Source organism: Achroia grisella, unplaced genomic scaffold, assembly GCF_030625045.1.
Source record: "Achroia grisella isolate CSIRO2021 unplaced genomic scaffold, CSIRO_AGI_Agris_v1 utg402, whole genome shotgun sequence".
Taxonomy (NCBI): domain Eukaryota; kingdom Metazoa; phylum Arthropoda; class Insecta; order Lepidoptera; family Pyralidae; genus Achroia; species Achroia grisella.
In genome coordinates, this window is record NW_026712841.1 from 6,329,891 (window position 1) to 6,401,979 (window position 72,089).

General features: G+C 31.7%; 3 protein-coding genes across 3 annotated transcripts; 2 read left to right on the forward strand and 1 right to left on the reverse strand.

Moving 5' to 3' along the window:
• Nucleotides 1-14,982: 14,982 nt before the first annotated feature.
• Nucleotides 14,983-22,857, reverse strand: LOC131844554 (gustatory receptor 5a for trehalose-like). The gene is made up of 8 exons (XM_059193468.1): nucleotides 22,724-22,857; nucleotides 19,338-19,362; nucleotides 18,238-18,360; nucleotides 17,279-17,439; nucleotides 16,871-16,924; nucleotides 15,868-16,024; nucleotides 15,471-15,560; nucleotides 14,983-15,030 (listed from the first exon to the last, which is right to left on the reverse strand). Exons 1-8 carry the CDS (start codon nucleotides 22,855-22,857, stop codon nucleotides 14,983-14,985), a joined length of 792 nt encoding a protein of 263 aa, XP_059049451.1.
• Nucleotides 22,858-25,407: 2,550 nt separating this feature from the next.
• LOC131844555 (gustatory receptor for sugar taste 64e-like) lies at nucleotides 25,408-33,804 on the forward strand. Its single transcript, XM_059193469.1, has 10 exons — nucleotides 25,408-25,519; nucleotides 27,867-28,013; nucleotides 28,932-29,092; nucleotides 29,967-30,089; nucleotides 31,159-31,301; nucleotides 31,435-31,482; nucleotides 32,010-32,172; nucleotides 32,880-32,966; nucleotides 33,386-33,426; nucleotides 33,747-33,804. Exons 1-10 carry the CDS (start codon nucleotides 25,408-25,410, stop codon nucleotides 33,802-33,804), a joined length of 1,083 nt encoding a protein of 360 aa, XP_059049452.1.
• Nucleotides 33,805-39,300: 5,496 nt separating this feature from the next.
• On the forward strand, nucleotides 39,301-55,898 carry LOC131844556 (gustatory receptor for sugar taste 64b-like). Its single transcript, XM_059193470.1, has 13 exons — nucleotides 39,301-39,343; nucleotides 39,915-39,999; nucleotides 40,225-40,277; nucleotides 41,981-42,122; nucleotides 43,323-43,441; nucleotides 43,877-44,053; nucleotides 44,455-44,609; nucleotides 45,147-45,269; nucleotides 47,399-47,553; nucleotides 48,934-48,987; nucleotides 49,852-50,014; nucleotides 50,360-50,449; nucleotides 55,824-55,898. The coding sequence occupies exons 1-13, from the start codon at nucleotides 39,301-39,303 to the stop codon at nucleotides 55,896-55,898; spliced, it is 1,434 nt and encodes a 477-aa protein (XP_059049453.1).
• Nucleotides 55,899-72,089: the final 16,191 nt, after the last annotated feature.

Here is a 72,089-nt window from a genome sequence, read left to right on the forward strand (position 1 = left end):
TAACAGACGACTCAGCGATGGTAGATGGGGCTGAAAAGTTATGGAGTGGAGGCCGGGTACGGATCGACGTAGTGTTGGGCACCCTCCAGTGGACCGATGGACCGACGACATCATGAAGGTGGCCGGGAGTGAATGGAATCGGAAGACGAAAGATCACGCATGTTGAAAGCGTTGGGAAAGGTCTATATCCAACAGTAGATTGATGAATAATGATGATGGATTCAAGTACCTAGAAACCCAGGGAAAGTAGCCAAAGTCAAGTGCTGCATTCACCACGATTTCGAGATTTAAACAATATATGAGATGTCACTTTTCTCTCTGATAGATTATTCTAAGTTTTTTTATAGATATTAATGCGATAGTACACCAGTGTCTATGCTTGCGGTTAAGCTGGCAGGTAACCAGTAGAGGCTTATAGGATGCTACGCGGTTTGGGCAATTGGCCTATTGTGACAAATTTAGCAAGAATTTATCATGATGGTGTCAAGCTGACATGTCATATTGCTAGAAATGGGGGCAACAGTCCACATTACTAACAATCCGCCCGATTTAGTAATGTCTGTCGAAGTATTATTTACCATATACATACATGTCTTTTTATAATCTTTTTATAACATTTCTTTTATATAATATAAATCTAACTAATACATTGATGTGTATAGTTTGTCTTTAGGTTTCGTTAAATATTTAAAAAAAGTTGTTTCACATTCAGTGATTTTGATACACTACTTAACATTATTTAAACATTGCAACGTGGACATAGGAAGATTGTTAGTACTTGTCGAAAGCGCGGTCGCCTCTGTTGCGACTAACCGCAGTGTTTGGATAATCAACGAGTTCAGGTTATTTGCTTTGTAGATTTGTTTGCTTCTAGATTCAACCCTCCTTTCTTTATCGTACCTACTATACATTATTTCGTGACAACTAATTCAAAAGGGAGCAGGAGACCAAATGTCATTTGTGTGGGTATATATTCTACCAGTTTCTAGAGCCAAACAATTTATTTTATAAGTTGTGTTTCGGTTTGATCAAGAGAGAGCAAGATAAGAGATTACAGGATAAGAGGTATGACATCTTAGTCCTCTAGAAAGGTAACGCATGAGTGGTATCACGGGTGTCCCATGATAACGTGATGTCCGTACTCCTTTTCATATATAGGTACATATTAGTACATATTAGGCCCATCTAAGTCATATGGCTTAAAATATGTAGCCTTAAAATTACACGATAAAGAGGCAAATTACACAATGATACCTTACTTATGAGTGGTGATATGTGCGTCACATGGCGACGCTGTAACCGTTGGTAACCGCTAACCATCAGGTTTTCGACAATTTATTTCTCATTCTAGAATAGTTACGTCTAGTCTATGCGAATTCACAAGAACAGCATTGTATTATATATGCTATGTTACCGAACTTGTATTGTAATATTACATACAGTATTCTATTGACCTATGCCTGTAACGATAGTTGTGCAAATAAATAAATAAAAAAAGGTAAATAGGCACTCGGTATTTTCTCATATGCAAACCACGATTCAACTTTATTTTGAGTTTAAAAGAAACTTTTACAATTTAATATCGAATAAGTAATTAGCCATTACATATTTATTTGTTTAATATAGAAATAGAAATAATCTATATTAAATTTAAATTATTATTATAGTTAATAATACATTTTAATAATTTTTCCTCATTATCTTGTTTTATTTCCAATTTCTCACGCAGTTCTCACTGTTTTTCGATGAGATAAATGAACCGTAACAATTAAACAAAATACTATTTGCTACCATGGGCTGTCAACCTGATTTATTTATTTATTATATTTAGGAACAATAAAGGTGTAATTTTACATGTTACTTGTCATAACACTGAGAAACTCACACATAAAATATGAACTTGACTACTATGTAGAATCGATTCCGAGTCAAAATTATCAGATAATTCATAGAATTCATAATAATGGTAACATATTGCTGCTATAATTATTATCCAGGAAACCGTTCTATTCGTTTGGATGGCATATTTCCGTTTAAAATATTAAATAACCAGTTATAAGCCGAGGCTTTATCCATGCGAATATATAACTATACCTATATATATTCTATGTTGAAAAATTATAACTTAGAAGAGATACGAAATTGAGATAGTGATGACCTATTTTTTTATTATAGTGTGGAAAAACCTTCAAAAAACGCTTCATTTTCAGAAGGATGTATGTTTGGAATTCGTATCCACTAACAAATCACACGGTATACCTACGAAAGCCATTGTCAGAATGGAGGTGATCTTGTTAGAATTGTACTGTGACTCCGGCGGTGTTCGTCCGCCCCATCTCGTTGTTAGGGCGACCTATATCCCCCTAATCAATTGTGCAAGCGTGTTTTATGTGCATAATATGTAGTGAAACAATTTATAATGGCATATATATTTTAATGGTAGTTGTAGAGTCAGTGAAGAGAAGGCCGGCTGATTACGTCGGAAACTTGGCGCTGTAACTTCATTTCATTCAACTTTCCATCCCCGGTCGGAGAGGCAGGGAAGATGTAGTTGCCAGGGATACGATAGAGTGCGAAGTTTCTGAGGACGATATTTGGGATAGGATAAAGCTGTCCCCACCACCATGTGGATATATTGATAAGAAGAGAGAGAGAGTTGTAGAGACAGTGAGGTGACAAATGTAGAATTTGATTTTATAGTTTTTAATTAGAGAATATAAAAAATAAACTTTAAGTATATTAATATCAAAAGAGTTTCTCAACACGGGCCATTTAGTTGGGGCGTTGCTTCAAAGATGCTGGTAGTCCAAGCTGGTAATTGTAGTACAGGGCTCACATAATACTGTACTGTTACGTGTGTGGGCAACAGTTACTACTTACCATCAGGTGGGCTGTCTCAACTGAGTTGCTATTTATTTTAAAAAACACTGCAACGAGCATAACCTTTAGCGTTTAAATAGTAGGAGTAAAAACATATAACAGTAAATTTAAATACGTAAATAAATACGTTACAAAATATCAATTACTGTTTTGTGATAATATATATTATTTTAAGATATTTTATTTTATAGTATATATTGTACGCACAAACTGTCCTGAAACAACAAGGGTTGTTGTAATTTATTCATTTATTCATCATTAGCTAATTATTCTTGTGATATTACTTTATGTTGTTGGTTACATTTAAATAAACGTTAATGTACTTACGTAGGGAATAAAAATGTTCATTTAATTTATTAAGCTCGGTTTCAAAATAATTGCAAAATCTTGACAATTTGATATTTTTGTGTATATTACGCGATATTTTAGCAAAATCTATTAAGAAATTTGATTATTCTATTTATTATTTATTGAATATTGATTTTACCTGGGTTGCTTCTCAATTTATCAGAAAGTCTTATTTAAATATGCCATATCCATTATTTTTTCATTGGATGATAATTTCTTACAATTACTACTAGTTTATGCTTTCAGTCATATGTACTACCAATTAGTATTAACTACTTATAAGTATAGTTATAGACTGTTATTTTTTAATATATGATATCCGATTAGATTTTCTTAAATGGTTTTGTAATATTGTATGCATAAGTAGTATTAAGTATAGTAAAAAAAAATGACAAATGGATAATCTCCTGGAGTGTCCATTTGTCGAAGAAGGCGTTGCATGTGCTGCACGAACGAGGTTGCGGGCACAGCTAGTTACAGATAATAGTGAACTGACAAAATGTACATAAAAATATTGATCATATATGCTATTATAATTAACTAGTAAAATGTAAGGTGGGTTGACAGAGTCTAAACACGGTAGTGATTAGTAGACAATATTTAATTTGTCCTGAGAATGTGACAATTATAATGAAAATTACACTCCACGGGTAATATTACGCAATTACGACGACCGATTTCGTATTTGTCAATCTAAAGAGTCTGTTATCGTCTTTCGAGTTAATTGAGTTTGATATTTGCTATATCACTGAAGGGTTGTGAAATGAAAATTCATGTTATCGTTCAGAAATGACTGTACTAAGTCTTGGTGTGTAAGTCTTGGTATTTTTTTAGTGTTGGGTAAAATAATGAATAAGTTTAGGATTTTTTTAGTGTGTTGTAGTGTTATGTTCTACCCACGTACACTAACGGTGTGCGCTGGCAAGGAACCAGTTGACGATTATAAAAAGAGTTTCGAGACGTGCTTGTATTTAATTTATTTTTTTCTAGAACAGACCGCGTGGAGGTAGACTTCACATAGTTTATTTATTATATTAAGCTACGGAAAATTTAAACTCGTCACCTAGTTTAGCTGAAACATTATTAAAAAATACCATAAATCCTTGCGTTCATGACTTTACTTTTCATCATATCAGTTGCTCCTGTGTGATAAAGACGTTCAACGCTCTCAATCTAAAAGGAACTGAGGATATCTGGGGTATGTCAGTTAGAGTCATGAAAACTGTAATAAGTGAAGTTGCTTCACATTTAACTGAAATATTTAATATGAGCATTGATCAAGGTATTTTTCCAGATCTAATGAAAGTGAGTAAAATAATACCGCTATATAAATCTGGTGACAAAGACAATATATCAAATTTTAGACCTATCTCAATTTTACCAGTATTTAGTAAGATTTTTGAAAAGATACTACTTACACAAATGTTAGCTCATTTTAATACACATGATTTATTTCATAAACAGCAATTTGGATTTATGAGTGGACGGTCTACTACTGATGCAGGCATTAACTTAATACAAAGTATTTTCGGTGCCTGGGAAGATTCACAGGATGCCATTGGTGTCTTCTGTGATCTCTCTAAAGCGTTTGATTGCGTTGACCATAGGATATTATTACGCAAACTAGAGCATTATGGAATTAGAGAAAAATCCTCAGAACTCATTGGATCATATTTGCGCGATAGAATTCAAGTGGTAGACATTAAAGGAAGCAAGTCCAAGGGGTCATTTATAAAAATGGGTGTACCCCAGGGTTCTATACTTGGCCCATTTCTTTTTCTTGTTTATATAAATGACTTACCATACCAGTTTCAAAACATACTTGACATAGTATTGTTTGCTGATGACACATCACTTATTTTCAAAGTGAAAAGAAATACAAAGGATTTTAATAATATAAATATTGCTCTTGAGGATGTTCTAAACTGGTTTACATCAAATAATCTAGCGCTTAATTCAATGAAAACAAAATGTGTTAAATTCTCTTTACCAAATGTAAAACAAGTAACGACAACTGTTAGTATGAATCATCATGTTTTGGACTTTGTTGATGAGACTTCGTTTCTTGGTATTGTTATAGATAATAAATTGCAGTGGGGTCCACATATATTCACACTAGCCAAAAGACTAAGCTCGGCTGCTTTTGCTATCAGAAAAATTAGACAGTTGACTGATACTGCAACAGCGAAACTAGTGTATTTTAGTTACTTCCATAGTATAATGTCGTATGGTATTATATTGTGGGGAAGAGCGGCTGATGTAGAATCAATTTTTATATTACAAAAAAGAGCAATTCGTTCAATATATAATTTACCGTGTCGCGAATCTCTTAGAGAACGCTTTAAAGAAACAGGTATTCTTACTGTTCCCTCTCAATATATATATGAAAATATTATGTATGTACGCAAAAACTTAAATTTATTTCCAAAAAATAGTCACTTACACGCTTTTAATACAAGGAATAAAAATAAATTAAATATGCCTAGTTATCGTCTCAAAAAAGTAAGTACATCTTTCATGGGACATTGTATACGTTTTTATAATAAATTGCCAGATAGTGTTTTAAATTTAAGTGAAGCCAAATTTAAGATACATGTAAAAAAAACACTTTGCTCTAAAGCTTATTATAAAATAAACGACTACTTAAATGACTACAATGTGTGGACTTAATTACAATTTTAACTTTTGTTATGAGGCATATAATTTTTCCCATTGACATGGATAATGTAATAACAATAAAGAAACTTATAAATTTTGTAATGACATATTGTAAATTAAATAATGTAAATTTAATATTGTAATGGGTGAAAACTGTGATCGGTACAGCCTATGCTGTAAATAATATAATTGACGTAGTGGAGTAACCTGAAACAGTCATGCTCGCTATAAAGTTCAAACTTGTGGCGGCGTGTTGGGCCGGGTCGATGTGCTCCCTCAAATATGGTTGAGTACAATGATGGCTGGCTCATACGTCATACTCGTGAACGGGTGCTGCTTGTGGGGACTGGTCTGTTCAGGTTGTGAACACTGATTAAATTTTTTGTTCTTTGCGATAGCATATGCTGGTGGTCACTCTATTCTCCCAAATTTGAATTTTAATAACTGTATTTATCATAAACATGTTCCACTATTATTTGAAAAAAATTACGAGCTGAGTTTCTTGTCAGTTCTTCTCATCTCGATATCATTCCGAACTGACGGTAGATTTGACATATCATAAGAGTCTGTAATAGACCTACATGAATAAAGATATTTTGAATTTGAATTTGAATTTATTAATAGCACTGGGCTAATCCCTTCTATTTTAAGGAATCTTATACATGTTCAGCAGCATTGGCTACAAGAGTTATACTAGCTATACAAGATTCCTACATGACTCGTTAAAAGATTCTCTCGGCCCGTCTGTTCAAAACTGCAATAACTAATAGAATAGATCAGTGAACTTTTGACATGTTAAGTTTAATTTTTTTATATATTATAATAGCTTTACATGAACATCATTTAATAAACTCGCAAAATGGTCCGCCGCTGAAAAAAGTCACTGCCACCTCTAGTTCGTATTACAAAAATTCGGCCAGCCTGATGGTAAGCTATTATTGTAACTTGTAAACTTAAGTAATACCTAAGGTTAACAAGCGCACTCTGCTGACCTTAAAGAATCCTTTTCACATAGTTTTTGATAAAGCCCATATTATAGTTTAAAGGAAAACTTTGGTAGAAAGCTCATTCCGCAACTTGAATGTTCGTGGGAGGGATTCAGAGACCGCACTTTATGTGAGTATTTAGATTCTAGATGAACCCGTGACTTTATCCATGTGCTAGTTTAATTTATATCATCTATATATATACACATATTTATACCAAATAGTGGTCGAAAATTCGACCCTAATAAAAAGATCTTTGCATTAGCAATAACAATTAAACAAAACCGTATATATGGGTGTGTGTGTGTGTGTTAAATATCTGGTAGTGTGTATAATGTTTTTTTTATTGATTTAATGGTGTTTTATATTTTTAAACAAATATTAGCATTCTGCACCCCTTCTCTGTATAAACTATAAGTATGCGAAATTTCATACTGCCCCGTCATCACAATTTTCGTAATATGGGGTGCAAAGTTTTTGTAATGTATTTTTATACATTACTAGCTTTTACCCGCGGCTTCGCTCATGTTAATTTATCCCCTTAGGAGTGGAATTTATTAAAATCCTTTCTTAGAGGCTGCCTACGTCATAGTAGCTTTATGCATGCAAAGTCTCAACCCGATCGGTTTAAAATTGACAAAGTTTCATACAAATTTTCATCCCCTATTTTATCCCCTTGAAGTAGTAGTAGTGGGAAGAATTAAACAAAATCCTTCCTTAGCGAATGCCTACGGCGTAACATCTATCTGCATGCCAAATTTCAGCCCGATCCGTTCAGTGGTTTGGGCTGTGCGTTGGTAGATCACTACGTCAGTCATCTATGAGTTATATATATTTAGATTTAAACAAATATTAGCATTTTGCACTCCTACTCTGTATAAACTATAATAGGTTTTCGAAATTTTATACTTCTTCATCAACGCAATTTTCCTAAAACTGAGTACAAAGTTATTGTTTCTGTTATTACAAGATGATATTATAAAGAGGTAAAATTTGTGAGACTTTTTGGGATAGTACAATTATTTTCTTCTATTACTCATTCGGAACGCAGACTCATCATAATGAATTAGTAAGAAACTTGCGTGTTATTAATTACATTACAATATGTAAGTAATTACATTACAATAAACCTATTTTGTTTAAAATTTTTTTAGTGTTACATAGCCCCTTTATTGAGGAATGTTATATACTATAATATAGCTTCACGCTACAACTTATAGGAGCCGGCGCGGCGTGTCGTTTACCCGTATAAAGTCCATCGCCGCGCCTGACTGTATGATCGTGGTAAACTCAAAAACTACGTCGGTTTAATGTTGATTTATCCTTTCATCGCTTCAAAATATAGCAATGAGGATGGACATTACCATATACATTGGTATATATCAAATATATTGATATAGATAAATATAGGTATGTACTTCAAATTTTTTTCCAATCAAATATTATTTCAAACTTATAAGCCACATATAACTTTGCGCACGTTTGAATTACTGCAGCAAATCTAATTAAAAAAGAATATAGGGTATATTACTAGCTGAAATTGTAGTATTTATAAGTGAAAAAATTTTTAATTATCACATATTACAGCAATATATTAAATCATTCCTCTTAATAACAAGTAAGAGTTTCCGAATATGACGCTAAGTACTATAGAACATTTTATAGCACCAAATTGAACAGTCTACGGTAAACTTGTAAGCTTTGGAAATCCGGTAATATGCCAAGAAAGTTGTAACAGGCAAATTTATTATAGAAAACATTACAAATATGTGTCCATAACTTCACAAAATGCGAGTTTGTTTTTGAATGTCTTTCCATAAAAGTTGACACCAATAAGCAATGGCAATAGAAAGTTTATTTTTAAAATAAATAACTCTCGATAATTCGCATTGCGTCAACTGGATCCAAACTGGGTGGACGGGGACTTTTAGTAACGAGGACATATGTCTCCATAGCTAGCAATGTACCATGTCAGTTTGACCTCCACGCAGTTCCCCCTGGAAACCATGTGATAAATTATTATTCTTGGTAAATTTGTTACAACGAACTAATTGACTTGACCTCATGTTCGTCCTATCATCCTCCACTGGTACCCTGCCGGCGTAAACCGTTAGCGCGGGCGGGTGCACGATTCGATTATCATCCTTAAAAAACTAGATCCCAACTAAGTAGACCCTTTACCTCGTTATGTAGACTGTGTGCATCTGTCTAGTAAATACTGTTATAGCTACTTCTGCCTCCTACCAGCTTACTTTGTAATCTGTCTCAGTTTGAGATTGCAGAATAGGCATTAAAGTTACACGATCAGAGGCATGAAATCTTAGTTCACCGGAATGGCAACACAACATATTGCAGATGTCATATGCTAATGTAATATCTGTGCTGTTCAAGTATATATGCGACGGTTATCGCTTAGGACTAGCATAGCATAGCATTGTATGGCAGTCCTATTACATAAAAAAAATAACATTTATTACATTTTATGTTTTTTTTAAAGCCAATATTTATATATATATATATATATATGTCAATATTTTATTACGCGATAGAGAGAAATAAGCGAAGACACAAACATTGAAAACAGTTAAGAAGAGAGAGAAATGATGCTAATATCTGTTTGATTAGGTACTTGAACTTGATTGAAGAAACTCAATTGAATTTCTTATTACTTTTTTGTTTTTTTTTAAAGCCAATTTTATATATATATTTCAATATTTCATTACGCGATAGAGAGAATTAAGCGAAGACACAAACACGCGAAAACAGTTATTTTAAGAGAAATGATGCTAATAGCTGTTTGATTAGGTATTTGAACTCGATTGAAGAAACTCAATTGAATTTCTTATTACTTTTTTTGTTTTTTTTTTTAAAGCCAATGTTATATATATATTTCAATACGTGGTAGAGAGAAGTAAGCGAAGAAAAAAACACGCGAACACAGTTGCTTTAAGAGAAATGATGCTAATAGCTGTTTGATTAGGTACTTGAACTCGATTACAGAAACTCAATTGAATTTCTTATTACTTTATTGTTTTTTTAAAGCCAACTTTATATACATATTTCGATATTTCAATACGTGATAGAAAGAAGTATGTGAAGAAACAAACACGGGAAAACATTTGATTTAAAAGAAATAATGCTAATAGCTGTTTTATTAGGTAATTGAACTCAATTGAATTTCTTATTACTTTTTTTGTTTTTTTTTTAAAGCCAATGTTATATATATATGTATATTTCAATATTTCAATACGTGATAGAAATAAGTATGTAAAGAAATAAACACGCGAAAACAGTTGCTTTAAGAGAAATGATGCTAATAGCTGTTTGATTAGATACTTGAACTCGATTGCAGAAACTCAATTGAATTTCTTATTACTTTATGTTTTTTTAAAGCCAATTTTATATATATATTTCAATATTTCAATACGTGATAGAAAGAAGTATGTGAAGAAACAAACACACGAAAACAGTTACTTTAAGAGAAATAATGCTAATAGCTGTTTTATTAGGTACTTGTCACAGAAACAAAACAAAAATGTCGACATTTACGCAAACCCTTAACCTGTCACCGTTCACCGTTTACCGTAATAAAAAACATGTCACTTTTTCCACAGAATATAAATGACACGTGGATTTGTGACGTAAAAATATCAGGGGGTAAATTCTGAAGGAGACCAGTCAATTAATCTTTGTGCTTATAAAACCATAAGTGGGTCTCGAAACTTCGTCCTTACGAGCCACACTAGCCGTTCCTGTGGGAATTAATGGCGTAAAATACAACGTTATTTGTTATTTTGTCATGTATTCGTCGACGTCGTGTATATGTATGTATTCGACACGTTTCTTTTGTATGTAGGTATTCTTCTATCGTTTACACTAATATTAGAAAGAGGAAATGTTATTATATGTTTATATGTTTTGAATATTAAAAAAAAACATATATCACTTATGGGTCGGATATGGAATTCAATACCAAAAGTATAAATAAAGAGGTTACATAAAAAATCGTGCTAGATTTCCGCAAAATTATTAAGGGTATATTTAAGAAAGTTTTTGAAAAATAAGATATACGCAAAAAGTCATCAAAGTGATTTCAAACAATACTTGTAAAAAAATATTTTGTGGTACTAGCAATACGTCAGCTACTTTAAACATTTGGCTCATTGTTTTAGCGAGTAATATAATTTATATAAATTGCACCGCGGAATATAGTTAGTAATATTTTATGCAAGAACTTTACAGGAAATACCATTTCAGGAAAGTAATTTTAATAATATTATCTGCTCCTACTAATGTTGCGTTCAAAATTTACATGTTTGTCTATGCTAAAACTTTGTTACGTTGCTGGTTTAGATCATGTTCACTTATCATAAACTGTTGCTTCAGAAGTTTAGTGCTATAGTAAAGTAAATATATACCTAAATGCGGTAATTATAGGTTTTTATTATGTAACTAGCTGTGCTCTCGGTTTTACCTGCGTTAAAGTTCAATAAAAAATATAGCCTATATGTTATTCTGATGCATAAACTATATTACAGTAAAGTTTAATTAAAATCATTTCAATAGTTTTTGCGTGAATGAATAACAAATATCTAATATAATTTTTCGGAACAGCTATTCCCTTCCTTTCTTTCAAAATAAAGTATTGTGTTTACACCTATTAGTGAATACATAAATTTAATTTATATTACAACGTTATGATAACTTTACGACGTTTAATAGCTTGCTAATAACATGTAAGTAAAATAAGATATAAAATAAAATAAAAGAGAAATAAAAAATAAAGTAATAATTATAAATCGGTAATTAAATTGAATTGTAGTATTTAATAACAAATAAATACAAAATAAAAGCAATAAATAATAGTTTATTTTGAGATTCTCTTAAATTCAAGTACAAATTTTTCAAAACTTACTTTAAATAAACGAACATACCGTAATTTCTATAGAAATATGCAATTTAATTTTCTGAATTTTGTTAATATAATTTATAAATCTATATTCTCCACATTGTCGTGTCCAGACACGTAACTTGATAAATATAAATTGTATAAGTTCTAAATAACCGGAGGATTTCCCAGAAAGGCCCGCGTACTAGAATCGAATTAGACGGGTACCCGCCGGTCAAATTGTCCATTACGAATACAAATGGGCGTGCAAACGACTGGAAAATATTGTGATTGACATTTATGAATACATTAAGGAATACAAGAAAATATGTTTCTGAAAAGGTGTTAACAATATTTCTATTTATAGCATACGGGACAGGACATCCAGCTCAACTCACTGACGTGATTACTTCCGCCCATGAATCGGGACTAATCATGACCCGAGAAACTGCAAGTATGCTGTCGGTCTTTAAGGAAGGTATATGATCTTTTGTCGAAGGTTTCGATGTTGTTTCGGTTCTAAAATATCTTTGCTGGGGGGTAATGGACATTTCTTTATGACACGATAGATTCAAACCAGCTAACGGCGTAAGACGGTTGCCTATGAATGCCTGAAACATACTGGGCTGTAACATGCGCGATGCTGAACCTAAGAAACCTTAAACTTTGTTAAGAAACCACATGCTGTAGTCTCCAGTAAATAACTTCGACAGGTAGTTCATTCCACACAATCATGAGAAAGACAGCACTCTCCGAGAGCACTTAGGTTTCAGGATATAAAGATGAATTCGCTGTTGATGGTAGAACGATAAAAAGTAGCTGTATGTATCGTAGATAAATAAAGCTATGAACAAACCTCACGTCATGCATCTAAATGCACTACGATGCAACTTTAACGCAATTTATTAGTAATTTAATATTGAATTATATACAATATTGCCTAATTTTTGTATTCAGCCTCTGCTGTTATAACATTGGCGAAATATGAAAATCTATTTTAGAATACGATAAACTTAGCAACTAATTCCACTAAAACTTATTAACCTGATAATTTATAGGCATTCCCACCGAGAATATAATCTTAATACGATCATATTACTAATAGTTCCAACATGTCCATTCTGAAACTAGATAAGACGTAATTACAAAGTAACGTAGATAAAGGATGGGAATTAACAATAGGTTACAGATTATGTGGTCAACCTGACGTCAAAGTGACCACGAACAGTACAGCCGGTATCTTTTTTATATCAGATTTAATTCGAAATTGCATCGAAAATATGACGCTCATTTTTTATTTTTATTTATTGTTAGCTGTCCGACCTCGTTTCGCTCGGGTTCATTAATGCTGAAAATGAAACCTCTGTCAATTTTGACAGTGTTTTTCAATAGTATTTTTTTATGGAGATTTATTAGAAATATTATATTTCTTTTTCATTTATCCGTACGATTTTTTTAAAAAGTTGTTTTTTATAAACCTAGTTTTGTATTTTGAATTAGATTATCTATAGTGTACTTATTTTTCGTTTTAGACTTCCTTTTTATATGCACCCAATTTTGAAAAAAAGGTGTCTTCGAGGTTACTTTAGTCTCATCTACTTTATCCGCTAAGCAGCGTGATTTTTAAGCTGTTGGTAGTAAAGTGTGATTGGGCAGGGAAATTACAAAATAAGTGGTATGATATACTAGCCCTCTGGGATAGAAACGCATAAGTGATATCACGGGTGTCACATAATAAGGTGATATCTATAATGCTATTACTGTATCATAAACATAAAATCTATAAAAATTGTTTAATTTACTGTTTTCGCCTTCGTATGGAAGTTTTCTTTAGGATAAGAAGTCGCCGAGGTGTTTCAGTCTCAATATGATTATAATATTGGCTATTATAAATATATGACAATAAGTATAGTTTAGTACAGGTATGTATTAAGTCAGTTGTTTTTTAAAAAGGAATACGCAATGAAAATAATAATGTCCTGAACAATTCACGCAGCGCCATCTAGTCCAAAGATAAGCTGAGCTTCTGTTATGGGTAATAAACTACTGTTAGATATATTTAAATTGATTCTAAACATACAAAACATTCGGACCGATAAAAATTATCATAGTCATAATATATATCAGAGTACGACGAATCGAACTTACGACCATAGTAAGTAAGGCGGTGTCTAAAACTGCTCGACCACTGAGGCTGTTAATAAATAAAATAAGGCCACTTCATAGAAGCATATTTTAAAGTGACTCTTTAGTATGCAGTTATTCCAGCGATGTCAATAATGTAGAGTTTATATTATATTTACATTCCGTTCTTTTTATCCTAACTTTCATAGTCTATATAATGTTATAAAAGTATGTGCATTTTATAAAACTGTAAATATTAGACAAAGACTGAGAATACTTGAAAGAAACACCTTTTTTTTTACATTTTGTTCTTGGGAATAAATACATAGTTTCAAATTCAGCTAAATTTTGAGCATATAAATTTAGATTAATATTAAAGTTTAGATGACATTTATAAATTTAACAATTATTTGATCATAATTAATTTAAATTGAACGTTGGAAGTATTATTAACATTCTGTTAAAGACTATTCTTATATATGGTTGTCAAATATTTTATTTTTTAATATTATCATTCTGCACTCCAGCTATAGGAGGTCTATAGGAGGTATGAAAGCTCTATGTGAAATGTGTGTAATTACCACAGATAATATAATGTAATTACACACACTTTACATAGATCTGCACAATTTTCGTAAGACCCCTTCTTACTTATAAAGTTTTAGCTTCACAGATTAATATAATGATTCAAATTCTCTAAAATAAAATGTCAGTTATCGATAATTGTAGTTGATATATTTTTAATTAAATTATTTCAAACAACTTCATTGTACGTAATTCATGCAATGAAATTGATTGAAATATTTTTTTTATATTAAATTACATAAAATTTCTAAAATGAAAGTAAACTTAGGAAATTTATTCTATATAACTGTTTTAGGGATATGAAAGGACAAACAGCATTCTAACGTTTTAAAATTAATTTCATTATGTAAATACTGTACATACTTCATTAAAATAAACTGTACTAAAATAAAACATATATTAAAATTACAATCAGACATATAAAAAACAAAAAAATATATCTTAAACGGAAATATCATGTTGCTGTTATTAAATGGGTCATATAATAGTAAAATAAACCCCACGCTGACTTGTTTAAAGTTGCATTAAAACTAACTCGTAGGTAACTATTAGACGAACCACCTGTAAAAAAAAACGATAAATACAAATTTGACATATATTCAACACTCAATCAATATACAGACACTTTCTAATTTATAGTATCAGTATGAAGTATATGGCGAAATGGTTTCAGATTTTACTTTTTTCTAAAAAAAAAACTGTTCTCTTTCTTCACAACATTACTACAAGAATATGTATATTATTATAGACTAATGCCTAAATTGTAACATAATATAGTACTACCACAAATAAGATTAAATGATAATATATTAAATAGTACTTTTATATGAACTAGTGCATCCGCAAACGTTAGCCAACTTAACAAATATAGCCAGTTATCCGGATGAATTATATTTTAAAACTATTCAGGAACTCATTGAAATAACTTCATAAATTTTCATCTACTTTGGTTATGTGACAACCACTTTTACAGAAGAATTATATATATTAAAAATACTTACATGAAGTATAGTACTTTGCGTTATATAAAAGAAGTCGAAACCACTGAGAGCAACATGAGAGTTATATACTTGGGCCATAAAACGGTGCGCCTGAAAATATAAAAGACTTTATATCTATTGCCAACAACGTCGTATAAAAGCAACAAAATAGATATTTTTAAATAACCCTTGACATATGCCACATCGGCATCTAGTCCCAAATCAATCGTAGTCATCAGAATTACTTCTTAAAGTGGACTAACTAACCTGATCTTAAGTTCATACTAATCTACGTCTAGTGCTACGACAAGTTTACACCATTATTAGTCAAGCCGGTTCACCATTCCATACATAATTTTTTACACACACAATTGATATTCCGCGTACAAAGCCAGGGTATGTAGTTAGTCATACATACATGAGAATTGTACATTGAGGATGGTATAGTATGCAGTGACTTCAATGGTTCACGGCTGGCGACGTAGAGGAGAACAGCAGGACCACAAGTTATAGTCGTCTTCAGCATGACGAATAGGAAGGAATATGAGTAAAACAGCTTCGCTGGCCATGTTCCTCTGAAATTATAGTTGTGAGTTTACTGGTAATTTAGAAAGGAATATGAGTAAAACAGTTTAGCTGGCCATTTCCTCTGAAATTATACTTGTGAGTTTACTGGCAATTTAGAAAGGAATATGAGTAAAACAGTTTCGCTGGCCATGTTCCTCTGAAATTATACTTGTGAGTTAACTGGCAATTTAATGAGGCATATGAGTAAAACAGTTTCGCTGGCCATGTTCCTCTGAAATTATAGTTGTGAGTTTACTGGCAATTTAGGAAGGAATATGAGTAAAACAGTTTCGCTAGCCATGTTCCTCTGAAATTATAGTTGTGAGTTTACTGGCAATTTAGGAAGGAATATGAGTAAAACAGTTTCACTAGCCATGTTCCTCTGAAATTATACTTGTGAGTTTACTGGCAATTTAGAAAGGAATATGTGCAAAACAGTTTCGCTGGCCATATTTCTCTGAAATTGTACTTGTGGCAATTATCTGCGAATTCGTCTACTTTTTCAGATAAAATTTAATATATCCACCATCTTGATATAGTCTATCTTGTTATTGAATTTCATTATATTATATTATGATCCATTCTACAATTATATTTAGTCATGAAAATGAATAATATTTTCACGATAGACAGACACGTGTACACTTTCGCATTTATTATTATTATATTGTATGGCAATAGGAATAAGAATCAATATAAAAAATATATATTTTTAAATTATTACTGTAAATAATAATATTCTTATATTAATATGGTTGGTTATCGATGTTTTTTGTTACCGGAGAGTTAGTCAAAATTTTAAATAATATATTTTCAAAATTATATAAAATATATTAATATAATAATATAATTACGTATAGTTGATAATGCACGGTGGCAAATGTACAAATTCAGTGGCACTATTTCTTCTGAAACATAAAACAATTAGCACATTAATATTAATGGGAATAGTTAATTAAATTATGTATTATTTTGCAAAAGTTCATTTAATTGGTTAAAGGATCTTCCAGTATAAGGCCGCTTGTATACAGTTGATCAGATGCTTGTTTTCCCAATTGTGACTTCGACTGGCGCGATGTCGCACATCCAAAAACGGCTGAGTGTAAAAACAAATTAGTAGTTTACGCTTCCGTACCTTGTAATTTCTCTACCATACAAACCTTTAAGTAAAACACATCTTACAAAGCAATCTGCGGCCGCTGAAATATTCGAAATGGATAGCTATATACTTAAAATATTTTTATTGACAATAAAAATCTTACTCGATAACAGAAAAGAACTGTAGACAGATGAAGAATAGGTTGCCACCGTAAGTTACAAAGATTATAGGATTTATGTGCTTGTCGACGATTTTGACTAATTGCGTAAGGAGAGTGTAATGTACGCGTAGCTCACTCCAGTCGAATTTCTCAGTTTGTGAATGCTGAAATTTGAAACTATAATTAATGAATAGTCAATTACTGAGGACATTAATTATAGTTAATCAATTATATAATTAAATAATAATTTTTTAAATGTATGTATATGATTTCAAAATATTGTTATTTATTTGTATGTATATTGTTGTAATTAACGGATTATTGTGAAATGATTAATTTCCGGATGTATTAAAAATGGCCTATTTTAAGTTGGATGTGTGGTATGATAAGAACGCGTGACATAAAGAATGAATATATTAGAGGAAGTATGAAAGTGGCCTCGATGTTGGGGAGGTTGTAGAGAATTTGCCGTATTGGGCTACCTGAGCTGACTTCGTACTCACACACAATGACATGACATGGTATGATCATCCCTCCACTGGCCCTGCCAGCGTATACCGTTAGTTCAGGCGGTTCCGCAATTCCATTATCATCCATTTAATAAAAAAAGTATCGACATCATGGTGAACGCTAACTTGACATTTTGACATGTCCACATTATGCTGGATATATTTTTCACAAATAAAAAAAAAACAGAAAGACGGGAAGATTTGAACAGTGAAAATTTTGTATAATTACTCTTCGTTTTAAGTCAAAAGTTTTGCATAATTTTTATATTTAAGAAAGCCATGCAAAATCGGAATAGACAGATGAATAAATTAATTACTTTTGTTTTAAAACTTGTTAAATATAATTATACAATAAAATGTCAACGTTACAATTGTTATTTTTTATCCAAAAGATACTGCCAGTATTCACGCTCTGATTTGCCATATCGAATTCTAAATTTAAAATGTACTTACTTTTTTCTGTTCCTCTACCAATATTCGATTTAAATTCGAAAATCGATTCTCCAAATACAAGCTGCTTATCGACACGATTAGGTTGTTAAAGTCCCAAACGAATAATGTTTGAACTTTAGGTATCTACAAAATTTTTAATATGGAATTATATTCGAAACATAGGTGGCCAGTTATCTAAGCCTATTCGTAATTTGAATAAGTAATATATAATACTAAAATATTACAATTGTATTTCATTAGTACATAGAAATAAGTACATTTACTAGAATGTCATATTTAAAATTATTACATCTTATACAACTATAAGTTTAATTCTTAAAATAATAGAATAAAATTATAAATTAAATAAATAATAAAATTATTTTTGTATTCATTCAAAAACAAATTAATTAAATTAAGTGACTATAGAGATAATATATAGAGAAAATAATTTATAATATATAAACTTTACGAATATTAATGGAATTTAACATGAATATGTTATAGATATCACGAACGATATGTACTACATTATCTTGTAAAAAAGAACACCAACAATGGGTAACAGTTTCCTATATAAATAAAATTTTATTGCTAAAAGTATATAAATTCATCACTTCAGATATCCTTTGTTCGAAAAAATCGTATAGGAGTTTCTTTCATTAGTACTTATGTAGTAACCTAAATACACACATGCGATCCCGGGACAGGCACGTCGCCCGTAATAGTATGAAATAAATAGTATATATTTAAAAATAATGTTGCGACAAAACTGAATTAATAACAAAAACACCATTCTTCATTTATTAGAAACACCTTTCTTTCTTAATTATATCTATTATAGATACTTTGTCTTGTTGTACAGATTTTGAGTGGGTGCCCTAGTCTCATTTCAGCCAACTCAAAGCCGTTTCATTGTAAGCCGTGTTTCCGTTGCAGGTTGAGAAATGTCAGTAAAATTTAGTCATCGGGATGACGATCTACCTAAACCTAACCTAGAACCTAAAGCATCGCTTGTTGTTCGTGGTACTGTTCATGTATATAGCTTACCACTTACCACTAGGTGGACTGTCAATCTGTTTGTTATTCAAATAACATAAAATTATATTCTCAAAACTTACATCCAACATAAAAGCCGCCGTGTAACTGAAATCGATGTATTGAAATATTACAGCGTTAATGTAAATAAAATATGCTTTTAAACTAAAACCAGATCCGTCGTTTGATGGGAAGCAGGTTGTTGTCATCATAATTAGGTGAAACATGGTGACAAAGTAGTCAACTGAAATTTAAATACATGATTATACTCGCTGATATGAAAAAGTGACGTATGATACATTAAAAAACATACAAACAGACAGTTTTCGAGTTGTCACTACTATGTCATTATAAGAAAGAAAATATGACCTCGGTGGTCTAGCGGTCTAGCACACCGCTTTACGTCCGATGATTGCGGTTTCGATTCAGTTCGAGGCACAAACATTTGTATTCATGAGTATGATTGTTTATGTATGTATTTACGAAAAAAAATATCTAACTATTTGTTTCAGTTGTCTAGTACCCATAATAGAAGCTTTAGCTAGCTTAACTTGGGTCTAGATGGCGCTGTATGAATTTTCCTGAGATTATTATTATGAATATACTAAAGAACCTAGAATACAAAATACACCCTTTTTTATAATTTATGTGTAAAGTGTAAATTAACTGCTAGTTAACTGAAGTCTGTAGTCTGTACATATATGTGGAATATTAGAAAAGTTAGTTTATAATGTAATGTTTATAATATAATAATAATAATAATACCTAGTATATAATATAATAGTAGTAGAATTGTCTGGACAATTCACACAACTATTATATTATTTTATAACGTCATCTAGTCCCAATCCAAGCAGAGCTTGTGTTATGAGTACTAGCACAGATAACATAACATACATACAACTGATATAAATACTTATATTACTTTTGTAAATATACATAGTAAATACCCAGAGTGATACAAACAATCATACTAATGGATACGAATGCACCGTGCGTGGCATTCAACCCGCGAATTAGATGTAAAGCGGTGTGTTAGTGGTACGTGAACTTGTATCAAGGGGTACGTGCGGCTAAAGTTTGTGACAAAAACTATCACACGAATATTAGAAATTATAATATACGTGTGATTTCTACAATAAGGGGTACGCAAGGTTTGAGGTCTTTTTTGAAGTGGTACGCAGCAAAAACTATTTGGGAACCACTGGGCTCGACCACCGAGGCTGTTTCGTCATATGCCTACTATGTACAATGGTCTTAGAATTTTTAGTGATAATTATAGCAATGCGTATCTAATATTCATAGTTCAGACAGGACAATGTCGAGTCATTATTTTATATTTATATATTATATTAGGATGAAATAATTTACATAAATTTTTACTCACCAACAACAAATAGAGAGAAAAGAATAAGGAACTTATTGATGTGCTCCACAAAAAAATTGTTTTTGGGTATTGGTAATTGGTTTTCTATAGATTCCACTTTTTTGCATAGTGTAGAAAAGTTCTTTGCCAGAAAAATGACATAAAATGAGGATATAAATCCAGCCGCGAAATATACTGTGAGTACTGTAAAGAAAAATATTCTTTATTCCTTATATATTATATATCCCTATCCTTAGTGATGAATCAGAAAGAGACAAAAATATTAATCAAGCCCTATCGACGACGCTCTGGCCAATGAACACGCTGTCGCTCGGAGCACGTTCAATCTTTGGCAACAACAGTTTTTCTGCCACATAGTAATCAGTATTTTAGACAACATAGTATCTAATTTCTAGATTTTTTAAGGATGATTATTGACAATATTTTTGGAGTGTATTATACTGAGAGAACGAAAAGGTCAGACTTATGGATGATAATGGAATGGTACACCCGTATGCGCTAACGCTGACTGCGAGGCACTACTGAAAGAGGTATTGTTTGAAAGCGAAGTTACGTGCCCAACATGTTAAAGCTGCTAGTCTTAAAACTTAGTCTAAAACTATAGTGCTAAGAATCAAAATACATTACATCTTATATATAAAATTCTCGTGTCACATGTTAGTTACCATTTTCCTTCGACAGGACATGACTGATTTTTATGAAATTTTATATGCATATTCAGTAGGTCTGAGAATCGGCTACTATCTTGTTTTCATACCCCTAAATGATAAGGGTTGTCTACTAACATTTTTTTTATTATTTTGATTTTTTATATATATACATATATGTGTGTGGTCGCCCAGCGATCGATCAATCACCAACACCAACCCCTATTTTTGAATATCGATATTAGTACTTACATTTATATGGCAAAACAACGTTTGCCGGTACTGCTAGTGAGATTATATATGTGATAAGATCAGGGAGATGGTGAAGACGATGACACAGTACTATATATATTAATTGTACATATTTATATATATTAATTAGCAATTCAAACTTACGTAGCTTACTAAGAACGGCACCATTAGCGAAAAAGTCATAAATAGTCACGATTGCAACTATAAACTGGAGAAATACTGTCGGTGTGTAGATAAATAATAAATAAGGAGATGTCCACTTGAAGCTGAAACTGTATACATACACTGTAAAATATACAATTAAAATTTACTAATTGTACATATAAATAATGACCGCGTCAAAAAACAGTACATATAATTAAAGTATAAAATCCAGAATGGCGAATAAGCGATAGCCCATATGCATAAACAGCATGACGTCATCAAGTGACGCCCGTGGTACCCTCGTGCTCGCTGCCACCACAGAAGACTGTAATTTCACAGTCATGTAATTACACGGTAAGAACCTTCCAACCGAATCTGCTCGGCGGCTGAAATAGTTGAGGCAAAGGCACTCACGCAGACGACTTCTTACCAAGTTATCTCTGGTAAATCTGGTCACACTGCTCTACTTCCGATGATCGTGGGTTCGATTCCTTGCATGGTGTAAACTTTTGTATTCATGAGTATTACTGTTTATATCAGTCTGGATTTTCTATGTATTTATGGTACGTGGTACTAGATACCGCTGTCCAGGATAATTTATTTATATATTGTTATTTGGTAAACGTGGATGTATTTTGTTATTGTAACACTTTCCATAAAATGGGCAGTCAGATTGTTAAAATAATAAACAGTATTTATTTATTTAACTTTTATGCACGCAATACAATAGTACATTTGTCGGGCTTTACAGCCTGCCCATTTTTTACCAGTCCATCATAGATAGACAACAACATAGATATTAACAATATTAATCTTAATAATATTATAAACGCTTAAGTTTGTTATTATGGATGTTCTTTTGTTTATCGAAAAAACTACTTAACGTATTTTGATGAAACTTTTCAGTAATATAGTTATACATCAGAATAATATATAGGCTAGAAATTTAACGCGGTAAAACCACGGGCACAGATAATATAATATAATACGATATAGTGCTAATTTTTAAACAGGGTCATGCAGTTGTTACCTATCCTACCTTTTATTTTTAGTTCCACTAACTGGCCACAATCCCATATACCTACATATTACTAGAATCGGTTTAACACATTTGAAAAATTCTCCATTATTATTCGATTTTTCCATAAACGAGTATTTATGAGAATTCGACATGACTGCAACAGAAGTCAGCATAATAATGACGTAGATACTGGTACTGATACTGATAGATATAAATCTATACTGATGTCTGTATTATCAGGGAAATATATTGTTTGTCAATTCATTTATGGGAGGACATTTAACGTTTTGACATATTTATCTTTCATCTTTAAACATGTGGTTTTTATTAAGCGAGTCGTATTTCTATTTTATGACATTTTTATGAATGACAAATTTATCAAGGAATTATTTTATTTCATGTACAAATATATATAATAAAAATGTATATGATCATTGTCTGTATATATAAAAAATATAAACAAATAAATCTGGTATACTGTACGTGCATAATAATTTATATATGTGGAGAGAGCACACCGCTTTACTTCCGATGGAAGCGGGTTCGATTCTTATAGGGTACAAGCGTTTGTGCTCTTCAGTAGGATTGTTTGTATCTGTTTGGGTGTTTTAATGAACATAGATTTTGTATATATCTGCAAAAAGAATCTTAGTATTTACATCAGTTGTCTAGTAGCCATAACACAAGCCATCTGCTTAGCTTGGGACTAGATTACGTGGTCTGTATTGTCCAGATTTATAATTATTCTTTTCATTGCCTATTTCTTTAAAAAAGAACAGGCAATCGGATAACAAACTGAAGATGAAATACGACGTAAAGATTAAGATTGTGTTTAATACAAAGATAAATAATTTTATATAATAAAACAATTTTTCTTTAAGTTTCACCCGCGATATATCTACATATTTATGGTATTTTTTATTTACAGTATAATAAATGATGCTATATTGACATATCGCAGTTTAACTATCGTGCAGTGAAAATAAAGCCACAATTAATACCAATAAAAGTTAAGTGGCTCATTACAATAATGAAAATGTCAGTTTTTCTATAATTATAGAATAATAAATGATGGTAGATCGTTACTGATGTTTTGTACCTTGTACATAGTAAGCACTCGGAGGTTACTTTTGATACTAAACGAAACAATTATGATAACTTCAGTCAGTAAGTTTAATTGGAGGTAAAAGTAAAGTGAGCGGTAATATCATATAGTCAAATATGATTTTCTCTTTCTTCTTCTAAGTGTTATTTGAAAGAAGTAAGATATAAAGCAGGCAAATGTTTGAGAAAACTTTGTAAATTTACTTCCACTGGAAATACATTTTTTAATAAACTAACAGTTTCCCGGGATTTCATCTCCTTATTTAGAGATCACAGATACTCTATGTCTACCCTCATTATACAATATTCATGTCAAATTTCATTAAAATCCGTTTAGCCGTTTGTCGTGAACGGTGATATACAGACAGACACAAACTATCTCATATACAATATTAGACTTTATTATGTAATATAGATTGGTAATGTAAATTAGTCTACACGACTATTTGATTGTAGTCAACGACAAACGGTAGGGAAAAAATATTAATTAACAAAAAAAATTACGTTATTAAGCGGCTAAAATGTCCTACAGGAATAAATGATTTATTATTTGATTTGATTTGACAGAAACGTGATATGCTATATAAATTTTATGCTTTCAGAATACAATCATGGAAATTTTAATGACTAACAATACAACAAAAACTAAGAATAAACGGTAAGTAATTAAATTTGTAATTAATTAGGGTCTTAAAATAAATTACACCTATTTCAAAATAAAATATTCAGTTGATACTCATGTTCAGACTCGATTAACTAAATTAATAACTAGGTGTACCCGCTATTTCGTCCGCGGATCTACGCTTTATTTTTCAAAAATAAAAGTAACTTAGTAATTAACTTAGGCGTTAATGCTTATTACATCAGCTACCAGCCAAAAAAAGTTCCGTCAAAATCGATCCAGCCATTTCAGAGATTAGCCGGAACAAACAGACAGACAGACAGACAAAAATTGTAATTCAATTCAAAAATTGTAATTATAATTCAATATTACAAACAGACACTCTAATTTTATTTATATGTATAGATGAGGAGAGAATTTCAATATGGAATATTTTTCTAAACATTACATATATGTGAGATACTTTGTATGTCTTTTTATCCATCGATAATACCCTTTGCATTTATGTGCAGTCTATTTTTTTAATATTTGTTACATTGCATAATTCTGTCATCTCTTGTCAATCAATAAATCAGATGACATTGCAAATATCATTATGTTGCTTAGTTAAGATTGGGTTTGTTATTAAACTTTAATAAAACAATGAGTTTTTTTCTTTTTTTTTCTTTCATTTGTTTCTATCTGTGATAGAAACAAATGAAAGAAAAAGGATCTGGAGCGTAAACATAACGACTATTTTATTAAAAATCAGAATAGTAGTAATAAATGTGTATATTTCCCAAAAGGGCTCACAGCGAAAAGTAACAGCAACATATAAAGAAATCAAAAGTGACATAAAAAAGTAGATATCAAAAATAAAAAGTTTATAAAAAGAATGAAATTATCATCTAAAACATATTAACAGTCCTGTTGTACATATATTATGCAAATATTTTATTGATATTACATTTGCAGCCATCATTTGGACAAATGTGAGATGCACAACTGTCTCCGAAGATCTATGCGCTTTTGCAGGTGGATGGGATTATTTCCAGTCGAAGGTTTGGATCAACCTTCTTGGACAAAATTGAGGTCTTTGTGCATTTATTGTATATTATTTACTTTATTTATTTTATTTAGGGGGAAGGGTTTGTTAGTATTGTGGAATAATAATCTTATTGCTAGCAATGTACTATGTCAGCTTGACCTCGACGCGTTTTCCCCTGGAAACTATCGTGATAAATTCCTTTTGAATATGCCACGATGGACTGGCCAACTTGACCTATTCATCTTATCATCCTCCACTGAAGTCCCGTCAGCATATACAGTTAGCGCAGGCTGGTCGATCATTCTATTATCATCTATTAAAAAAATACTTTAAAATTCTAGTCAAATGTTATTTTAGTGTTGAGTGTTGACTTTATTGTTCGTCAAATTTGTTTTTTTTTTGTAGCTCTATGTCGCAAATTAACAATATATTTTTTTGTTGCAGATTTAATTTACTGTCCGGTTATACTATTTACTACATAATTACATTATTGGGACAAATTACTATCACATTAATAACTTTTTATACGGTTATACAAACAGATATTAATTTACGTACTTTGAGTAAGTATGTCTGATGTCATTATGATATATATACGGATTTAAAAATAAATGGTGATGTTCTTAATTCGAATGTTGCTCCGATAATTCTGTATATAGTGTAAGCGTTTATACTCTGAACTATCGTTTTAATTACTAATATACGCTTGTGAGATGTGGACGCTAACCGCCGAAAGAGTCAATAAGCTACAAGTCGCCCAAAGAGCAATGGAGCGATCGATACTCAATATCCTTACGAGACTACGAAATATCGATATTAGAAGACGCACTAGAATTACCGACATCATAAAAAGAATCGCACAGCTAAAAATGGCGTTGGGCCGGTCATGTATGTTGAATCAGAGATGAGAGAGGGACATACATCTCTAATGTGGTGACCTAGGATCGAAGGCAAAAGTGTAGACAGACCAGCTGCCAAATGGTTGGACGGTGTCAAAAAAAAGAGGGCCGAACTGGACAAGAAAATTGGTGGAAAATTATGTAGGACCCCAAATTCTCCGACTTAAAAGTCGAAATATCGCTGTTTGCCGATGACACGGCTCTCTTTACATCCGCCAAGTCCCGTGCGACAATAGCCAGACGGCTTCAGAAAGCCGTAACGATACTGGGCGAATGGTTCCGTCGGTGGCGCATAGAAGTCAATCCCGAAAAAAGTGCAGCAGTGTACTTTAGCAGGGAATTCGACTCTATGAATCACTCGATCGAACTATTCGGCCAAAACATCCCGTGGGTTTCGAAAACGAAATATCTCGGCGTCACCCTAGATAGGAAACTAACGTTTCGTCCTCACATCAAGCGTGTCCGCGACCGAGCCGCCTTTATACTAGGGCGACTCTATCCTTTTATTAACAAGCACAGTAAAATGTCGCTTCGCAACAAGCTGACATTATACAAGGCTTGCATCCGTCCCATCATGACCTACGCTAGTCCCGTATTCGCCCACATACCCTACTGCTTAATCAACAGACTACAGGTCATTCAGAATAGGTTTCTGCGTCGAGCCACCGGTGCGCCGTGGTTCGTTCGTAGCGTAGATCTCCACCGCGATCTTAATCTGCCCTCCATCAAGCAGTTTATGAAGGAAGCGTCTCGACGCTACTTCGACTCTGCCCAATCCCACCCTAATCCGCTTATAGTCAGTGCGGTCGACTACGCACCGAGGAGTAATATCCGACATACGCGACAACGTCGCCCGAGGCACGTTCTCATTGACCCCGACGACCCCATAACGGCAGGTAACCTGCCCACGGGCCCACCCGTTCCACCCCGACCACACTTTTACACACACACACGACACCGTCCTCGCCGGCGAAGACGACGACCTCAAACACACAATATCGCGCATTCAACCGGGCGCCTGCGCGCGCCCGGGCGCTCCACACCGGCGCCCCCGGGCGCCTCTCCGATCGATCCCCCGTCCAATTCAAACGGAGATCGAAATTACGACGGCCTGAGCCGAGGTTCGAACCCCTAGTGGTGCCCTCAGACTAAAGTCGTATCCGTCGGGCAGGAGTTGGCCTTCAGCCGCTCCATAAGTCCTTCCGCGGGTTTGGAGTGCCATCTGCACTCGCCCCATAACGTCCGGTGAAGCTGTAAAGGCCAGCTACGGCCAACAGCATTAGAGTAGTCAGTAAAAAAAAAAATTATGTAGGAGTCCAGCAGTGGACTAAAATATTGTGAAGAAGAAGATTTTTAAAAACAAAAATACAAATGAAATTTAAGATCTATTTGTATATATGTATTTATTTCCTTGTTTATATCGGCTAAAATTTATATGAAGTTCCATAAGATAGAAAAGTCACCAAGTACGACAAGATGAATAGTGAAACTGTTATTTTTTAATTTCAGGTTTAACACTGTTTAACACAACTAATTTGGTAATGGCCTTTTTGCTGATGTTATTGGGAAGAAACTGGGCTGTTTTTATGAAAAATATCGTAAAGATTGAACATTGCATGAAAGAAATACAAATTTCCGAAACTGTTGCGAGGAAGTGTAACATTGTTTTAATTGTTGTCGTATGTATGCTAGTAGGTAAGTAGAGGTTATGTCTTTCAGCTGACTAGGTAATTGTTAATAATACCGTGTTCAGGTTATGAAAAAAAAACTATATATTTTAATTTCATTATTAAGGATACGTCAAACAGTTATGGATCTTGATCTATGGGACTACACAAGAAGCACAATCTTTTAAATTATTGAAGATCCATTAAAATCAGGTCTTGTATATATTATATAATTTCTAAGGTTTTTGATTTAATGTTTTCGATAATATTATGCTCGTGATACCACTCATGAATTGTTATTATGGAGGACAAAGATGTCATAAATGTTATTCTGTAATTTCACTGTCTTATTTTACCCGTCAATTGAAACAAAGCAAGCTGTTTGGCGACTGAAATATGTGAGAGTGTACCATGTACCACGTGTACAGGTACCCACGCAGAGAATTTTGTACAAACATTACCTCAAGTTCAACTGCAGTTTTTTTTGGCCATAATAATCGAAGAGCGACACAGTTTAGCGGTTTAGGAATTCTGGTTCTGTCTTTCTTCTTGTTCAAAAGGAAGTGCAATTTAATCTTCTATATATATAAAAATGAATTACTGTTCGTTAGTTTCGCTAAAACTCGAGAACGGCTGAACCGATTTGGCTAATTTTAGTCTTGAAATATTCGTGGAAGTCCAGGGAAGGTTTAAACGGTTATGTAATATGAACAAATTGCATATAAAATAGTGAAGACAACAATTTTATTTTCCCATACAAACGGCTGATACCTGTGAAACAGGCACAATAAACAATTTATTGAGTAATTAAACTAATATACAAAATGCCTTTATTTTTAATTTTGAAGTGGAACGGAGTTCCCGGGGTCAGCCAGTGTTATATATAATGCAGTTTTACTGTTTCCAGCGGAATACATATTCCATGTGTTACTACTGGCACAATTAGCATCGAAATGTATGGATCCATCTGATAATGCATGGGATTATTTGAATAATTATTTTCTTTACGCGCAAGGAGATTATTTTAGGTACATACCTTACAGTTTCTGGATGGGAATTCTCTTGCAGGTGAGTTCTAATGTATGAGCTAGAACAGCATGCACTTCACGTACGTCTAACTCTTTCTACTAGCAGTTTGCTTTGCCTTCTAGGTTGTGTTGTAATTTAAACAGTAAAATATGGAAGTTGCAATGTATGAAGGTATAGCAGTAGCAGGCGGTAAGGCTGTCGCTATCTGTCGGATCAATTTGGTTGTCGGATGCAATTTGGTTTGTGTCGGTGGTCCCATCTACGGAATAGTAGTAGTAGTGTAGTTGTAGAGGAGATTCAGCCATGAATACAAATTCACACCTAACATAAATTCCAGGTTATCTGTCAGAGATTGCTTATCGCGAAACGAAAGGGGGTCTCCCTTTGGTTTATGTATTTCTTCTCTGTGCACAATAATTTTAGTTATCAATATTATAATTTTATGTCGTATTTGAATTCAAGACATCGGACATTTGATTCAAGATAGATTCGGTTCAAATCGTGGCAGTAGAATAGAATAGAATAGAAAAACATTTATTCAAATAAATTTACATTGAAACACTTTTGAATAGTCATCACATTTTTTTTAATCTACCGCTCATTCGGGAAGCTGTCTTATCACAAGAAGAACGGGCAAGAAACTTGTGTGTTGCTCTTTTAAATAATTTTATTGTTAATTTATAATTTAAGTTTAAGTGTGTGAATACAAATATGCAGTAAGCAGTAGACCACTAGGTCATAACGCTCACTAATCTTTTATCACTATTATGAAAAATCTACCATCAATAGTTATATGTATAATAAATATAAATATTTAAAATAATATAGTAGGTATATGTATATACGAGGAACATTGTTCTCTCAGTTTGCACGCTTTTTAAAACCGACAATAACTATATGTAAATTGTTTCAGATAGCAGACTTACAGGCGGTATTTCTGTGGACTTTCAACGACGTACTTTTAATATCTTTCAGTACATATCTCGTATCCTACTTTCAAAATTTAAATAAAATTATATACAGTCGCGAAAAGATGGTAAGATAAATCGGATCATGTAAAAATGGCTGAAGAAATTGGAATGATTTTTTTATGGAATAAATGTTAAATATACCTATTCTAATCCTAATAATAATATTATAAATGTGAAAGTATGGTTGTTTTTTACACTTTCACGCAGAAACTAATGAACGGATTTTGATGAAACTTTACAGTAATATAGTTTATAAAATAACACATAGGCTATAATTTAAATATATATAATATTAGCTGTTCCCGCGACTTCGTCCGCGTGGAATTTAACTTTATTATTCCAAAAATAAATCATTTTTTATAAAATAAGTTACTCCTTATTACATTAGATACCTACCAAAAAAAGTCCCGTCAAAATCGGTCCAGCCATTTCAGAGATTAGCCGGAACAAACAGACAGACAGACAAAAATTATAAAAAATGTAATTTTGGTGTATGTACCGTAGTAAAAAACGTCATATGCATGTAGTAAAAAACGGTTATTTCAATATTACAAACAGATACTCCAATTTTATTTATATGTATAAATGTATAGATAATATATACAGATATTATTTATATTGGGCGAAATATAATGATAAATATCAAGTGTAATACGAAGTTGCACGGTTCAAGGGTATAAGCAGTAACTATAATAAACTATTTTTTTTTGTAGGGTAATCAATATTTAGTTTGTTTGGTTGTAATTAATTAATATTATTTTATCATGGTTGTAATACTCCTAATAATACTACTATCAATCTAGTATATGTACTACATTGATATATCGGTTTAGTATTTACTAGATCGGTCACCGAATTCGCTCTACGAATTTAGAAGTTGAAGTGGCAGTGGGCTGGTCATATCTATTACAGAACCCATTGTCGCTGGAGTAGATATGTTTTAGAGTGGAGACCGCGAATTGGCAAACGTAGCGTAGGACGCCCCGCAGCTAGGTGGAGCGACAACATACGTTAGATTACGGGTAAAAATTGGACAAGAAAGGCTGATGATCGTGTTCAGGGTCTTGGGAGAGGTCTATATACAGCAATCTATTGCAGGCTGATGATTTACTAGACCATTTTTATTTATTTCAGAAAGACTGGAAACGAATCCGCCTGCACTATTCTCACGCTGTGGCATTGGTGACGGAAGTAGATGTCCACATACGCAGTATGAGTCTCGTCACAATCTTCGTGTACCTGTACTTTATATGTTTTCAGTTATATAATACCATTAAGTAAGTATTTTTTCATTATTTTTTGTGTTAAATATTATTTTTCATAAGTCCATTTCATCACTTATTGAATAATCAAATTCTACCTCTTTATAATGTTAGTGTAGATTCGATATATTTGTCATTTCTTTTTCAGACAAGCTCAGGGCAAAACATTTGGATGTGATCATGTAACAGTTGACGAGTAAGTACAATTCCATGAATATACATTTTACTAGCTGAGCCCGAAAACGTTGTTTTGTCTTATAAATAAACATCGCAATTAAAAAATAGGAGTTGAAGGTAGAAGGGTGAATATTTAAGGTTGTATGTCTTTTTTAATACCGAACTATAAATAAATTAAAATAAAAAAGACATGTCAAGAAATTAAAAATAAAATATTTTTATTTCCAGGCTCATTAACCTAATAATTATAAATGTTCTTGTTTGTTTGTATATTACCACGACTAAACAGCTTAACGGATCTTAAAGAAAATTTGGTTTAACAATATTACATAGATAATGTTAATATGTATAATAAAACAATATTGATTTAATGTATTTTTTATATATAATTAAAAATAATATTAGCATTCTATACTTCATCTCTAGATAAGCTATAAGTGTGTCTATGTCAATGCTTCTCCGTCCGCGAAATTTTTGTAAAACGGGGTACAAAATTTCTATTTCATGTATTAATACTATGATTATATGATACTTTGCTCTTTACAGAAGTTCCCAAATAGTGTACCGGGCTGTATACTACATTTACTCTACAGGATATTTAGTCGTGAGATGTTTCATGACATCTCTGTTGGCGGCTAACATTCATTTAGTGGCTGGGAAACCACTTATAGCTTTAAACGAAGTACCATCAAAGGAGTATACTATTGAGGTTATATTTTTTTAAATACCTGCCCCACCTATTACCATTGCACTTCACATCGATATGGAATATATTCCCATACGCTGGAACCTACGTAGTCTCGGTTTCAGAGAAGATTTCTCCTGCACACACTTCGATTGTAGAATGAACTACCTGCTGAAGTTTTCTCAAGAGACTACAGCATGGATTTATTCAAGACGGGTATAAAAAGGTAGTTCATTCCACAATCTAAGTGTACGCGGGAAGAAGTTCCCCTGAAATCGCACTGTCCTGAAAGACCACAGGATCCAGCGTGTGGGGAAGAATTCTCTATCCATGTCGATGAATTATCCAAAATAATTCCTACAGCGTCATATAGTCCCAAACTAAGCAGATCTTGTGTCACGGGTACAATACAGCTTATAGAAATAGTTATTTAATTATTCTCTATAATACATACGATATAACATCACCCATTCCAATAAAAACAACCATAGTCATAAATACAAATATTTGTATCGTACAAGGATTCGAAACCGCGACCATCGAAAGTAAGGCGGTGTACTAAACTGCCAGACTGAGGTCGCTGAAGTTGTGAAGGTGTAGGTGTTATTTCTGATAAGTTTTCATGCCTCCTGCATGAGCGCTCGCACAATATCTTCTACCTATGATAGTATAGTTATGTGCTAACTTCCACTAAGGAAAGTATTATGGCATATTTGCATTTACTGGCGCAGGTGCAACGATTTCAAATGCAGATTAGATATGCTCCGGTTGCGCTGAGTGGATTGATTTTCACTATAACTCGGAAAACTATACTTAATGTAAGTGTTTACCCACGCCTAAATCACAAATAGATCTTCTCATATACATATATCTATCTATCTATCATATACATATATATACAATTATCACATAATCACATAAGATAAAATCGTAAAATTATGACAAAGCAAAAACTGTTTGTTTGTGCTTGCACGTAGAAATGGTTGAGTGAAATATTCAGTGAAAATTTCAATTTACTGATCCCTCAGCCAATTTATTTTCTTTTGTTTATTAAATATTCGAATATTCAAAATTTCAATATGTTTATTTTTCTTATTTGGCCTAAAAACATGAACCTAAATGATCTTATTATGCATGCGTGAAATACTGTTCGGTTTTATTCAAATATTTTTATTTTATTTTATACAAAATCATTCGTTGCATTCAAAAGTTTATTATTTTTTTTTTATATTTGCAGGTGATTGCCACCATTACGACTTATGAATTAGTGATGTTACAGTATTAGTGATTAATTTTTAATTAATAATTATTATAATTTGCGTAGCAAACAAAGAGAAAATTGTTATATTACGTCTCATTTTCTGTCAAATAAACAGGATATGATACCAGGCGTTAGTTTTATTGTTTACCATTGTTCCTGATTTACCCCGCCTTCGCATCGATGCCTATAACTTTGTGAGTTTTGTATATACAATCATAATATACATAATACTAAGAAAATACATAAACATAATACATACAACTTTAAATAGAACAATGAGCAAGTATAATATTGACTTAGGATTACGTAAACTCCAGTAATTTCTTTTAACGTTTAGATTTCATGTCTCCATCTTGCTAATAAAACTTCCTAATGGAATTCCTGAAGGCAAATAATACTTTTGGAGTTTCCAACAGTTTCTTCCATTGGAACATTAGATTTTTTTAATTATTTATTTCTTCAAACTTCATTTAATAAGAAATTGTGTACAAATGCCGGATGTAGATACCTACATGGTTCATTATATGTTTTTTTGGCTTGGCTTAGGTAAATAATATAAATAATAGGTACATGGAAGCTATCTTGTAAGGTTTTATCAATGTAATAGAACCCAAAACAATGATTGTTAGAAAATTTTGTCTGTCTGTGCAATTTGGCGCATAATCTTCGAAATAACTGAATCGGTTTCGTTGCGTATTCATTCAAATGTTGTCGTAAGTATCGCTTTAAATTCAGTATTTATTTTACTTCAATTATCTTATAAAAAAAAAGTTACAAACTAATAATATTGTGAATACGTCGGATACAAAGTATGCAATCGATACATGTACATACATATACAGGCTGCATTTGAGGTTAGGCACAAAGTGAAATTTAAGTCCAAGCTGGAGTAATTAACTTTAATTTAGGCCAGCATTTAAAGAAATAGTATTCGCGATTACAAAACAAAAATATCTGTAGTACCGAGAAAAGATCGTGACAAGATGTAGATTTTCTATTATTTCTTCTGGGATACTCTGTAGTTATACATCGACTATGAGAGCATAATAAACTACCTTTATTTAGAACCCATAGGTCATGAGTTGGTATAAGACCTTGGAAAATAATTTGACCAAAATGTGGAAATATCAAGTGTTGTGTTTACCATAACTGAGCGACTGACAATGGTTTTGACTATCACTTCTAAGTGTCTTGATAGTATAGACTACAGATGATGTATATTAATGAGAATATTATAATTAATATAATTATCATGATCTTACATCTCAACTCCATATTATATTGATCTATCTATTTGCATTTATTACATATGAATGGATATTATGTTGAGTAGTTTTCCCCCATATTCATATTATTTTGCTGATGACTTATTCTGGTTCATATCACATCATTTTGTGGACCGATTTGTATACTTTTTATTTATTTATTACATTTCTCTTAATACTAATATTATTACAGTGTTGGAACTTTTTAAGAGCCTTCAATGTCATTGCTATGGATAAACAACCATTTATGAATTATGGAATATAAATATTTAGTGAATCTAAGAATTTGTTGACAAATAACATGTTATTTTGTGTTGTTCAAATAATATGTATTGTCTTGTTTATTTAAGTGTACAGATATGAATATTTTATTGTTTCAGTTAATGTTTAATATATATAATTATATGACTATTATTTTTGTATGAGTTTCTATATTTAAAAAATTACCTGCTTTTTAATTGAAACCCCTAATATTTTTGTGATTATTTTCATAATATAAATATTTTTTTTGTAACATAACTTATGCTCTATTTCCTTACAAAAGACTACCATACTAATATTATATAGTTGAGAATTGTCGTTTGTGTCAGGAACTATGGGTTACGAATTGAAACAAATAGTGTTGTATTTGTCATTTATCGAGGAAGGACGTATATCTATATATACTGTATAACACTGCATTATTAAAAAAAAATTGCAAAAACTCTCAAAATTGAGGTTCCTCTTTCGTAACTCTACTAATCTGTTTTAAATTTTAATTCTGCCTTTTCTGTAGTTATATTGTAATATACCATTGAATTCTGCAGGTTTTAGAAATAAGCAATGTAACAATGTATATTTGCTACCATTTGCAATTTCTATTTAACAAATGTGGATGTTCATTAACTGAAATACATTGTTTCAAATAAGACAACATTGTTTTTGACGTTACATATTGTTCATATACATAGATACGTGATGTCTGCTACATTCCACCAGATAGTATTAATTTATTTAGCTTTGTAATTTCATACAAAATAAACTTAGATAAGCAATGTTACTGTGCATATTAGAACAGCAATATTTAAAAGTTGTAAGTTTTAGAAATAATAATATTGGTAATTCTAGATAATTCATACGCCATCTAGTTTCAACCTAAGCGAACCGTGTGTTTGGTACTGGACAACTGATGTTAATATATATAAAACTATAATAGACGTAAAAACACCCATACCATTATAAACAATAATTCTCATGAATATAAATGTTTGCGGAATCGAACACGTGACCGTCGGAATTAAAACGGCGTGTTAAACTGCTAGACCACCTTCGCTAAAAATAACTAATAACTATTTATTTATTTATTACCTTTTCACGGCTAAACGGCTGAAAATATTCTAAAGAAAATTGGTGTAAAGATAGCATAAATAGGGAGAACATATCTTATATATATCTTTTATTAGAGCACTAAAAGCCAGCGGCCAGAAAAATCAGACGAAGCTGCGGGTAAGAGCTTGTTTTAAGTAAACGTAATACGAGTACGTGAAGGTCTGAAGTGTGTCCTTATCACTTACCGGTAACAGCATCCGTCTGATATAGGGTCGGTGTGATATCCAAGATTATGTTATTGGGTCCGGCTCGACCCCATTTACATTTCAATATCAAATGCCACAGTTTATGCAAATCCTTGGAATATTGGCAGCGCGCAGAACTACCCCAGTTTACATAATACGCCGCTAACACTTTTGTAACTTTATTAAAAACTTCAGCCATGAATTTGACAATTTTCAAATAAGTTGTTTCTATTCATGATTATTAGGGGTTAAGAATTTACCAGGAGAGTCTATACAAAGTTCGCTGTTCTTGCTAATCCCGGAGACAACTGGACCGATTTTGACGGGACTTTTACTAACATGACATGACCCGATTTTGACGGGACTTTTACTAGCAGATGACAAATGTTATAAGGAGTAGCTTCGGCTACTTTTATGTAAGGACTCTTATTTTATTATAATAATAAACAAGTTCCACGCGGAATAATTCACGGGGAAGACCTAATATACAGTTATATTTTTAAGTATAAGAGCATCAGCATATTAGCGTTTATCTGCCGTTTTATCTGTCACTTTATGAGTTCGCCAAAGAATATTGGAATGACGTTACGTTACGTTGGAGAGACGGTATCTAACTTGCTCTGGAACCGTTCTGGAATAGGGTTGCGGAAGACAGAGTTCAATGGAGAGGTCTATTCCAAAAGTTACACCGATTTGCATCAGATTTTATAAACCACATAATGCCAAACTTTGCCAATAAAGTCTTAATTATTATTATTCTGCTGAGATAGTTGCTGCTTCATCTTTGTGTCATATAAAGCTAAATCCATTTCTTTTATTTGTATATTTTTATGTACTTTAATAATGCTGTGTTTTTAATTGCTAAATAAATAATTTATCTATCTATGTATTTATATTTTCTTTTTCTGCAATGGAGTAAATAAATTTTGTATTTAAAGTAAGAGACCGTAATCAGTTGCTGTCGTTTGGTATCTTAAAAGAGCAGAGACAAATTATTGTATGTTAGCCTGGGGGACGGCTAAAGTTCCTTTAAACAGATGATAGCGGTACAATTTTAGATCCATGATATACGTATATATACCATTCATGTGAAAATAACTATTTTTTTTTGTTCGATAGAACTACGTATATAGCTAAAATAACTTTGAACTGAAACGACATATGCAACCTTTTTATATTTATATTTATTAAAATAATATTTATGAATGAAATTATATTCAGTTTTCGTCGAAGTATGTTTAGTTTTACTTATCGAGAATTTAATGAAAATATTTTATATTCTTTAAAATATATTAAATCTTTGCCATTTTTTTCTTCAAACTCAGGTTAGACGTCGCTGTTTGTTTAGTTATAAAAGAAATAACGTCATCTTGAGTGATTATTAAACAAAATGGAGAAGCACCTTAGTTAAACTGTCTCAAAATATTCCATTTCGTTAAAATAAGTAGAACAAGGTAAATTTAATGGACCGTTAACAAAGCGTTAACCATAAAACCCTTCAAGCTTTATCTTTTGTAATGTTTCAGGTAAAGTAACAAGACGAGACGAATATTATTCATGTAGCAAATGTTTTAGTGATAAAGCCACGACTCACATTTTTATATAAAAATGTGATTGAAAGCCCAATACTTACACGCATGTTGTAAATACGAAAATGTGTATATATTACCTTTTCACGACAATACAGATCTTAATGAAATAAAATTAGACTTCCTTCTAAAAAAGCAATCGATGTCGTGGCAAAGAGTTAGTTTTAATTTTTATTCTAAAAGTATTTTTATTAAAACTTAATATAACAAATTTTGAATATATCATTGTTATGTTTTGATGTTGGCCAGATTCAAACGCCGACAATTCCGTCGAAATGACTACTAATAAACCCTCAAGCTTCGACACTCTCAATCTCATTAAATATCGTAAATAATAATTTAGTTTACTTTACATTAATCAAATTGAAGAGAACTAACCCGAAATTTCAATAAAGTAGGTATAATCATGTGAGTAAAAATGATAAAAAATATATATGATTCTATTATATATACGTATCTATCATATGATATAATAAAAATTGTAGGTATCTGTACATAAAGGATATGAAATACATATATGAGAAAAACCATTATTGAAATGTAGAACCCGAAACATTGCATTTTAGAATTTTTGTTTTCGCATTTGTATTTGAATTTGCTAGCTAAAGAAAAGCATAGATCTAATATAATATCATAAACGCGAAAGTTAGTAATTGTGAGTATGGATGTTTGTTTCACGCAAAAACTGGTCAACGGAATATGATGAAACTTTACAGTAAAATAGCTTATGCATCAGAATAACATATAAGGTATATTTTTTATTGAAAATTAACGCGAGTATAACCTATAATATATATATATAAATATATTTTTATAAATGTGTAGAAAAAAAAACCTTAAAAAACTGAAGGTTGACTGGTAGAGAATGCCAATAGCATTAAGTCCGCCTTTTGTACCATAATTTATTGGTCAATAAAGTTTTAAATAAATAAATAAATAAAAACTGGTTAACCGATTAGTTTACAAATTTCTCTAATGTACGTTGTAAGGTTCACTTAAAATTTTGTATTTGTATTTTAAGGTTTTAAGGTTAGACATGCGAAATCGCGAGCTCAGTTTGCCTTACAAACATTATAAACGCGAAAGTTTGTGAGTATGGATGGATGTTTGTTACTTTTTCACGTAAAAACTACTGAACAGCTTTTGATAAAACTTTAATGTAAATTTTCATAAAAATCCATTATACATAGGCTATAATTTAAAAATATATAATGGTAATTGAGCAAAATATAACGATAAATATCAAGTAAGTGTGCAGACGAAGTTACGCGGGTCAGCTAGTGTATAATATTTTCATAGAGAACTTCCTAAAGGTCACAACAATTCAAATAAAGTAATGACAACGTTAAAATATCGAACTGGTAATTGTAATAATAAATCAGAACAACAATATGACAGGACGATCAAATATTAAAAGAATGATATCCACTTGTATTTAGTGTTGGAGTATTATCAAGTGGAATCACATCTCATTTGCAGTAAATATGAATGAAGTAAAACCAATTAGCATCATTGTTCAATCTTCTGGTATGGTTCGTTGTTTTGTACTATTTGCATGCCTCGGTTTCACACGGGTGTAATAGTATTATATAAGCATTATACGTAAAGCAAAAACTTTTTATTCCTTTTTTACGAAAATTGTGCGGACTAAAATATACATATTTCGAGTGTGAAAATTCGCATATTTATTGTTTTTCACAGAAAAGGAGCGCAGAATGCTAATATTTTCTTGATATATGTATGTATATATATATATATATTCATAGCCTTTTATTTTTTCTTACTAACTTAAATATAATATAGGTAACATATTCGATTTGTGTAAATTGGCCTTGAAAAACAGTTTTAGCTGCATCTTTCACAATATGCCTTGATACATGCAGTCTCAGTATTTATATATGTTTAAGTAATCAAATCTTAATTTAGATTATTTAAATAAAATCTTAATTTGTAAAAATTTTAATAATGTACCATATTAAAATTTTTACAAATTAAGTAATAATACCGTTATAAGCTTACAGATATAGAAGATGAAGATTATTTTGTATACGTATAAATACATATAAGTTAATTTAAATTAAATATATTCTTTTTACAGAACATTCTCACTCCAATCTGTATAACGAGTTGGAGAAAATAAACTTTAAATCGTTACATCTCAAATATCCTATAGAAAAAAATCGGTAAGTAAATAGAGTTATATCCATCGCTCCTAAGAAAATCTTCTTGTTTCTGACGGGCACTGGCAGAATAATCTGAATAAAAGGCTGGTACTAAATCTATGATGGTCGCAGTGCTATAGGTCTAAAATATTTTGTTATTGCTTAAACTCCTCAATAATAAAAAAACATATATATGAAGTAGATAAGTATCAGAAAGGCGCAATTATACGGTATTTTTTATTACAGACGCGAAGGAAGTGCAACTGCGAGACCTCAAGAAAAATGGGCTACAATTAAAGGTATGTATTATAGTGCGTTTTATACCTAAAATTTAAAAATAACTATAATTTACCACGTTTTATTTGTTACTATTGAATTCACTACGAAAATAGCAACAAACGAAACCAGGTGGAGGTAGACGAAAATGTCTGCCCATAATTTACTATTTACCTGTCTTTCAAACCCAATAGATCAGGAGTAAAGACTTACTTTTAAGGAGTTGTCAGGCGCTCCTGGCCGAAGATTGTTTAAGTAGATGTCAGGCGCTCCTGACCGGAGGCTATTTAAGTAGTGGTTAGGCACTCCTGACCGAAGACTGTTTAGGTAGTCGTCAGGCGTTCCTGACCGAAGGCTGTTTAGAGACTGGTCAGCCGCACCTTCCGCCGAAATATTGGGAACTCAATAAATACGAATAAAACGTGGTAATATGTGATTTTCTTAATTATACTACTGCATCATATTTAAAAATATAAACTATACATATATAAGATACGGTACATTTATCTGAATAAAAAACAGAGAAAATTATGTGAAAAGTTGGAATTGAAACAAGATAGTGATAATGAAGTAAACAGATTAAAATAATTTAAATGGGCAAGTCTATTTAAAACGAATCAAGATTAGATTGAAACAGGGGGCGCACCAGAGAAAATTTCGGGTCCCTATTGTCTTTTTTTATAGAACCGTAACAATACAGAAGCAGATGAACCTGATGGTAAATGGTAACTTTTGATAACCATCGCCTGTATACATGAACAGTCCACGGATCTAGTTGTTACGTGATGCTTGTAGTGCCATTTACGACTAAATTCTAATGCTTTAGTATCCTGTGACTTTATTAGCACATCTAACCACACAGCTAATAAAGCAAGCTACTTGATACTGAAATACGTAAGACCGAGTTACTCGGAGCAGATGACATTGTAGACATAACATCAATCTCTTGCCTTTATTAAAAATAAAATTGTTGCTTGTTCATCTTTTTAGCATTTTTAAAACTTACATTTTTTTCTTATATTTGGAAAAGGCAAAGATGCTGACATACCACCTGATGGCAAGTGGCAATACATTATTACCTTTTAAAAAGGAATAAGCTCTTTTCTTGAAGATTTCAATATAGTATCGGTTCGGAAATACCATTGCTGGAAGGTGATTCCACAATGTGGTTGTACGTGGCAAAAAGTACAATTCTTCTTTCGTTTCAACGGCAACTAAATATATTTTCCCCAGAATGTTGCGACGACTTTTGCGCATTCGGCCGCATTTTTTAGATCTTCCTTCGAGCAGGATTTTGGGCACAAAGGACACGTCAACAGATCGGTCATAGTCTGGGATGGCGCTCCGCAGTCACAAGCCTCCCTTGAAGCGACACCCCATTTTACCAAGTTGAACCTGTAGCGGCCCATCTAGGTTAAGGTTATATATGTTAGAGGTGCGAGATAGTAGCCTCCCCGCGGCGAGCCTGGAAACAACTAGACACGGTAACCCAGTGTCTAGGCTGGCCTAACCTCTAACCACAATGGCAACTCAAAATAAACATATATATATATACATGAATAGCACAACATGTAGCGCCCACAACTAATGTTTTGCCATTCCAGAGGTCCAAGATGTCTAAAGCTCTTATCCTGTATTTTGCTGTTGAAATGTAATCTTTTTGCAAGTAGATACTAATTAGTCTAACAATTGTTTATTACATACTTTATTCTTTTTGATATTTTAGATATAACGGGTTATAAGAGCGACGATATAAGAGATCAGTATGCTTTGTTTCAAGATTCAATGAAGTGGATCTTAATCTGTGGACAATGTTTGGGTTTGAATCCCGTTATGGGGTTATTAGAGAAAGATTCTTCGAATATGAGGTACGATTTAAAGCACAAGATAATTTACTTAAAAAAGCATAAGTCTCGTGCAATATACTACACTGGAGATGATGGCTAACACATAAAAGACAGACATATGTTTTCCCGCACATATTTCTAAAAAAAAAATCCATAATATATTATATGTATAAGATTAGCTCTAACGGTTTTTGCAGCACACACCAGAATAGCCCACAGATGGGAGATTTTTTCTGAAATTTATCATTATATTTCGTCATATCATTTTATATTATAGCCTATGCATTATTCTAATGTATCTGCTATATTACTGAAAGTTTCATCAAAATCGGTTTTAGTACTTACACTTACTCATTTACTTGACATTTATCATATTTTGGTCAATTTACATGATATCCTTCTAAATTATAGTCTATATGTTATTCTGATGTAAGTATAAGCTATATTACTGTAAAATTTCATAAATATCGTTTTTGTAGTTTTTCTGTGAATACCATACGTACATACTCTATTTTATACATTATCGTGTTTATAATAATAAGGTTTAACATAAATAACATAGAGCTATAATGTATGGCTTGCTGCGTAAGATTTAATATGTGGGGCTAATTTCGTTTGCGTGAGAAAATGAAAACGAATAAATATTATAAGAAGGGCTGAAGATCGTGCCCAGTGGCGTGCCCTGGGAGAGGTCTATGTCCAGCAGTGGACTGCAGTGGGCTGATGATGAAATATTATTCTAAATTTATTCATTACCTTCAAACGGTGTTTTGATATACTGTTACATTGTTGTGTTTTATATTTACATTAATGATTACATTATTTTAGTGTAAAACTAACTTGTAAATAAAAAAATATGTATAAAATTTAATTAACAGTATAAATGCGCAAAAAGGTAACAGTTACAACTGAAATTTACCTACGGAGATAAATCTACAATTAATATATTCACAACAATAACATAAATTTATAACAATTGAAATATCCTGTGAACCTACTTTAATTAATAGAATTCTTTGTTACTTTCAAGTTCTTTTCTTCTCTCTCTGTTCTTTTCTTTTAAATTTTTTTTTAATAAAAATATATTTTTAAAAAAAGTTAAATATTTCAGCTATTAATGTATATGGATGCTATCTTACTTTTTACATAACCATTCTTTTTTAATTTTAGTTACTTTCTACTAATTAATATTTCTTGTTTTTATTCAAAAATCTTTTACAGGTTCAAATATTTCTCATGGAGATTTCTACATGGTATCTTACTGTGCTTTATTCAAATGGTTGCAACATTACTTTGTTTGTACAAGTTGTATAGAACATTCATTTCTATAAAGTTACTGGGTAAGCTATACTCCTCTCGAATCACTCTATCTATTAAAAAAACCGCTTTAAAATCCATTGCGTAGTTTTAAAGATTTAAGCATACATAGAGACAGACAGCGACAGCGAGATTATTTTATACTATGTAATGATTATTTGTTAAAAATCAAAACATATATTACTTTGTTACTCAAAAATACTATATAACATCACTGTTTTATTAGATATAGCATATCCATATCATCCATATCCAGCATGTCCCATGAACACAAAGGATCTGGACTTACATTTTTAATACATAAAAGAGTGACAAATAACTATACATTTGCATTTTATTAAATACGTTATTGTACAATAATGAACGTGTGAAATATATTTCAACTTGTGAATTACAGCGCCATCTAGTTCCTATAGCTAAGATATTTATTTTTAAAATAATATTTTGACTTTCCTCAGCATTCCTCTCTTACTACGCCGCAACTGGAATGACCACTTTTTTATTTATACGTGTTGCTGCAAAATGGCCATCTGTACTGCAGGGGGTATACAATTCGAATCTCGACGAGTATATAGACACGAATCTAAAATTTAAATGCAGAATTACTATAGGCGTTATGTTAACTTTAGCAATAGGTATGGATTACTCTATTGTTTCTGACTGATTACTTTATTCATGTACCTATTACTCTATTCTTTATTTTTAATGTCTGTGGTCAAATTTAGAATAGAACTGTTTGTTTGTCTTTAATATTATTCGTGTATAGTCTTACTTTCTTTATTTATAATCTTTCTCTTGTCGAGCCTGTGGAGGCCATGTGGCTCTCGTATCGGTTTATATAGCCACGAAAAGAGCTGTTCACGGACCATCACGTCCTAAATCGTCTATACAGACGCATAGGCCATTATATAGTCTTACTGACTGATGTTAAATTAATTATGGTCGAATTTCGACCACTGGGCGATCGTTAGTTATTGTGATTATTCTGCTGTATGTAAGAGAGGATGAAAATAAATAATGTATTTCTCTATTTTAGTGGAACATATCCTATCATTAATATCGAATATGTCTGAAACTCTCGACTGTGGCGATAAGTTAGATTATTTGTATGAAGCCTACATAGAACATTCGTTCCCATGGCTTTTTGAAATTGGAATGCCATTTAGTGTGCCACTTGGAATAATTATACAGGTATTTTTTTTTTATAAAATATAGGTAAAAAGAAAGTAGTTGTATTCGCACGTAAAATTTCAAATGTTATATAAGAAAATTATTAAAGTAATATCACTATTATAAAATAGGAGTTGAAGGTAGCAGAATGGAAATTAAGAGTTGTATATATTTTTTATTGACGAATCATAAAATAAAAGAAATTTATAATAATAAATAAATATATAAAATCATCCTTATCACTAAGAATAGAACGTAAACTATTTTTGTACCCTTAAAAATACTTTACAACCTGTTCTCAGACCTACTGAATAGACAAACAAAATTTCATAAATCGTTCATAAGAGTCGCTAAAATGTCTTAAATTATTAATAAATTTAAGTTTGTGTACCTAGATATTAATTACAATACATTGCCTGATTATAATTTTTTTTTTTAAAAATTAGTTCATCTTTATAAAATGAATACATTTTTTTTTAATATGAACTTAATTTATAACTACATTCTTGTTAAACATATTATAAAATCATGTTAACATTTTTTATTTTTATGTTTCAGTTCCTCAACCTTACGTGTACATTGAATTGGAGCTACTCAGATTTCTTTATTATTTGTATTAGTTTCTATTTAACATCTATTTTGGAACAAATCAGTACGAAAGTGATCTTCTCACGTGACAAGGTATACAGACATAAAATTTGTTTTTTTTTTTCTTCGAAATTGTATTATTTCCACAAGATTTTTAGATATAAATAGATTTGTATATTCTTTATTGCACTCTGAACGCATTATATAAGTATTATGTATGTAGATGTGATTACACAAAGATTGAATGTGTAGTGGTTTCTATATTGATTGTCGCATGCTTCCTTCTTGTTATACACATTGTATAGTATGAATATCACAGCTTCCACATAGTATGGTAATATTAGTCGTGACGTGGTCGAGTGTCATGAGTCAGTCATGCCCTCTTAAATGTCCAGAGTCGAATCCAGAATAGTGGGCCACGATATTGGGCTCCCTAAAATATGGTTGAGCGCAGTGATGGCTGGTTCACCCGCTATACTAGTGAACAGGTACTGCTTGTAGGGACTGATCAGTTTTGAATACTATGCACTAATTTATTTTGTTACTCAAGTATCTATTTATTTATCAACTTTACTATTTGGCAGTTTGTATACACACAAAAGTCTTAAAAATGTAATTCTGAACTACATTTATTTAAAAGAGCAACACTCAAGTTTCTTGCTCATTTTTCTTGTGACGAGTCTGCATTTCGAATAAGTAGTAGAATAAAAAAATATGACTATTCAAAAGCAATATTAAGTTTATTTGAATAAAGATTATTTATATTTCTGTATTCAATAGGTATTCCAATTAATGTTAACAAAGAAGTACTTACCTCTTAACGATTGAAGATTTCTATATTTTTCACGCTATTTTAAGGCTCTTGGCTACAGCTGGCCTTTAGGGCACTCCAAACCCGCAGAATGACTTTTATCATCATGTATTCCAAGTGAACGCTTTCTTGAGCACTAAGATATTAGGCCTGTATACTCTATAATTTCACTGACATATCTCAACAATTTTACCTATAATCGAAACACAGCTCATAAAGCAAGCCGCTTAGCGACTGCAATAGATTACTAGAGGCACTAGTTCCATCAAGAAATGTTCCATAAGGAAATTATAATTTATTCTACTGGCAACCCACACGTACAATTACGAGTATGATTTCCGAATGTAATTACGATTCTGGTGTATGTAAATTAAATATTTTGAACACGTACACATGGTAATGTTTACAAAATCTGAAACTGAATTGTAGAAGTTTGTTTCTAGAATCTTTGGTTAAATTATATTAAGCATTATCCGAAACCATAAATTTTGCTGGCGTCAGTGCCGTGGTCATAGAGATAAGTTGAATTTATATTTTATTATTATTTCTTATGTATATTAGTCTATAAGGTATTAATAATATGGGCCATGTAGCCTCAATTAAATAAATATATAAAATAAATTGTTACACGTCCTAGAAGATTCCCAGAACTAACTTAAATTCTGGTAACGTTTGTAAACTTGTTAGATTGTTTTATCTATTCGAATATCATCATATTCGTGTGTAAAGTAAATTAGAATGTATTAATTTACTGTTATAAATTGATTTTTTTACAAATTATTTTAATTACCTGACACAATTCTAGGTATATTATGTATGCACTTTTAAAAAATGTATACAAGTACCTCTATCAGTAATAGAGTACCCATAACAGAAGCTTCGCTTTGCATTAGACTAGATGTGTGAATTTCCAGGTTTATTATAATTATTATTATTATTCCTAACTTCCAAAAAAAAATCTCATATCCTAAGGAGGAGATGGCAACTTACCCCCGGCAGAAGCACAGTCGGCCGGGGTTCAGGGCCCAGGGAGAGAAACCGGCGTACAATGCGGGCAGAATCTAAGAGCACCGCTAATTATTATTATTATTATTCATATTATATAATAGAATAACAATGATATTACGTGGACGTATATTTAAATATATATGTTATATGTTATGGGTACTCTATAATGTTATATAAGTATCTCTAACAATAATAGAGTACTCATAACAGAAGCTTTGTTTAGATGTGTCAATTTTCCAGGTTTATTATTACTCATATTATTGGTATTATAATAGGAATAGCAATGGCAATCACACGACACACCTGATGACGGCAGAATTATGTAACAATTCACAAATTGCTAGCAAAACCTACCAGAAAAATTGCAATGATAGTGAATTCACGATCGGATTATTGGTTCCAGAGTTTGCCGCCCGCATTCTGGAGGCAACTGCGCGAGGACTACACACAAGCCGGTCGATTGGTTCGAAACTTTGATAATGCAATCAGTGGGATCATATTTACATCGTTTGCAAGCAATCTCTTCTTCATTTGTTTGCAACTGTTCAATGTTCTTTCGTAAGTATGTGTTATAATCTTATAAATACATATTATAAACACGAAAGTTTGCGAGTATGGATGGATGTTTGTTACTCTTTCATGGAAAAACTACTGAACGGATTTTAATTAAAATTTTCAATAATATAGGTTATACATCGGAATAACATATAAGCTATAAATTTCATGCGGATGAAAGCGCGGACACAGCTAGTAATATATAGTAGTGGTCGCCCAATGGTCGAAATTCAATCGTAATTTATGAAAATTATATGTCTGAACATTAATAGGGTTCTATTTTCAAATTGTTTCTTTTATGCCTGTGTTTGTCAAATACATAGTAATGTGTGTAATGCTTTTTAATGATTTATTGTATAATTTAAAAAAAAATCTGCAAATATTTCTCTTTAAAAACAATAAGTAGGTATGCGTATTGCATACCACTATGTCCGCGCAATTTTCGTAAAAAGGTGTACAAAGGTTTTGCTTCACGTATTAATATAATGATAATATAACTTCACGACTGTATTCCCGAAAAATCGTAAATTAACAGAATTTTTTGTAATCGATGATAATGGAATGATCCTTCCGCCGTGTATAGCAAAAAGCGGGGCACCCATTTTCGGATGATAAAATGAGGATGAGATCAGGTAAGCCATCGTGACAAATTCACCTGGAATTAACCGTGATGTTATCCAGGGAGGGCGACCTGACGTGGTTCATTTCTAGCAATGGAGTCTCTAGTCCCCATTACTAATAATCCCATTACCCCTCTCTCCTCCCCCCCTCCAAGATAAAATTATATTTATTATATAACCATTATTAGACATTATATTATATATAAAACATATATCATTAAAATATTATGCTAATATGTATTCATATTAACATAATATTTTAATGGTCGTGGTGTCGTGGTTTAGTTAGCTATATCAACCATAGACCCGACAGGTAGTAAGTTTCAGTTTACGCGACACTTAATCTTTGTGTCAATTTATATTTATAACTGAGTTAGTTATGAAAGAAAAATAGATAATTTTTTTTTATGTGATGGTAAGTGGTAACCATTGGCTGTGACCACTATGGACATAAGTCATGCCTCTTATCTAGTAATTTATGCCACACCCTTCAACTAAAACACATAGTACAAGAATGTATTGGTATTTTCAAATAAAATATATATTACATCAAATTATAACAACATTCACATAGTATGTTATATGATTGATATGGTTTATCACTCGTTTAACATTTCCAAAGTTTTAAATAATAGCACTGTAGTAAATATGTAAAATGAATTGTACATAAATATTTACTTGTTTACTTGTTATTGTATTAACTTCCACTTAGATGCGATGTCTAAAGAAACGATCAATATTGTACTGAATTTCAAATTTTTAGCCACGGATTGAGGGCAAAACCACCCGCAGAGTCCTGCCCTAATTTCCCAAGTGGGTAAGTACAAACAAAATAGTATTTTTACGTAAATAATTAACAACACGTTTCCCACTTGGTCTAGAAAATCTCAGAGCGGAGAAGTTTTAAGGAACATTATAATACGCCGTTTGTGTTTTGTTTCACTATATTTTGTAAAGAAACGGAACTTTTTTTTAATAAGATGCTTGCACTTACGAAAATGTTTATTAAAGGCCAGCAAAAGTACGAACAGTTTTCATTCTCTGATTGAAAACCCGAAAAGGAAAAGTTTTATAAAACATTGTAAAATACTGATTGTGTTTTGTTTGCTAAATGAAAAAAATGTTTCTTTGCACAATGTTATGTAGGTACATTTTGTAACGAAGCAAACTTTTTTAATATGATTGTACATTTACGAAAAACTTAGCAAAAGCCAGCAATAGTAGCCTGTTTTTACTTTTAATATAAATCGGATTTACAATTTCAAGCTTGGATTAGATATTTTAAATTATTTTATAGGCTGTGCTACGTAAGTTTACATTGAATAAATTATTATTGTTAATATGTTAAGACAATATTTTATTTTCTTTACTATGTTTTTCTACGTTTCTTTTGTTCATATTTCCTATTTATCTCTAGCAGTTATTAGGACATATTAAATTAGGTTTATATACGCCTGAAACATTATGGAAAAAATATTAAGGTAACAGATATGGTTTTGAAACCTTAAGAAAAGAGCTACTGCTTCTTCACGTAACGCAACTCCTTTGCAATTGCTCTGGTTTTGCGAGAGTTGGGCGGCGGTAATCACTTATCATCAGGTGAACCGCAAGCTCATTTGTCCCCTATACTAATTAAAAACGTAATTATATAAATGAATGTTAAAATTGTTTATTATTTCAGCCCATTTGGAGGATTTGAAAATGTAGTGTATTTTACATTCTCATTGGTATACGTCCTTGCTAGATTCTTGGCCGTATCATTGGTGACTGCTAATATACACTCCACTTCAAATGAACCCGCGTCAGCCCTATATGATATACCATCTTCCGCGTATTGCAGTGAGGTAATAATTATATTTTTAATACAAAAAACTATACCGTTACGATTACTATCCAAGATGGGGTAGTTGAGGCTTTATTAACAGTCGATCTTTTGGTGAATACAACCTTCGCATGACTAAATTTCGCACGATATACTTTGAATCCGATACGCATATATCTCTTATTTTTCACTTTAGCCTGACAAATATTTTCATATCATTTGAAGTGCAGTTTTGAACATGTCTTTTTCTGTTTAGTAGCTATTGTAATTGATTGGACCAGTCTAAAGAGACCCGAGAATCGACCCTAATACCTACATTATATAAAATTTTGAAGCCTAGAACTGTTATCATGCGCCTTTTTTTCAGATTCAACGGTTCATAGAGCAGGTACATGGAGAAACTTTAGCTTTGAGCGGTCTCCAATTTTTCCACATCACCAAAAGCTTAGTATTAACTGTGAGTATTTTTTATTTAAAAAAATAGTTTTGGATATATTATCGCAGTACGTTATCTAGCATAAAATTAGGGACAATTTGTTCTACATCAATTGATATAATATAAAATCCACTTATATACATCTAATACAAGTACTCAATGAAGTTACAAAATCAAATATTTGTTTTGTGTATAAATTGAACCGTACTGCTATATAAATACATATCATGAATTTACCCAGGACCTTGGTGGTGAGGTACTAAGAGTGAGGTAAGCAAATATACTTGTACCATGGAAAGATTATGTAAAATCTAACCGTAGTAGATTATATTTCAATCGGATTTTTTATTTATTAATTACTAGCTACTCGCCCCGACTTTGCACGGATGTACATGTATTATATATATAAACATTCCTCTTGAATCACTCTATCTAACAAAAACCGATTCAAAATCCGTTGCGTTTGAAAGATTTAAGCATACATAGGGACGGACAGACAGCGACTTTGTTTTATACCATGTAATAATAATAATATCTCTGGACAATTCACACAGCGCCATTTTGTCCTTAGCTAAGCAGAGCTTGTGTTATCGGTACTAGACAACTCATATAAACACATAGATACTATTTCTGAAAATATATACAATTATATATAGAAAACACCCAGACCGATACAAACAATCATAGTCATGAATACAAGTGTTGGCTCGTACGAGGAACTCGAACCCGCGGCCATCGGAAGTGAAGCGGTGTGTTGAACCGCTAGACCACACAGACTGTTTAATATTAATCTACAAGACAGACATACATATTGAAATTTTCAAGAAAGATTGTTGTAATTAATGTAGTAATGTTGAAACAGTAATAATAATTGAAAAGAAAAAAAATATAACACGAAATAATTTGTTAAAATAAATACGTATTGATTAGCAATTACTTTTTGTACTTATTTCAATCGAGGTCTACGCTTTTCCATCTAGAATTCAGAAGCCGGGAACAAAATTTAACACAAAATCCATTTAATCAAGTAATAAGAGTATAGAGTCCCGTCGATTTCGGGCTATCAAGCAAGCAAGGTTACTCGTAGCTACACTATAAAGGACTTGGCATACTGCTGTAATAATGTTCTTTTTAAATTTCACTTGCAAAAAATATTAGTTATTCAAATCGTGTTGGTACCAGATGAAACTTATAACTTGGTAAGAATTTTGGACATACATGTTAGACATTAACTGAGCCTGCTACTCCGTAATCATGTACCTATCATGTATGATTCTTTAATGCTACGATAGTAGCAAAGAAGCATGTAGCCTATTTTATAAAATATGTCCTGTTTGCTTTACTACAGTAAACAGTTGCCGTAAGCCTGACTGTTAGATGTACGCTACCAATTCTTAAACAAAAATAGAGATAATTTCGTCGGTTTGTCGGTAGAAACTGGGAATACAACACTATGTATTGTAGAGAAAACTTCAGGAAGTAGTTCATTCACCAATCTTAACATGTACGTAGCAGGAAGTTCCTTTGAAACTAATTGAAATATACACAAAATTTCTAAACTAAGTTCCAGATACTTTATATTTGTGAAAATATAACCAAATCGGTTTTAGATTAACGCGTTCATACTCTCGTATTTAATAATCATTTTTATAAATTATATGACGTTAGTGAAATCGTGTATTAATACATTTTCTTATGTATATTCCATGTACAGTTAATACTATACATATATTGTTACTACATAGTATAAATCTATGAGATCAATGGTACAATATAGAAAATATTCTATTCTATTTATATTATTTTTTTATATTAGTGCATATTGTTTGCTAGAGAAAAAAATAAATAAACGTACAGTGAGTGGGACCTTAACCTGTAAAAACTGTACAAAAACAGATTCTTAGCTATCCAAATTAGGCAAAGAGGTCCAATTCAAAAAGCTTTAGAAAAATGTTCCCAATTTTCTTTATTATTTGTGCAAATAAACTAATGTACGGTATTTCAAGTTCCTTTATTTTTTATTTGGTAACTAGAATGTTAAATATTTTTGACGTTCTCGATAATATGAGTTCGCACCGGTTTACTTTCTATGGTCGCGGTTTCGATTCCCATGGTGCAATTGTATTTATTAGTATGATTGTTTGTATCGGTATTGTTGGTTTTGTATGTATATTATTTAAGAATTTACAAAAAACTGTCCTGGGTCATTTAAAAAAGTTCAAATAACGTGATATCCCACTAGGTGGTAAGTGGTAACCATTACCTATCTATCTACAGTGAGAGTGCCATAACGTATTGCCATTCCGGACCACTAAGATGTTATACATAGCCTATAATTACAATTATTGTTTACTGTTCCGTGTCACTTCGTCTGTTTTTTAAATAGATAGATAGCCCATGTCCGTCCTCATATATTCTATCCTAACGTCAAATTTCATTAAGATCCGACCTGCCTCTCTGGAAACTACAACATGGTGTGTTTCAAGAAGGGTACATTAGAGTTTCCTAAATATATGTTTTACTGAATTAGCTATTATTTTGTGAAAAACTATTTCGTTACTAAATAGATTTACATTATTTTTATTTAAATTATACCATTAGCATGTGTGAGATCACAAATATTCAATGCGGAAAACTGTAGTCAGTTTGAAATGAATGATAGTTCATTACTGGTTAGCGTTACGATCTTCTCTAATTGTAATCAAATTCCGACCGTTGTTGAGTCTACCTATATGGCGACACGTGGTTCGCCTCTGAGCAAGGCATCATCAGGCATTGAATACAGTTCGGATATAGCTTGGAAATGTAGTGTTGACTGCTCGGCAACCAAACTGCGCTCTTTCTTACATTTTTAAGCATAGGCAAAGACATTCATATTTCAAATATCCATAGGCTGCAGTAACCGTATTCATAGACTGTAGCCTATTTTACCATTTACTATCTGATGGACCGTATGCCAGATTACTACCACACTGGAAAAAATCAAACAGACATACTTTTGCTATAAGATATAATATTTACATAATAATAAATAAATATTTACTAATTTCTTTGTCATAAAACATGTCTTCTTTATACACGTACCAACTGTATCTGACAAGAAAGTAATTCAAACTATATTGGATCTTCAAAGACACAACTTGCTAATTCATTGATTAATATCCTTTTTGTTGATGGTGAAAACTTTTCCCAATATCAATTTAATAAATCAAGTTCAACACATTTAACCGATGTTAAATTTTCAGCTTGTCCTTACCGATTAATTAAGTAGGTACTCTCCATTATTCAAATTCAAATTCAAAATATCTTTTTTTTTTTCTTTGGCAAGAGGCTAGTATTCATGTAGATCTATTACAGAGTCTTATGATATGTCAAGTCTACCGTCAGTTCGGAATGATTTCGAGATGAGAAGAACTGACAAGAAACACAGCTCGTATTCTTTTCAAAAAAATATATACTAATAATTGTACTAATCAACTAAAATCATTTAAATAACTAACAGTTATTTTAAATAGATTTTTTTATTTAGTTCAAATTGCATACAATCTGACGGTCCACGGTGATTAGTGGCAACAGGCGCTTATATACATGACCAGCACTAAGGTCGTCAGTTTATCAGGTGATGCCCGTAATGATCATGTGTTGGCATTCAAAGGAGTAAGTTGTTATGCCTCTTATCCTGTAATTTGATTTCCTTATCTCATCAGCCAACCGAAAAATCATTTTGCAACGATCAAGCTACTTGGTTGCTAAAATAGGCTAGACAGAGGTACGTAGGTACCTCTGTCTAGCAGACAATATTGTACGAAATTTTACAGGTATTTAGGTTGCTAATACTTATATAGCTTTTATATTATAAGACAGAATATCTTATAAGGGTTCTTAAAAATCGTATTACTTTTGCTTTGTGTAACTTCTCTATGAAAGCATACCAATAATAATAATACGTCTCCAACATTACGGGTTATACCAAATCGATATAATCCTAACTAATATTATATATGCGAAAGTAACTTTGTCTGTCTGTCTCGCTTTTATGCCAAAACTACTGAACCGATTTGAATGTAATTTGGTACACAGATAGTCTGGCGCTGAGAATGGTATGTACATTCTTAGTCCACGTTACTTTTTAATACGAAAAAAGCCTTTTTTAGGTAGGTTGTTAATTGAATATAAATAAGTAACATAAAATAAAGCATGTTAGGTTGTATGGATATTCGTAGTTTTTAAGCCAGAACGATGAAACTTGTCTTTGGCTTTTTCGGTTAGATTATTTAATTTTTTTTTTCTTCCTTTGGTCAAGGTCTCTATAACACGCGGACGAAGTCGCGGGCACAGCTAGTTATTTATACAATATTATTAGATACTAGGTGAATAGTATAAAGAGTCCTACGAATATTTGACGAAAAAAAACGTTTCACTCGTACAAACACAATTTGAGAAATCTAATCGTTTGCCACTTGTGTAAGCCCTTAGGTCCCAATTGGTCCGCTCATAACGGGTACAATCTGAATCCAGGATCGACACTTTTGTCGGACGAACTATGAATTTGAATGAAGATTATACGACGCACATATTTGAAAGGGTATTTCGGAATGGCTCAAATATAATATTAGCACGTACATCTAAGATGAGTGTTGTGCTCTAGTGAATTTAAAATACCCAGGTCTTCAGTCTGTTAATCAGTGACATGATGTATGAATTATGTCTACCTTCTCTTCTCTTCTAGCTTCTTAAAGATAGATGAACTGAATATCGCAAAATTGCGTTCTATTTCGTCCATTATATGCAGTATATAAGGATATTTGAGGACCTCGGTGGTTTAGCGGTTCAGCACATCGTTGTACTTTCGATGGATGGTTCAATTCTTCGCACGGTGCAAACATTTGTATTCATGACTATGATGTATGTATGTCTAGATGTTTTGTATGTATTTTCAAAAATAATCTAAGTATTTGTATTAGTTGTCTAGTACCCATAATACAATCTCTGCTTACGACGTGGGACTAGATGACTAGACGTCCCTTATCCTCATTACATTATGTATATTATATTTGAAAAAAAAAATTGTTTATTATGCAACATCCTCTGCTTATTGTGGTACTAGATGGTGTTGTGTGTATGATGTATTCATAGTAATTTCTTTATTACATTTAAATCATATATACTTCACAAAAATATAATTCCAATATTCAATTAAAAAAGAAATTTAATTCACGAAGTCGTATGATTTTATGAGCACAAAAGAGCATCAAAATGAAATACCTATTTGTAAACGTAACGATTTTCACAACTTTGAATATTGTATTTTTAATATTGCTTCGTGTTTGCGTTAAAGAAATACAATAGTGCATTCAACAGAAACGGAATTAATTTAACTTTTGTTTGGTTTCAGGTCGCCAGTACGATAGTTACGTACGAACTTGTGTTACTACAGTTCAATGGTGAAGAAATGGTTCATAGGTCATAGATTTGTTGATGGCCTCTGGTCTAGCGGTTTAGCACACCGTCTTATTTCCGATGTTCCGGGTTCAATTCCTCGCACGACACAAACATTTGTATTCATGGTATGATTGTTGGTATCGGTCTGGCTAGTTTTTATGTATAATATGTATATATTTACGAAAACAATGTATGTCTTCGTATCAATTATCTAGTACCCATAACACAACCTTTAGCTAGCTTAACTTGGGTCTAGATAGCGCTGTGTTAATTGTCCTGAGATATATTATTATTATTTACACAGCAAGTAACGGCAGATAATATTAAGTTCCATCTAATGAAAAGTGGTATCCAACTTACTAATATCATAAACGCGAAAGTTTGGAAAGATGTTTGTTACTCTTTCACGCAAAAACTACAGAACTGTTTTTGATGAAACTTTACGTAATATAACTTAGAAAGAAAGAAAAATATGCGAATAAAAGGCGGCCTTATCGCTCAAAGCGATGTAGTATTAAATAATATTATACTTACAGATTTTTAATGTTGCACTTGAGTGCCGATAAGCTATGCAATTTCTTATTGTTCAAATAGGAACATACTAAATTAAAATGATGACTAAACTCCATACATTTCAGTCTGTTTCTAAAGACGAAAGAGTTAAATAATATGACGCTAACTACAAAACGAAATATACTGTGACATTGTCACTTGAATATGATATGTTATATTTCGGTACTCAGATATTTATTTATTAGTTTCAGAATAAATAAAACGGTGTATCTTCATTCTAATGCTATATTAAATTTATCTAATTTTGTTTTGTTTTTTTTCTATTCCTAGAAGAATGCAAATGTTTAACAAATAAGAAATAAATCTAATAACAGTTTCAGTAAACACTGTATTTATTGAATGTGATGACATATTGAAAATATATTGTGTACGGTCATGAACAATGTGTGTAGTACCTTGTCACAATAAAAAGATATTCGTAATACGTAAAAGTGTATTGACTTGCCAATAATGTCACTGTGACAAGATACTAAATTGTTTATATGTTATTTCTCGTGACTGTAGATTCAATTATAACCCAATTCCACACAAACGTATTTGCGGAATGATATTATAACTAGATACTTATGTAATTCAATAAAATGAATAAAGAAATAATATTTTCCTGTCCTTGATCCTTGAACTGCGTGCAATACATTTTATGTCATATACCTATTAGCATTAGGGTTTCTAATTTAATATTATGTTCAAAGATATATACAAAATATTGAATATCCTTACTAACATTATAAATGCGAAAATTACTCTGTCTGTCCGTGTCGCTTTCACGCCAAAACTGCAGAGCCTGAGGTTGAAAGGTGTTATGAAAGGTCGTATAAAAGTATCGCCATTTTTAAAGGTAGAAGCTTCAAACTGTTCTTAGGCTGTGGATTGAGTGGTATGGAACTCTGTATGGAAATTCGTCATTTTTGAAGCTAGAACTACGAAACTATTTTATTTGTCTTCTATTTTTTTTATATAGATTATTAAATATTTTATCATTATTTGATCAAGGTCACTATTTTACGCAGACGAAGTAGCGGATACAGCTAGTATAACATATTTTAATAAAAGAAATGATTAAGTGCGATCTATATTCCAACTGACAAGGTCTTAAAGTAAATATTATATATTTCTTCATATTTTATTTAAGTAGATATTAAGTAATATTATTATATATTTATATTGATGAGAAGATTTAAATTTCCTTCCTCTATTTAGTAACTTCTTGTAAAGAAAGTAAAAATAACTACTTACTTTCCAATTAAACTAAAGCAACACTATTCTAAACTGCTGTAAATTTCAAGTGTTATGGTAATATATAAGGGTTAACACAATTAACCGGTCATGGTTTTATTTTATCCCTTTGCTTCGGGATCCTAATAAATTTTAATTCATACATAAGTATACAAATTCTAATTGTTTTATTCTATTGCTTTTGATCTTTTCATTTTGTCGTTCTTGAACTTTCTAATGTAGTTCTCTGCCCAGAAGAACCCGCTGCAGACTCGACATTTACTCTTTTACAAAGTAGTTGAAAGCTGCGTTGAGAATACAAATGACCAACCGACCGACCAACTAACAACAGTGTACCCACATTTAAATATACAATGAAACGAGAAAAAGTAATTTAACGTTAATAGATCAACCTTACAGTTATATAACAGATTTAGCCGACCCCAAAGGTTACTGACACTAAAAATACATATGTGTCAGTTTATATTTATAAAGCCGACAATTGTTAATTCCTTGCTACTTATTGTTTTTTTTTACTGGATGATAATGGAATAGTGCATCCGTCTGCGCTTACGGTGTACGCTGTTGAGGCACCAGTGGAGGATGATAAGATGAACATGAGGTCAGGTCAGTTAGGCCATCGTGACAAATTAACCAGGAATTTATTACGATGGTTTCCAGGTCCATCTGACATGGTACAATGTTAGCAATGAGGTATTCAGTCTATTCATACATTTCCTACATCCTCTACTCAGTGTTGATTATTGGCGTTGTGGCTATGGCCCCATTTTAAATACCAAATGTCCTAGAACAAATGGAATTCAATGTAGTATGGGTAAGCGTTTTATTTATTTAACTTCAATGCACACAATATACAAAATATAGTAAAGTACATTTGGCGGACTTAACACCATGCGGTATTTCCTACCAGTCAACCATAGGTGGTGCAGAGAATAAATGTTGGCGATAACAATATCTCTGATTAACTCAACAGTTATTTTTATTCCATTATCTAAGAGTCAGCTAGATTTTTATTACCATACATTGATTTTTGGTGCAGCATATACATACGTCAGATTGGAATACATAACATTACGGTTTAAGTCGTAGAAGTAAAGAATAGAATAGAATAGAATAGAATAGAAAATCATTTATTCAAATAAACTTACATTGAAGCACTTTTGAATAGTCATAACATTTTTTTTTTTTTAATCTACCGCTCATTCGGAATGCTGTCTCATCACAAGAAGAACAAGCAAGAAACTTGTGTGTTGCTCTTTTAAATAATTTATTCTTACTTACAATTTAAGTTTAAGTGTGTGAATACAAACCACCGATTAGCACTAATTCAATTAAATACTCAAAAAGAAAAAAATATTAAACACATAACCAACTGGTTAAACAATTAATAAGAGGAAATCAGTCATAGTGATTAGAGCAGACCAGTCCCTACAAGCAGCACCCGTTCACGAGTATGACGGATGAGCCAGCCATCACTGCGCTCGACCATATTTTAGGGAGCCCAATGACCCGGCCCACCACGCCGCCACAAGTCTGGACATTTTAGTGAGCATGACTACTCAAAACACCAGACCACGTCATAGCTACTCACAATTGCCATCTGATGTTTATAGTATTCACATTTCACATAAGAATGCATGCGGCAATTAATACAAAACCCGCTACGCTTTCATATTTCTAAAATAATTGAATCAAGAAAGCAATGAGATAAACAAATTATAACGTTGTATGCTAATAAACTAATTATTTACTTGATATATTGTCTTCTATAAATTCGTCTATCCTGTAATAGGCTTTCTACATAAAAATTGTTTAATATAAGATTTGAATTGCCTCTCTGTCAGATTTAGTGCAGATTCTGGCAGTTTATTATAAAATCTTACGCAATTACCATAGAATGAATTACTGACTTTGTGCAGGCGGCATTTAGGTAAAATTAGCTTATTTTTATTGCGTAAGTTTCTATTTGTACAGTCTTTAAGTTTTCTAAAACTGTCTAAATTCTTCCGCGTATACATGATATTCTCATAAATGTATTGTGAAGTAACGGTGAGGATATTTGAGTCTTTAAAACACTGACGTAATGACTCTCTTGAACCCATACCATAAATAGAACGTATGGCTCTCTTTTGTAAAATAAATATAGTATTTATATCGGCTGCTTTACCCCACAGTAGTATACCATATGACATAATGCTATGGAAATAACTAAAGTATACAAGTTTAGCCGTCGCCACGTCTGTTAATTGCCTAATTCTTCTAATTGCATATGCAGCTGAACTGAGTCTATTGGCCAATTTTGAAATATGGGGCCCCCATTGTAATTTCGAGTCCACTGTTATACCTAAAAAAACTGTATCATTAACAAAGTTTACTATTTCGTCATTAAGCAATAACTGTGTATTTATTGGTCTTACATTAGGAAGTGTAAATTTTATACACTTTGTTTTGCTGGAATTTAATAATAGGTTATTACATGTAAACCAATTTAATATAGCAGACATAGCACAATTTACATCGTCTAATTGATTAGTTTGACGTCCAATTTTAAACACTAACGAAGTATCATCCGCAAACAGCACTATATCTGCAATTTTCTCTACCATAAAGGGAAGGTCATTTATGTAAATTAAAAAGAGAAAGGGGCCTAAGATTGACCCTTGTGGAACGCCCATCCCAATATTAGCTCCCTTAGATTTTATACCGTCAATATCTACAGTTTGGACCCTATCCTCTAAATAAGTTCTCATTAATTTTAGATCATTATCTTTTATACCATAATGTTCGAGCTTGTACAAAAGTGTTTTATGATCCACGCAATCAAATACCTTTGATAGGTCACAAAAAACTCCGAGTGCATCCTGTGACTTCTCCCATGATTGGAAAATATGTGTTATTAGCGCTACACCTGCGTCAGTGGTAGACTTGCCGGCGGTGAAACCATATTGTTGACTGTGAAGCAGTCGGTTATCCCTGAAGTGTTGTAACATTTGATTTAACATTATCTTTTCAAACACCTTACTTAGAACTGGCAAAATAGATAAGGTCTATAGCTCAAATTTATCTCCTGATTTAAATAGTGGGATTAATTTGCTAAATTTCATTAATTGTGGAAAAGTCCCATTATCAATACATTTATTAAAAATAGTAGCTAGATATGGAGCAACAATATCTATGAAAGAACTAACTACTTTTACAGACATGCCCCAAAGGTCTTCTGTATTTTTTAAATTTAGATGTTTGAATATTTTTATGATATGAATGGGGCTAACATGTGAAAATTTAAATCTTAAAGCACAACAACCGATATTAGACTCTAGTAATATTTTTGCTCGAGATGGAGATGAGTCCAGAGAAGATGTAATATTAATCGGAATATTAGCAAAAAAATCTTCAAAAACATTAACTACATCTTTTGTTGCTGTTATTAATTTATTATCATAATTTAATGCAAATTGATTATAGGCTAATTTAGATCTTCCGGTTTCTTTATTTATAATGCCCCATATGGTTTTAATTTTGTCAGAAGACTGGTTAATTTGTTTATTAATATAATTAGATTTAGCCGTAATACAAACTTTTTTAAAAATTTTTGAATAACTTTTCACATAAGTGGTGAATTTGTCATCAAATCGATATTTTTTTTGATCGTATAAATCAAACAAAATATTTCTACTTTTAAGTATACCTACTGTTGCCCATTCCGTGAATTTAGATTTAACATAAACTTCTTTTTTCTTGAAAAATTGTTCATATTCTCCTGATAGAATAGTAATTAGCTTGGTGTAAAGATAATCAGGATTATTACTAGATTGTAACAGCAAATCCAATTTATTTTTAATCGCGCTTTTGTATTTGTTAATATTGTAAACATTTATTTGTCTTTTTGATTTTTTATTATTGTTGACTTTATTGATCTGACTGTTAAACTTAACAACTTGACCACAGTGATCTGAAGGAAGTTTATTTATTATGAATTTTTCTGTATACTCACAGTTACAAAAAACATTGTCAAGACAAGTAGCAGACGTGGCAGTTACACGAGTGGGTTCATGAAAGACATGACTTAAATCAAATGACTGAAATAAACTAATAATTTTTGTACATGTGGGTGTGTTACAAAGAATATCAACGTTAAAATCTCCACATACAATAATTTTTTTAAGACTATTAAATATTTTTTTTAAAATATCCTCCATCACCCCTTCAAAAACATTGTAATCACTATTAGGAGGCCTGTACACACATATAAGGATATAATTTTCTAGTTCTATACAAGATAATTCTATACAACACTCAATAGAAAGTATAACAATGTCAGCACGTTCCTTTACTTTAATATTATTTCTTGCAATTATCATAGACCCGCCTCTGTGTGTCTGTAGTAAACTAGGTGAACTAGGCCAAAACTTTCAATAATTGCATATATATTGAAATTTTATGTTTTCATCTCATTTCCTTTAACAACTCTTTCAACTTACGTATCGAAACAGTTTGCATAATACGGCTTCTATATACGTACATAATCATAAAACACTCACGTTATTTAATCAAATTCACCTCGAAGTGTGCAGAAGCACTTTTATTATTGTTATTATGCAATACAATCTACAATTGTAATATTTTATGTAAGTACAATTGTAATACCAAATAACTTAATGTTATTAGGGTTTTGAATCAAAAACCTGAAAAATAATCCTTATCTTTGATCTACACATCTTTAATAGATATATTTAAGACTACTATTGACGTCGCGTTATTTTGTGTTTTGGAACTACAACAACTACATAGTTATGTGACATCGGCCTTATGTATACAATTTTCTTAAAAATAATCATCGTATATAAACAAATACTGTTTATCTTTGTTCATACTGCTTGTACGAAGTAGGCACTCAAAATTTTACCTTTAATAATCAACATTAGATAATTTATAGTTTATTGTTGTATCTTGTGCCATTTATATGTCTAAATGTAAACTTCATTTTCTTCTTCTTTGTTTTGTATGAATTAATCAGAATTGTGATATTACAATATAAACAAAACAAAGCTATTTATATTAATTATTCAGGATTATGGTGCATGAGAACAACTCACTCTGTATTGGTTTATATTATTGAAATATCATACATAGTACTATAATACATATGTATTAACATTATTACATAGCAGAGCATACCTGTACTGTTTTTATATAATGTCAATATAATATAGTCTTTGATACATGCACAAGTCACCTGTAAGGAATGTATTGTTTATTATTCATATTATTCGAAGACTATTTTGACATAAAATAAAAGGTAAATTTGTATAAGCTTATGAAACGTATTATTCAATTTGGAACTTGTGTAGTTGTATCGGGTCTCAGAAATCTATTACTTTTATATGAGAAATTCCGAATAGCTTTAGTTATAAAGGAAAATAATATATATAAAAAATATTACTTGATTGTTACTATAAGAGGATTTGGAGTTATATAATACGGTGTATTTTATTGCTGACTTCAAGGTCCTCTTTCAACTATATTCTTATGGGTATATTTACGTGACAATTTCACAATTTGTACACGGATAAAATTGTACCATTTCAACTTCTGGTGGTCGTGGATTCAATCCTCGCATAATACAAACATTTGTATTCATATGTGTGTCAGTTTTATTTGTTTTCAGTGATTTTATTTATACATTTGTTTTATATATTTACAACATAAAGCAGCAAACATTATTAATTTATAAAATGTGTGTGTTTATAATTTTAGTAGAACGTTACAAGCTCAACATAGATTGTTAATAGATGGCCTATTTTGTATATATTATGTGGGTATATATAACGATAAGAAGTCAGCTATTAATAATTAAAATAACCACTTTATTTATTGAAATTTACAGCAATATTGGTAATGTTTACTTTGAACATTATAATAAATCTACTCTTCATGTGGTCGCAATACTTCGTTGCTATTACAGGTAGTATTAATTGTTTATTGGACAGATACTTTGTACAAAGTCGACTGAGGTTTTTCAAGAAGGGTAAGAATTTAAGGGTCGCGTACGCGACGCCCCTAGAGTTTAAGGTGTCCATTGGCTACGGTAACCGTTTACCGTCTGATGAGCCGGATGCTTGTTTTCCACCTACATGTATAAAAAAAGACCTATGGGTCATCTATTTCTACCTCAATATATAAACACACTTTGTAGGAAGTCTCTAGTTAATCAAACTTTTGCCGTCAACTGCTTTCCGCAAACATCGTTCCGGTTTGGAGTATGACGTATGGCAGTCAAATTACAGAGGACATAGGTTAATTACCTTAATCCTCAGGAATTTGATAGCTTGCGTGCAACAATGTATTGTTATATACAATGTTTATTTAACTGGATAGCGAGACAGTTATATAAATTTTACCACAATATTTCTGATGTCAACTAGATTCTAACATACAGCCTTTGAGATCGACGATAATAACTACTGGGTCGCAACGTCATTCTTTATTCACTGATAGTCTATTTTAACATTTTTATCTAAAAGCTATCTTAGATCGATGAAAACCTTTTACTACTACATGGTTGACCCTGAAACCATTTCTGAAACTATTATATCTTTATTTGTTTAGGGTTTTTATCGGTCCGACATATCAGATCCATTGTATAAATTTGTGACAGCAATTCATTGGGACTGAAAAAGGAAATTCTATTATGATAACGTTTATAAAAACTAGGATTAGAGGCAAAGGGACAAATGGTATTCGGCTCTCAAAGGCTTCGATTTGACGACGCATGTGAGGACGTTTGTCGTGACCTGCCTACAGATGATTCGAACCCAATCTGCATGATGTTTAGCCGCTACAAGAGAGGGTACCTGTACTTTGTTAACCAATGTCATGCTAGAAGGACTATTTGTAAGGAAAATTTAGGTAAGTTGGTAATTTATTTTTATTATTGTTTAATCGAGGTAGACAAGGTCACGTGCAACTACGAGTTATTTCTACCGCCATGCAGCTGGATTTGTAAGCTATTAGATAGGCAGTCGCCTATTTACCATTTTCTTAGCTATCATCACCCGCTAAGCCGTCTTTGTAAGCTATGTTCCAGTTAGAGGGGTGAGCAGTGACATTACAAATTACAAAAATATATCTTAGTCTTCAGGAGTGCGAATTCATCAAGTGTTGCATGACAATACGAAGTTCGTTGTACTATACATATATGTAGACGAAGGTAACTAGTTTGCGAATAAGTAACACATTGGTGTGTTAGTTATTATATAATAGCAAACACATCAATGTGTTACTCATTCGCAAACTAGTCCCGAAATTTGTTTTTATGTAACTATACAGTTACATAAAAACAAATTTCGGGAAAAATGGAATCGATCGAGTAATTATAAAAGAAAGTAACGTAACGTTAAGTAATAATAATCTTATATTATAACTAGCTACTCGCCCCGGCATCCCACGGGTGTACATGTATTATATATATATAAACCTACATCTTGAATCGCTCTATCTATTAAAAAAAAAGGCTTCATCAATCCGTTATGTAGTTTTAAAAATTTAAGCATACATAAGGTACATGATGACAATAGTAGCACAGATAACATAATATGATAGTAGTAACACTATATAAGGACTAAGTTTTAAGTTCAAACATGTAATTGGTTCTGTTGTCAAAAATTAAATTAATATGTATGCGCCAGACAAAATTAAATAGTAGTGTGTATTATATTTATTTATTTATTCTTTTGCACACAAAAATGTATACATGTCGGATTTAATGCCTGATGGCATTCTCTACCAGTCAACAGTCGCATTGACCAGAGATAATAAGGCGGTGCACTTTGATAATTAATTGAAAGAAAAAAAAAACAAAATTATAACAAATAGATACAGAAAAATAATAGATATATGCAAATATATAAAAATACTAATATACCAATGTAAAATATATAAGTTTATGGATTACATATAAATAAAATATAAATTTAAACTACATATAATAAATATTCATAGAATCTCATGGAGTTTATATAATCTCATATCTCGATAGAAGTTTGGCTGAACTGAATGAACTATTAAAGAAATTTGGAATGTTATTATATGTATATATTATTTTTATTAAGTAAATGAATTTATTTATTAGATTTTTAAATTTCTGCGTGTGCTTATCTTATATATAAAATTCTCGTGTCACAATGTTAGTTACCATACGATCCTTCGATACGGCTAGACCGATTTTCATGAAATTTTATTTGCATATTCAGTAGTTCTGGGCAATCGGCAATAATCTATTTTTCATACCCTAAGTAATAAGGGTTGTCCACTCCTAACATTTATTTTGTTACTTTTTTTTATAATTTGGCATGAAAAAATACATACAGCCCTATATTTTCACACTTCTATCACCAACTCCTATTTTTTTTATAGCGATTTTAATTTATGTGGCAAAACAACGTTCTCAGGGTCAGCTGCCAAATTACATATTCCACCGTCCGTTTACTTAATTTTCATAACCTTTATTTCTTATTCCAAATTTCAAATTATTTTGTAAATAGTGCCAAATTGAGAATATGCTATATCTAGATTCTGTTCTCGATTCATTTCGATTCCCCAGTTACAACTACTGGGATTATTCCCGTTTTGTATTACTATGCTTATTTACTGGTCAAAGTAACTACCGACTCTTAGTCACAAGAGACTAGAGAATCTGTACCTTACAAAGACATGGAGCCAATATCTACCAATGTCTTTAATATAAATAGGGATAATAAAAGTAGTAGATGTTTAATATTACTAGATGTATCTTTAAATTCATATAATTTTTACATATATTATTAAAAATTACTTTTGAATAAGGAGACATGGACTAACATGAATATCTAAGTAGAAACTGTAATGGGAAGTAAGCTGACGATGTACATAACGGTAAATGGAGCATTTACTGTTATCGCTAATATACCTAAAATAATAATTATATACATAATCCATAACTACTAGTTTCAAACTAAGCACAGCTTGTACTACGGGTAATAAACAACTCAATTAATTGTGTATGTATTTACAAAACAAAACTGGATGAATGTACTTCGGACTCGGAGACTTAGCGGTTTAGCATACCGCCTTGCTTCCAATGGTCGCGGGTTCGATTCCTCGCACGGCACTAACATTTGTATTCATTAGTATAATTGTTTGTATCGGTTTGGGCGTTATCTATACATAATATGTATGTATTTACTAAGATTATTATTATTATTATACATGTATATATATAGAAGACACCTAGATCACTTTAATAAAATGTTTGTATTGTGCGAGGAATCGTACAAATGTCTACTGAAAATAAGAATTTTGCCCGCGGCTTCGCTCGCATTAATTTATCCCCTTAGGGGTGAAATTTATAGAAATCCTTTCTTAGGGGATGCGTCATAGTAGCTTTACGCATGCAAAGTCCAAGCCCGATCGGTTTAAAATTGACAAAATTCATACAAACCTTCATCCCCTATTTTATCCCCTTGGGGTTGAATTAATCAAAATCCTTAGCGGATGACGTCATATCATCTACCTGCATGCCAAATTTCAGCCCGATCCATCCAGTGGTTTGGACTGTGCGTTGATAGATCACTATGTCAGTCAGTCACCCTTGAGTTATATATTTAGATACAAAATTTCAAATCTATATATGTATCACATTTCGACCATAAGACAGCTTTTACTGCTAAGTGAGATAGAGGTAACCAGGTAGAACTATACATATACAAAGTCTATTTATACAAACTCTACTTCTATAAATTTAAACATGAAGGCTTTATATAATGTACAGCAATACTTGGCAATGTTACTTGCTTTGAGAAATCGTTAATATGTTACAAAGCTGGTGCTTACAAAAGATCAGCGTTTCATTTCGAAATAGTATGATTTATTTTACCTTTCCAATACTCAAGTCAGTGTAAATGTATATTTTAGTTACAAAGAATATCATTTTTTTTTAATTTATAAGCGTGGCCAGTCTTTTTCACAAGAGAATTAAAATAATAACTCTGAACAACTCACACAGCCTTTTGAGAATAAATGTTAAACTAGGCTACGGTAACCATTTAGCATCAGATGGGCCGTATGCTTGTACCACCCTCTTGGTGGCTTTGCCACCATCGTAGTATAAAACTAAACAGCTGATAGATATATGTATTTGTAAACTAATATTGTTTGTTGTTAGTGTTTCTACTCTATAGATGAATATTTAAATTATAAATACTACGTATGAATAAAAATGTAATAATAAATGTAAATATAAAATAATGAGAATAAATATTTTAATAATGATAATTAATAATAATATTAGAAAAAACATTGTATAATAATCGTTAAATATTAAAATAGAATATAATTGTTATAAGATATGTTATAACTTAGTAATAAAAATTTTCATGCCTGCTGTAAAAATGCATATTACAGCGCTGTCTGCTGATATCATCACTGTGGCTTAATTATTTATTTATCTTGTCTGTAATGCAAATAAACGACTTACTTACTTACTTATTTACTAATAAAACATAGTGTTTGTTCTCTGTGGTAAGTTATTTGAAACTGGATGTATCGTAGTATCTACAGATGTTACCTGCGTCTGTTTTCTTTGGATAAAAGATAGCGTATATAGTCATGGTGTAATCAATTTTTAGATATTGCATTAACATCTGTTTAGTCCTGAAAATGGTATTAATAGACAGAGATTTTTGCATTTATAATATCGATATGGATGTTAATGGCTTATATTATGGCAAGTATTTTAATGACAAAATAATTTAATCACGTAAGACTTCTTACTTCTTATGTCCTTCATATTCTGTTATCACTATTCTACCGAGCAGTTAGCTACCTAAGATGCATTGTCATCTCTATAAACTCATTTGATACATTTGTATAGGTGAATCGATTTTAAAAATCGGTTATATATTTTTTATTATATAAATAAACAAAACAAATAAATAAATATCAAATCCTTTTTCTTCATGTTATTCGTAACAATATTACATTATTTTCTTCATTTCAGTACTACATATGGTGCATCCTAGTCGATGTACGAAGACCAATCAATACTTCATGCCAATAAATTAAATAAATATCGTTATATTAAAAAACACTACCATAAATATTAAACATTTCGTGATTTTTTTATTTACTAATTACATTATATTTCATTTGCGGTACCGGAATTAAACAGTTAATTCGCACCAAGATCTCAAACTGCCTTTATGTCAAATGGTATAAAAATTGTGCCCATTTGAAAGCACCAAAAGTTAAGAAATAATCAAAGAAATTCATATTTTAGGGAGGGGGATAGGATTGTTAGTAATGTGTCAATCGCTAACAATATTTTGATTCCCCACGCAGTGTCTCCTGGAAACCTGGTGAATTCGTTCAATCAATCACACAGACTATTTATATATTTTTTTCTTATAATTATATTATTCATAGGTATGTTAATTTGTAAGGTATTTATAATATGGGCCATTAGCTGCCTGATTTAAATAAATAAATAGGTAAAAATAAATAAAAATAATGAGCTAACTGCACTGAATCATTGCTGTCATTGCTCCCTATGTATGCTTAAATCTTTAAAGCAACGGAGTTTGAAGCGGTTTTTTTTTTGTAATAGATAGAGTGATTCAAGAGAAAGGTTATATATACATATAATACATATACACCCGTGCGAAGCCGGGGATTGTAGCTAGGTAATACATAAATTAGGAAAGGGATTGTTAGTAATACGGATTGTTTCACACCTTGCTTGCAATGTACCCCAGGTTGACCTCCATATAATTTTCCCTAGTGGTAAATTATTAATAAAAAAAATTGCCATTTGCCATGATGCGCAAACCGGCCTAACCTCATGTTCATATAATCGTCCTTCACTGGTGCCCCACCATCGTAAAACGTTAGCATAAGCGGGGGCACCATTCCATTATGATCCATAAAAAAATCATAAATTAAATTTATTATTCATTTAATCACTCGCTAAAAATATTAGTGGAAATTTTAAGGCTGCATTGCGTAATTATGTTTCTGCATAATAACTAACAGTACATGGTAAATTGTACACATAATATGCACTTTGTTGAGCGTACTAACGTGGAAGAGAGGCAGCCAGTTAAAATGATTTATCTCTTAAATATTCATAAACTATGTAATATAATAAGTATAATACGGTGGTATATAATAACATTAATAAAGAGCTGTTTCAATATATTAATATAAAAATACATATTTATTTTATTTATTAAACATTATTGTTTGATGATGGAAATTTAATACAAGTTCTTTGTAACACAAACTTTTGTTAAATTAAATTTTGATATTATTTGAACCCGTGAGAGATTTTCTACAAAAATTTCTATACTTTATAAATCTGAATATTTTTTACATTCCTTTGACTCTGTCACTAGGAGTTTGCTTCGCGAGCTCTGTTCATGATGAATGACTCTGATATCGTATAATCAAACTTATATATATATCGGTCAGTCGACGTCGTTTACAGCTTGACATTATATAATGAGGGTACTATAAATAAATACATATTACCTCTGACTAACTGAGAGGTCAGATTGCGCATGATAGAATTAATAAACATAAATAATAATATATCATATAAAATAAACACACAAACATACATTATTTATATTATTAACCTGGTCTTTCTTCTATTTACCTCTTCTATTTTTCTTGACGTTTCGACTAGGTTGCACTAGTCGTGGTCACGAGCTGACTGGAAACGTCGAGGAAGGTAAATACCTTTATTTGCCATAAAATTAGTTCGCGTTAAGACCCGGTTAATAATATAAATAATGTATATTAAACACGAAAGTTTAAAAATACATCTTATATATGTATAAAATTCTCGTGTCACAGTTTTCGTTCCCATACTCCTCCGAAACGGCTTGACCGATTCTCATGAAATTTTGTGAGCGTATTGAGTAGGTCTGAGAATCGGCCAACATCTATTTTTCATCCCCCTAAATGTTAGGGGTAGTCCACCCCTAATTTTTTTTTTATTTTAAGGCAAAACAACGTTTGTCGCGACAGCTAGTTATATATATATAAAACAAATGTATAATGATATCATATAAAATTGAAGAAATATCTATAAACAGGAACTATATAATTGCAAGAAGCAGTCAATTTAGTAATGCGGAAAGAAAATTTATTGAGAGAACTAGTGTGATTTAAATTATATCATTATTATAACCCTATAAATAGTATAATATCCTTAAAAGGTTTTCTAACAAGATATTATTATAAATCGTCAATCTACCAAAAAAAAGATGTCGCTATAAAATGTCAGCAGGTTTTAAGGGTGTATTGATACGTTCGCTAAACAATAGGTACTATTTGTAGGACGGTGCGTACGACTATTCGACCCCTGAGTCATCAAATGAAGTGACAAGTTCGGGCTTTACTGACACTGTTTTTTTTACTACACTAGTATATATTTGTGACAGTTTATTGTGAGAAAAATCTTAAATGTTGCTTTAACAAATACCTATATAAGTACGCGTAAGATTTCGTTATTTTGTTACTGATGGCGCCATGAACTGTCAATTAACTTTAATAAATAAAAAGATACATTTTTAGATTAGCGAGTACAAAACCACGGGAGTTGTAACAATTATTATCGTTTTAGATTCTACTAGCTAGATAGCTAATGCGTATACCATATACGCATCTTCGTTCGCATGGGATTTAATTATTCTTTACTCCTTATAACATTATCTATCAATGAGTGAAAGTTTAAACTTGGCCGTGCCATATCAAAGATTAGCAAAAAAAACATACAGATAGACAGATATTTTTTTTATAAATTACTTGTTGATTTAAGGTACTGACATACTTTTATAAAAAGCTTGATTTGATATTAAAAACAGACACTTCTTTTTTATAGACGGCCCAGATGAGAGATTGATTACGGAAAATGAAGTCCAACTTATATGGAGGTTTACATATATACATATAGTATATAGACTACACTTTCTTTGCAATTATGGTATTTTTAAAAATCAACTGACATTAAACAATTCTGTAATAAATTAAAAGTTCCTAGATAAAATTACTAGACCACAGTATCGTGTTCATTGCTGCTCTGTGGAAATAGGTCAGATAGGAGGCTATCACACAAACTTTTACTACATAGTAAAAGCATCAATCACCCTGCTGTACGGGAGGGTGAGATATGCTAGTTAAATTACTGGGTACTTTGACCCAAAAAACCTCATCTGGCAGGGGTTAGCAACATGGGAGATAGGGGTGAGGGGATTGTTAATAATAGTGACCACGTTGAATTTTTTTTAATGGATGATATGCTACTCTATGGTATGCTACCCCCGCCTGAGTTTTTTTATTGGGAGTTTATGGCTATTTTCCGGTGTTAAGA

What these genes read in the sequence shown, in the direction of transcription:
- LOC131844554 (XM_059193468.1), bottom strand. Translation starts at nt 22,857, where the DNA reads ATGTCGAATTCTCATAAATACTCGTTTATGGAAAAATCGAATAATAAT. An exon ending in TGGTAGAGGAACAGAAAAAA is followed by an intron (nt 17,440 to 18,237) that starts GTAAGTACATTT and finishes TTCAAATTTCAG; the next exon opens with CATTCACAAACTGAGAAATT. An exon ending in CAGTTCTTTTCTGTTATCGA is followed by an intron (nt 16,925 to 17,278) that starts GTAAGATTTTTA and finishes TTTATGTTTCAG; the next exon opens with AAGAAATAGTGCCACTGAAT.
- LOC131844555 (XM_059193469.1), top strand. Translation starts at nt 25,408, where the DNA reads ATGCACAACTGTCTCCGAAGATCTATGCGCTTTTGCAGGTGGATGGGA. An exon ending in TATACAGTCGCGAAAAGATG is followed by an intron (nt 30,090 to 31,158) that starts GTAAGATAAATC and finishes TATTTATTTCAG; the next exon opens with AAAGACTGGAAACGAATCCG. An exon ending in TATGAATTAGTGATGTTACA is followed by an intron (nt 33,427 to 33,746) that starts GTATTAGTGATT and finishes TTTAACGTTTAG; the next exon opens with ATTTCATGTCTCCATCTTGC.
- LOC131844556 (XM_059193470.1), top strand. Translation starts at nt 39,301, where the DNA reads ATGAATGAAGTAAAACCAATTAGCATCATTGTTCAATCTTCTG. An exon ending in TATGTTAACTTTAGCAATAG is followed by an intron (nt 44,054 to 44,454) that starts GTATGGATTACT and finishes TCTCTATTTTAG; the next exon opens with TGGAACATATCCTATCATTA. An exon ending in CACTTGGAATAATTATACAG is followed by an intron (nt 44,610 to 45,146) that starts GTATTTTTTTTT and finishes TTTATGTTTCAG; the next exon opens with TTCCTCAACCTTACGTGTAC.